Source organism: Mus musculus, chromosome 1, assembly GCF_000001635.26.
Source record: "Mus musculus strain C57BL/6J chromosome 1, GRCm38.p6 C57BL/6J".
Classification (NCBI taxonomy): Eukaryota; Metazoa; Chordata; class Mammalia; order Rodentia; family Muridae; genus Mus; species Mus musculus.
In genome coordinates, this window is record NC_000067.6 from 27,853,079 (window position 1) to 27,925,167 (window position 72,089).

At 36.2% G+C, this 72,089-nt stretch overlaps 1 long non-coding RNA gene and 1 pseudogene across 1 annotated transcript; one reads left to right on the plus strand and one right to left on the minus strand.

Annotated features, from left to right (window-relative positions):
* The first annotated feature begins 30,967 nt into the window (after positions 1–30,967).
* Positions 30,968–49,109, plus strand: Gm5524 (predicted gene 5524). Its single transcript, NR_151583.1, has 2 exons — positions 30,968–31,000; positions 47,350–49,109. It is a non-coding gene; the product is annotated as a predicted gene 5524 (long non-coding RNA).
* On the minus strand, positions 47,341–47,994 carry Gm18776 (predicted gene, 18776; annotated as a pseudogene).
* Positions 49,110–72,089: the final 22,980 nt, after the last annotated feature.

Here is a 72,089-nt window from a genome sequence, read left to right on the forward strand (position 1 = left end):
GTGTGTGTCTGTGTGTGTGTGTGTGTGTGTGTGTGTGTGTGTGTGTGTGTTTGTGTGTGTGTGTGTGTGTGTGTGTACTTGTATATGGCTAACATAAATGCATGCAGAGGACAGAGGGAAACTACAGTTGTCTTTCAATATTAACTAGTGCCTAGGAAGAGTGTTTTCTGTTAGGCTTATCAGAAAACTCCTTGGATCCTATTTTCTCTGCCATTGCTACACTATACTGAGATTACTTGCACATGAAGTCATGCCTGACACATTTACATGTTCATGACTACTATTTCCCTACTTTCATATCAGAAAGATCATGCATTTAACTAGTCATCAGCAAAAGCAGAGAACAAAATAATTCATGCTTCTATTTACTTTTATCAATCAAATGAAAATAGGTAAGGATGTGATATGCAAAGAATGACAGACATGCATAGACACACACATTATAATTATGTCTATATTATGAAATATATATACATATATATACACATATATATGTACACACACATACACTATATATGAATATATATATATATATATATATATATATATATATATTCATTTCTTAGTGGATAGATGAACTCTATTTTAAGGAAATGAATTTCACAATATGGCACTAAAGGGCATTACTCACCAGGAAATGTGAATTGCATGAGTTGCTAACTCACAGATGTATACATATAATAATATAGGGATCAGTCAGTTTCTTATTTTAAGGTGAGTTGAATAGTAAAAATAATAATAATAATAAGGACACAAAAGAGGAAACAACAGACTATCCCAAAGACAACACACAGAATGCGAAGGTATTTAGAAAATAGAGGTCTGAAAATGACCAAAGAAAATTTACTGCAACTACCCCAATTAAACAACAAAGAACAATGACAAAAGTAGTTACTTCTCCTAAGAAAATGTACAAATCATCAACAGATACATAAACATGAGTACAGACTCAGGAATAAAAGAATTGTGAAGTCACACAAAGAACCATGTAATGTGACCTTGCATGTGTTAGGGTGGTGGTTCTAATATTAATTCGGTTGGTGTGATAATACACTTAGACCACAAACAACTTGAGTTAAAAAGGCTTCATAAAATAGTTCATAAAACACCCATCACTGCAGAGAACATTTCAGTTTTTGTTTTCTGTTCTAGAAATTCATTTTTTATGATTTTTATTAGGTATTTATTTCATTTACATTTCCAATGCTATCCCAAAAGTCCCCCACACCCTCCCCCACCCACTACCCCACCTACCCATTCCCACTTCCTGAACCTGTCTTTCCCATGTACTGAGGCATATAAAGTTTGCACGACCAATGGAATCTCTTTCCACTGATGGCCAACTAGGCCAACTTCTGATACATATGCAGCTAGAGGCACAAGCTCTGGGGGGTACTGGTTAGTTCATATTGTTATTCCACCTATAGGGTTGCAGATCCCCACAGCTCCTTTGGTAATTTCTCTAGCTCTTCCATTGGGGGCTCTTTGATCCATCAAATAGCAGACTGTGAGCTTCCACTTTTGTGTTTGCTAGGTCCCAGCATAGTCTCACAAGAGACAACTATATCAGGGTATTTTCAGCAAAATATTCCTAGTGTATGCAATGGTGTTAGCGTTTGGAGACTGATTATGGGATGGATCCCTGGGTATAGCAGTCTTAAGATGGTCCATCCTTTCGTCTCAGCTGCAAACTTTGTCTCTGTAACTCCTTTCATGGGTGTTTTGTTCTCAATTCTAAGAAGGGGCAAAGAATACAGAAGTTGGTCTTTGTTCTTCTTGGGTTTTATGTGTTACACAAATTGCATCTCATATCTTGGTTATTCTAATTTTCTTGGCTAATATCCACTTATCAGTGAGTATATATCATGTGAGTTCTTTTGTGATTGTGTTACCTCACTCAGGATGATGCCCTCCAGGTCCATCTATTTGCCTAGGAATTTCATAAATTCATTCTTTTTAATAGCTGAGTAGTACTCCATTGTGTAAATGTAACACAGTTTCTGTATTCATTCCTCTGTTGAGGGGCATCTGGGTTCTTTCCAGCTTCTGACTATTATAAATAAGGCTGCTATGAACATAGTGGACCGTGTGTCCTTCTTACCTGTTGGAAAATCTTCTGGATATATGCCCAAGAGAGGTATTGTGGGATCCTCTGGTATTACTATGTCCAATTTTCTGAGGAACTGCCAGACTGATTTCCAGAGTGGTTGTACAACTTGCAATCCCACCAACAATGGAGGAGTGTTCCTCTTTCTGCACATCCTGGCCAGCATCTGCTCTCACCTGAATTTTTGATCTTAGCCATTCTGACTGGTGTGAGGTGGAAACTCAGGGTTGGCCAGTTGTGCCAGCACCATTTGTTGAAAATGCTGTCTGTTTTCCACTGGATGGATTTAGCTACCTTGTCAAAGATCAAGTGACCATAGGTGTGTGGGTTGATTTCTGGATCTTCAATTCTATTCCATTGGTCTACTTGTCTGTCACTATACCAGTACCATGCAGTTTTTATCACTATTGCTCTGTAGTACAGCTTTAGGTCAGGCATGGTGATTGCACCAGAGGTTCTTTTATCCTTGAGAACAGTTGTTGCTATCCTTGGTTATTTCTTATTCCAGATGAATTTGCAGATTTTCCTTTATAATTTGTTGAAGAATTGATTGGAATTTTGATGGGGATTGCATTGAATCTGTAGATTGCTTTTGTCAAGATCACCATTTTTACTATATTGATCCTGCCAATCCATGAGCTTGGGAGCTCTTTCCATTTTCTAAGATCTTCTTTAATTTCTTTCTTCAGAGACTTGAAGTTCTTATCATACAGATCTTTCACTTATTTAGTTAGAGTCACACCAAGGTATTTTATATTATTTCTGAGTATTGAGATGGGTGTTGTTTCCCTAATTTCTTTCTCAGCTGTTTATCCTTTGTGTACAGAAAGGCCATTGACTTGTTTGAGTTAATTTTATATCCAGATACTTCATTGAACCTGTTTATCAGGTTTAGGAGTTCTCTGCTGGAATTTTGGGGTCACTTATATATACTTTCATACCATCTGCAAAAAGTGATATTTTGACTTCTTATTTTCCAATTTGTATCCCCTTGTCTTGTCCCTGATTTTAGTGGGATTGCTTCCAGCTTCTCTCCATTTACTTTGATGTTGGCTACTGGTTTTCTGTAGATTGCTTTTATCATGTTTAGGTATGGGCCTTGAATTCCCGATCTTTCCAGAACTTTTATCATGAATGGGTGTTAGATCTTGTCAAATGCTTTTTCTGCATCTAACAAGATGATCATGTGGTTTTTGTCTTTGAGTTTGTTTATATAATGGATTACATTGATGGATTTTCGTATATTAAACCATCCCTGCATCCCTGGAATAAAACCTACTTGGTCAGGATGGATGATTGCTTTAATGTGTTCTTGGATTCGGTTAGCGAGAATTTTATTGAGGATTTTTGCATCGATATTCATAAGAGAAATTGGTCTGAAGTTCTCTATCTTTGTTGGATCTTTCTGTGGTTTAGGTATCAGAGTAATAGTGGCTTCCTAAAATGAGTTGGGTAGAGTACCTTCTACTTCTATCTTGTGAAAAAGTTTGTGCAGAACTGGAATTAGATCTTCTTTGAAGGTCTGATAGAACTCTGCACTAAACCCATCTGGTCCTGGGCTTTTTTTGGCTGGGAGACTATTTATAACTGCTTCTATTTCTTTAGGGGATATGGGACTGTTTAGAAGGTCAACTTGATCCTGATTCAACTTTGGTACCTGGTATCTGTCCAGAAATTTGTCCATTTCGTCCAGGTTTTCCAGTTTTGTTGAGTATAGCCTTTTGTAGAAGGATCTGATGGTGTTTTGGATTTCTTCAGGATCTGTTGTTATGTCTCCCTTTTCATTTCTGATTTTGTTAATTAGGATTTTGTCCCTGTGCCCTCTAGTGAGTCTAGCTAAGGGTTTATCTATCTTGTTGATTTTCTCAAAGAACCAACTCCTCGTTTGGTTAATTCTTTGAATAGTTCTTCTTGTTTCCACTTGGTTGATTTCACCCCTGAGTTTGATTATTTCCTGCCATCTACTCCTCTTGGGTGAATTTGCTTCCTTTTTTTCTAGAGCTTTTAGATGTGTTGTCAAGCTGCTAGTATGTGCTCTCTCCCGTTTCTTCTTGAAGGCACTCAGAGCTATGAGTTTCCCTCTTAGAAATGCTTTCATTGTGTCCCAAAGGTTTGGGTACGTTGTGGCTTCATTTTCATTAAACTCTAAAAAGTCTTTAATTTCTTTCTTTATTCCTTCCTTGACCAAGGTATCATTGAGAAGAGTGTTGTTCAGTTTCCACGTGAGTGTTAGCTTTCTATTATTTTTTTTGTTATTGAAGATCAGCCTTAGTGCACGGTGATCTGATAGGATACATGGGACAATTTCAATATTTTTGAATCTGTTGAGGCCTGTTTTGTGACCTATTATGTGGTCAATTTTGGAGAAGGTACCATGAGGTGCTGAGAAGAAGGTATATCCTTTTGTTTTAGGATAAAATGTTCTGTAGATATTTGTCAGATCCATTTGTTTCATCACTTCTGTTAGTTTCAGTGTGTCCCTGTTTAGTTTCTGTTTCCATGATCTATCCATTGGTGAAAGTGGTGTGTTGAAGTCTCCCACTATTATTGTGTGAGGTGCAATGTGTGCTTTGAGCTTTACTAAAGTTTCTTTAATGAATGTAGCTGCCCTTGTATTTGGAGCTTAGATATTCAGAATTGAGAGTTCCTCTTGGAGGATTTTACCTTTGATGAGAACGAAGTGCCCCTCCTTGTCTTTTTTGATGACTTTGGGTTGGAAGTCAATCTTATCAGATATTAGGATGGCTACTCCAGCTTGTTTCTTCATACCATTTGATTGGAAAATTGTTTTCCAGCCTTTCATTCTGAGGTAGTGTCTATCTTTTTCCCTGAGATGGGTTTCCTGTAAGCAGCAAAATGTTGGGTCTTGTTTGTGTAGACAGTTTGTTAGTCTATGTCTTTTTATTGGGGAGTTGAGACCATTGATGTTAAGAGATATTAAGGAAAAGTAATTGTTGCTTCCTGTTATTTTTGTTGTTAAGGATGGCATTCTGTTCTTGTGGCTGTCTTCTTTTAGGTTTGTTGAGGGATTACCTTCCTGTTTTTTCTAGGGCGTTGTTCCCGTTCTTGTATTGGTTTTTTTCTGTTATTATCCTTTGAAGGGCTGGATTCGTGGAGAGATAATTGTATCCCCTTGATCTCCTTCTGTTGTCTAATTGCTCTGGCTAGGACTTCAAGTACTATGTTAAAGAGGTAGGGAGAAAGTAGGCAGCCTTGTCTAGTCCCTGATTTTAGTGGGATTGCTTCCAGCTTCTCACCATTTACTTTGATGTTGGCTACTGATTTGCTGTAGATTGCTTTTATTATGTTTAAGTATGGGAGCTGAATTCCTGATTTTTCCAAGACATTTATCATGACTGGGTGGTGGATTTTTCAAATGCTTTCTTTGTATCTATCGAGATGATCATGTGGTTTTTGTCTTTGAGTTTGTTTATATAGTGGATTCCGTTGAAGGATTTCCATATATTAAACCATCCCTGCATCCCTGGAATGAAACCTACTTGGTCAGGATGGATGATTATTTTAATGTGTTCTTGGATTCGGTTAGCAAGAATTTTTTTTTGAGTATTTTTGCATTGAGATTCATAAGGAAAATTTGTCTGAAGTTCTCAATCTTTTTTGGGTCTTTCTGTGGTTTAGGTACCAGAGTAATTGTGGCTTCATAGAATGAGTTGGGTCGAGTACCTTCTGCTTCTAATTTGTGGAATAGTTTGTGAAGAACTGGAATTAGATCTTCTTTGAAGGTCTGATAGAACTCTGCACTAAACCCATCTGGTCCTGGGCTTTTTTTTTTTTTTTTTTTTTTTTTTTTGGTTGGGAGACTATTAATGACTGCTTCTATTTCTTTAGGGGATATAGGATGTTTAGATCATTAACATGATCCTTATTTAACTTTGGTACCTGGTATTTGTCTAGAAATTTGTCCATTTCATCAAGGTTTTCCAGTTTGGTTTAGTACAGACTTTTGTAGAAGACTGTGATGGTGTTTTGGATTTCTTCAGGATCTGTTGTTGTGTCTCCCTTTTCATTTCCTATTTTGTTAATTAGGATGCTATCCCTGTGCCCTCTAGTAAGTTTGGCTAAGGGTTTTTCTATCTTATTGATTTTTTCCAAGAACCAGCTCCTCGTTTGGTTGATTTGTGGAATAGTACTTGTTGTGTCCACTTGGTTGATTTTGCCACTGAGTTTGATTGTTTCCTGCTGTCTACTCTTCTTGGGTGAATTTGCTTCCTTTTGTTCTAGAACTTTTAGGTGTTCAGTCAAGATGCTAGCGTGTGTTCTCACTAGTTTTTTTTTTTTTTTTTTTTTTTTTTTTTAGACACTCAGAGCTATGAGTTTTCCTCTTAGAAATGCTTTCATTGTGTTCCATAAGTTGGGCATGTTGTGGCTTCATTTTCATTAAACTCTTAAAAAGTCCTTAATTTTTTTTCTTTATTTCTTTCTTGACCAAGGTATCTTTGAGAAGAGTGGTGGTCAGTTTCCACGTGAATGTTGGCTTTCTATTATTTATGTTATTATTGAAGATCAGCATTAGTCTATGGTGGTCTAATAAGATGCATAGGACAATTTTTATATCTGTTGAGGCATATTTTTTGACCAATTATCTGTTCAGTTTTGGAGAAATTACCATGAGGTGCTGAGAAGAAGGTATATCCTTTTGTTTTAGGATAAAATGTTCTGTAGATATCTGTTAGATCCATTTGTTTCATAACTTCTGTTAGTTTCACTGTGTCCCTGTTTAGTTTCTCTTTCCATGATCTATCTGTCCATTGGTGAAAGTGGTGTGTTGAAGTCTCCCACTATTATTGTGTCAGGTACAATGTATGCTTTGAGCTTTACCAAAGTTTCTTTAATGAATGTGGCTGCCCTTGTATTTGGAGCATAGATATTTAGAATTGAGAGTTCCCCTTGGAAGATTTTACCTTTGATGAGTATGAAGTGCCCCTCCTTGTCTTTTTTGATGACTTTGGGTTGGAAGTCAATTTTATTCAATATTAGAATGGCTACTCCAACTTGTTTCTTCAGACCATTTATTTGGAAAATTGTTTTCCAGCCTTTCATTCTGAGGTAGTGTCTGTCTTTTCCCCTGAGATGGTTTTCCTGTAAGCAGCAGAATGTTGGGTCCTGTTTGTGTAGCCAGTCTGTGAGTCTATGCCTTTTTACTGGGGAATTGAGTCCACTGATATTAAGAGATTTTAAGGAAAACTAATTGTTGCTTCCTATTATTTTTGTTGTTAGAGTTGGCATTCTGTTCTTGTGGCTGTCTTCTTTTATGTTTGTTGAAGGATTACTTTCTTGCTTTTTCTAGGATGTGGTTTCTGTCCTTGTATTGGTGTTTTTCTGCTATTATCCTTTGAAGGGCTGAATTCGTGGAAAGATAATCTGTGAATTTTGCTTTGTTGTGGAATACTTTGGTTTCTACATCTATGGTAATTGAAAATTTGGCTGGGTATAGTAGCCTGGGCTGGCATTTGTGTTCTCTTAGTGTCTGTATAATATCTGCCCAGGCTCTTCTGGCTTTCATAGTCTCTGGTGAAAAATCTGGAACAATTCTGATAGGCCTGCCTTTATATTTTACTTGACCTTTTTCCCTTACTGCTTTTAATATTCTATCTATATTTAGTGTATTTGCTGTTTTGATTATTATATGTCGCGAGGAATGACTTTTCTGGTCCAGTCTATGTGGAGTTTTGTAGGTTTCTTTTATGTTCATGGCCATTTCTTTCATTAGGTTAGGGAAGTTTCTTCTATAATTTTGTTGAAGATATTTGCTGGCCATTTAATTTGAAAAACTTCATTCTCATCTACTCCTATTATCCCTAGGTTTTGTCTTCTCATTGTGTCCTGTATTTCCTGAATGTTTTGAGTTAGGATCTTTTTTTGCATTTTGCCTTTTTTTTTTTTTTTATTGTTGTGCCGATGTTCTCTACGGAATCTTCTGCACCTGAGATTCTCTCTTCCATCTCTTGTATTCTGTTGCTGATGCTCACATCTATGGTTCCAGATTTCTTTCCTAAGGTTTCTATCTTTAGTGTTGCCTCACTTTGGGTTTTCTTTATTGTGTCTACTTCCCTTTTTAGGTCTAGTATGGTTTTGTTCATTTACAATTTCCATCACCTGTTTGGTTGTGTTTTCCTGTTTTTCTTTAAGGACTATCACTCTTTAGCAGTGTTCTCCTGTATTTCTTTAAGTGAGTTATTAAATTCCTTCTTGATGTCCTCTACCATCATCATTAGATATGCCTTTATATCCGTATCTAGCTTTTCAGGTGTGTTGGGGTGCCCAGGACTGGGTGGGGTGGGAGCGCTGAGTTCTGATGTTGGAGAGTCTTGGTTTCTGTTAGTAAGATTCTTTTTTTTTTCCATGCTTATATTTTTTTTAATTGGATAGTTTTTCTTTATTTACATTTCAAATGTTATTCCCTTTCCCAGTTTACCCTCTTCAAACCCCTTATCACTTTCCCCCTCCCCTTGGTTCTATGAGGGTACTTCCAACCCAACCACCCACTTCTGCCTCCCAGCCTTGGCATTCCTCTATACTGGGACATTGAGCCTTCTATTACCAAGAGCCTCTCTTTCCATTGATGTTTGACAAGGCCTTCCTCTGCTACATATGCAGTTGGAGCCATGGGTCCGTCCAGGTGTACTCTTTGTTGGTGGTTTATTCCCTGGGAGCTCTGGGGGTGTCTAGATATTTTCATTCTCCTTTAAAACATTATGAGCTAGCACAGTCTCTGTAAGCAAGTCACAACAGTCCTTGTGTAACCGAACTGAGATGATCGTGAGGAGGACACATAAGAGTTGCATTGCTGTGAATACAGATTCTTATTAATTGATGATGTCAGACATAGTTATCTGCTAGCACACAGCCATTTCTCACGTCCTTAAAAAGAGAATATGAATTTTCTTGGTTGGGAAAACATGTGCTACTTCTTCTTGGTCCCAATACTTAATTCATTTTTTCCGCATTGTGTTTTCATGTACTCATTTGGAGACAGCTTTGAATATGGTGAAGGAAGTTGCTCACATAGAATATAACATAAAATATTGTCATCTCTGCTCATGGGAAAGCTAGATTTTTATCCCTACCTTTTTTTTTCTTTTTCACTTTCTCTGCCTTTCAGTTTTGTTTGCTTTTTTTTTTAATTAGGTATTTTCCTCATTTACATTTCCAATGATATCCCAAAAGTCCCCTATACGCTCCCCCCGCCCCCAACCACTCATTCCCATTTTTTGGCCCTGGAGTTGCCCTGTACTGGGGCATATAAAGTTTGCAAGTCCAATGGGCCTCTATTTACAGTGATGGCCAACTAGGTCATCATTTGATACATATGAAGCTAGAGTCAAGAGCTCTGGGGTACTGGTTAGTTCATAATGTTGTTCCACTTATAGGGTTGCGATCCCTTTAGCTCCTTGGGTATTTTCTCTAGCTCCTGCGTTGGGGGCCCTGTGATCCATCAAATAGCTTACTGTGAGCATCCACTTATGTGTTTGCTAGACCCTGGCATAGTCTCACAAGACACAGCTATATCAGGGTCCTTTCAGCAAAATCTTGCTAGTGTATGCAATGGTGTCAGAGTTTGGAGGCTGATTATGGAATGGATCCCTGGATATGGCAACCTCTAGATGGTCCATCCTTTTGTCTCAGTTCCAAACTTTGTCTCTGTAACTTCTTCCATGGGTGTTTTTTCCCAATTCTAAGAAGGGGCAAAGTGTCCACACTTTGGTCTTTGTTCTTCTTGAGTTTCATGTGTTTTGTAAATTGTAACTTATATCTTGGGTATTCTAAGTTTCTGCGCTAATATCCACTTATCAGTGAGTACATATCATTTGAGTTCTTTTGTGATTGGGTTACCTCACTCAGGATAATGCCCTCCAGGTCCAACCATTTGCCTAGGAATTTCATAAATTCATTTTTTTTAATAGCTGAGTAGTACTCCGTTGTGTAAATGTACCACGTTTTTTGTATCCATTCCTCTGTTGAGGGGCATCTGGGTTCTTTCCAGCTTTTGGCTATTATAAATAAGGCTGCTATGAACATAGTAGAGCATGTGTCCTTACTATTTGTAACATCTTCTGGATATATGCCCAGGAGAGGTATTGCAGGAACCTCTGGTAGTACCATGTCCAATTATTTGAGGAACTTCCAGACTGATTTCCAGAGTGGTTGTACAAGCTTATAATCCCACCAACAATGGAGGAATGTTCCTCTTTCTCCACATCCTCGCCAGCATCTGCTGTCACCTGAATTTTTTATCTTAGCCATTCTGACTTGTGTGAGATGGAATCTCAGGGTTGTTTTGATTTGCATTTCCCTGATGCTTAGGCATGCTGAACATTTTTTCAGGTGTTTCTCAGCCATTGGGTATTCCTCAGGTGAGAATTCTTTGTTTAGCTCTGAGCCCCATTTTTAATGGGGTTATTTGATTTTCTGGAGTCCACCTTCTTGAGTTCTTTACATATATATTGGATATTATTCCTCTCTCTGATTTAGGATAGGTAAAGGTCCTTTCCCAATCTGTTGGTGGCCTTTTTGTCTTATTGACGGTGTCTTTTGCCTTACAGAAGCTTTGCAGTTTCATGAGGTCCCATTTGTCAATTCTTGATCTTACAGCACAAGCAGTTGCTGTTTTATTCAGGAATTTTTTCCATGTGCCAATATCTTCGAGGCTTTTCCCCACTTTCTCCTCTAAGATTCTTAAGTCTACCTTACACCTTCTGGTAATCTCTGCAGTCAGTTGTTATAATTGTCTCTGTTTAGACCTTGTTTCTCTTGTGATTCTGTTAGCCTGTATCAGTTGACCTGGGAGACTATATCTCTCCTGAATTTCAGTGGTTAGAGCACTCTCTGCAAGCAAGCTCTCCTCTTGCAGGGAAGGTGCACAGATATTTAGACTTGCCTCCTGGCAGAAGATGAAGGCTGGAAACAGGGCCTGTTGCAGAAGCTGTCAGCCTCTGTAGTCCATACTCTCATCTGCACAGACTAGTGTTGCCGGGATCTGGGAACCAAGATGGCTCCAGCAGATGCTCTTGCAAATCCCTCCCCATTTGGGGTGTATAACTCTTCTCTGGCAGGGAAGGTGCCCAGATGTCTAGAGCCCAAAATGGGGCCTGTCTCAGAAGCTCTGTGGCTCTTGTCTGTCCCAGAAGCTGTTAGGTTCTGTAGTCCACACACTTACTTGCGTAGACTAGTCTCAGTGGGATCCGGCAACCAAGATAGCTCTAGAAATTCTTAAAACCTACACAATTATACTTCCACCACAGAGGGAATTGAAGAAAGGAGATTGGTATTATCCATGCCTCACTCATCATTGAGGGAAGCCAAGAATCTGGGGCAGGAACCATGGGAGAATTCTATGTGTGGGTTCTGTCTGCTAGCTCCCTGACTTATGTGTAGCTATCTTCTCTCTGCACCAAGGAGTACCTGAGCAGTAAATGGCACCACCAAATTTGGTCTGAGCCCTCTTACATCAATTGTGTAGATTTTAAGAATCTCTAGAACATAAAACAAAAACTGAAATGTCCTGTGCAGTGATGGGCATTTTATGAAGCTATTAATTTCTTGACTCAGAGAAAAAGCAGTTACAACAAAAGACTGTATTCTATGCATACCACATGTAAAATATCTATGTCCATAAACTTGAAGTCATAAAAACAAACTAATATAAAACCACAAATTCTAAAAAAAGTATAAGTATAGTATCTATGCCAAATATGACAAAATCCTTGCAGATAAAAATTAACAATGTCCACTCATTTACATATAATGTGATTATATGCAAATTATATTGCATATAATGAGATTGTCAGGCATTTAATGTGGGGGAAAAAAGGGAATGGGAAAAAAATCCATGTCCCTCCAATGTTTGATACTCTGAGTGGGTAGATGCAGGAGGACTGCTGCAAGCTTTCCACCAGGCCCCAGGTAGGTGTCTGGCTGTGGGAAGCCACTGAACCCAGCCCACTCCAAGGCTGAAGGGAGGAGGGAACAGGGGAGAGGGGTGCTGGGTGATTCCCACATGGGTAAGAGTTCTTGGTCAGTTGAGTCCAGTCTTATTCCATCATTCAAATAAGGTGGGCCTTGACGAGCAGAGACAGTATAGTTATAGAGCTTTACTGTAGAAAGGCAGAGAGAAAGAGAGAATGTAGAAAGAAAGAGAAAGGCTGGCCATGGCCACATTGAGAGAGGGGGAAAGCGAGTGGGGGTGGGGCTAGAGATGAGAATAAGAAAGGTGAGAGCTTAAAGAAAGCAAGGAAGGGCCAAGCAGCCCCTTTTATAGAGGGCTGGTCTACCTTGTTGTTCCCAGGTAACAGTGGGGAGGAACATACCTGGCTATAGTTTGGTAACTGTGGGGGTGGAATGTAGCCAGAAAGCCAGGAGCTTGGGGCTTTGTCTGTGTGACTGATAGTCACAGAATTATGGAGTTGGGGGCTCTGTTGTGTCAGGCACCTGACTCTGGGAACATGGTTCACTGTTCAGTCCCTTGTAGAGTTTTCTACTGGATCTCTATTGGGTCTCCAGAGCAAGCCACATTCAACCAAAATAGGCTGCCTTTCATTGTTTCACAGGAGATATCCAGGTAGCACTGAGCAAAGTAAGATTTATGAAAAGAAAAATGAGCATCTTTGATGAAGACCTGAGGCTGAGAGTTAGAAAATGCCACAGGTCATCAGTCCTGCAGAGAACATAGAGAAGCAATAGGAAATGAAGTGGCTTTTCAAGTACATGTTAAAGAAGTGCATCTTTAGTTATGATGCATAGAATGCACCCTGTCACATTCTAGAAAAGCCATGATCTTATTGTGTCAAGATTATCTTATCTCAGAGGATAAACTGCTTTCAATGTAGATTTATTTGTCAATAAAATAGTGTAAGGAGCCTACATATTTAAAATTCTATTAAAGTAGTTGTAGTCATTAACATGTAAACTTGCCATCCAAGTGGAGAAATACATTATATATTGTAGTTTCAAGGGTGGTAATAAAATATTGAAAGACAAGAATAAAGCCAACATTCAGAAATAAGAGTATGTCCAAAGAACTTATAAAGCAATTTAACCCACAATGTTTTAGTAGAAATCTATAGTGATATGAATAAAATTGTCCACATATGACAAAAACATCAATCTTATCAATCATTATTAGTATTTAGTTGTTGTTGGCTTTGAATAGGGTTTCTCTCTGTAAAGAATCAGCCTGGCTGTCCTGGAACTCATGTAGTAAACCAGACTGATCACAAACACACTGAGATTTACCTGCCTCTATTTCCCCAGTGCTGGGATTAAAGGAATTCACCACCTTGCCTGTCTGCCAAGCTGTTTGCTTGTTTATTTGTGGTTTTACCGTAAGTGTTATGTGCTGTGCCTCAGTTTCAAGCATCAAAGACCAGCAAGGAGCTGACTCCAATTCGATCACAGTAGGACATTTTTATAGGCAATGGCAAGCAAGTGAGCAAGTGAGGAAGCTTGCAGCCTGGCAAGCATCTAATTGAATGACTCTTGTAAGCCAACAGGTGGAAGCTCTGAAGCAAATCCATGAGCAATCACTAACAGTCTGAAAGTACATGAAAGCCATCAGACATATCTTGATTGATTGTTGCTAAGAAAAAAGCTAAGGAGTAACTCACAGTTATGGGCCAAGTACAAGCCATGGGTGTCTTTTTGGACTTGGGTGCAGCTTGGGTTCAGCTGCTGGTCAAGTTCTGAGGATCTTTTTCTTTTTAAGATTGAGGCCAGTCCCAAGATGGAGTAGGTATGGCCTCACATTATGCAGTTATTAATTTGTATTCCTTTAAAGCATGAACTAATAAGAGGTATGTCTCAGAAATATTTAGGCCACATCATGAAATATGTTTATATTAAATATTAACTAAGATAGACTCTAAATAGAGTTCACTTTGATTGTTCTATATTTATAAAGTATAAGATGATAGCATATGTATGTCTGCATTAGCTTATTAAAAGTACATTTGAAAATATGGGATTAACTCAAAGGAGTCTTTCTAAGGCTGGTGTTTTCAGGGACAGCAACAATTATTAAAAATGAACATGAAATTGAGTAAGTTGAAGAGTGTATAGCATTTTATGTGGCAATATTATGTTCGGAGAATTTGCTCTGCAGAAAATATTTCCACCCATTACAGTTATTCTTTTTTTTTTTTTTCCCCTCAGATGAATGTACTAGGATCAGCCTTCTTTTTTTTAATGCTTTATTTGTCTTCAATTTCCTGATCCTATTTCTTCTCCTCCACACTGCCACAATTTTGCGGTTATTTAGGTTCTCATGCATTTCTTTTTTAATATTTTTATTTAAGTGTTTTCTGTTCAATATAATTTTAGCCTATTTCCTTTCTCAGTTCCTTCTAGATTCCCACTTCTGGATTCAATCAACTTTAAAATCCTCTCTCTCTCCCTCTTCGTCTCCCACTCCCTCTCCCTGCTCCCCCTCTCTCAAATTCAAACAATCAGAAAATCTAAGACCTAGTGTTTCTTTGGTTACTGTTCTAGACATATATATCTTCCTATACAGTGAAGCAATTAAATATAACCTTCCCCATGTAATCGATTTCCATCTTTGATATTTCATTTACAGATGGCTATTTGTTTTAACTTAATCTCTTGCATTTTTTACTTGAGTATCATGAAAATGTAAATAAGATATTTAAAGTTTTATTGAGTTTTTACTTATTTCTGCTTGAGGATGTAGGGTCTCCTGCAGCTACAGCCTGTTGTGAGCTTCCATATGGGTGCTGGGAGTTGAACTCAAGTCCTCTGAAAGAGAATCAGCCAACACTCTTCCATCTCAGCTCCATACTTTGTCATTGTAATTCCTTCCATGGGTATTTTGTTCCCCATTCTAAGAAGGAACCAAGAATCCACACTTTGGTCTTCCAACTTCTTGATTTTCATGTGTTTTATAAACTGTATCTTGGGTAGTCTAAGTTTCTGGGTTAAAAATCCTCTTATCAGTGAGTGTATATCATGTGTGTTCATTTGTGATTGGGCTACCTCACTCAGGATGATATCCTCCAGATCCATCCATTTGCCTAAGAATTTCTTAAATTAATTGTTTTAAATAACTGAGTAGTACTCCATTGTGTAAATGTAGGACATTTTCTGTAACCATTCCTCTGTTGAGGGAAATCTGGGTTCTTTCCAACTTCTGGCTATTATAAATAAGGCTGCTATGAACATACAGGAGCATGTTTCCTTACTACAAGTTGGAACATCTTCTGAGTATATGCCCAGGAGAGATATCGCTGAATATTCTGGTAGTATTATGTCCAATTTTCTGAGGAACCACCAAACTGATTTCCAGAGTAGTTGTACCAGCTTGCAATCCTACCAGCAATGGAGGAGTTTTCCTCTTTCTCCACATCCTTGCCAGCACCTGCTGTCACCTGAATTTATAATCTTAGCCATTCTGACTGGTGTGAGTTAGAATCTCAGGGTTATTTTGATTTCCATTTCCCTGATGACTAAGGATGTTAAACATTTTTTTTTTCAGGTGCTTCTCAGCCATTCTGTATTCCTCAGTTGAGAATTTTTTGTTTAGCTCTGTACCACATATTTTAATGGGGGTATTTGATTTTCTGGAGTCCATCTTCCTGAGTTCTTTATATATATTGGATATGAGGCCCCTATCTGATTCAGGATTGGTAAAGATCCTTTCTCAACCTGCTGGTGGCCTTTTTGGCTTATTGGCTGTGTCCTTTGCCTTACAGAAGCTTTGCAATTTTATGAGGTCCAATTTGTTGATTCTTGATCTTACAGCACAAGTCATTACTGTTCTGTTCAGGAATTTTCCCCCTGTGCCCATATCTTTGAGCCTTTTCCCCACTTTCTCCTCTATAAGATTCAGTGTCTCTGGTTATATGCGACGTTCCTTCATCTGCTTAGACTTCAGATTTGTACAAGGAGATAATAATGGATCAGTTCACATTTTTCTACATGATAACCGCCAGTTGTGCCAGCACCATTTGTTGAAAATGCTATCTTTTCTCCACTGGATGATTTTAGCTCCCTTGTCAAAGATCAGGTGAACATAAGTGTGTGGGTTCATTTCTGGGTCTTTAGTTCTAGAAATTGATCTACCTGTCTGTCACTGTTCCAGTACAATGCACATTTTATCTCAATTGCTATGTAGTACAATTGAGGTCTGGCATGGTGATTGCACCAGAGGTTCTTTCATTGTTGAGAATACTTTTTGCTATTCTATGGTTTTTGTTATTTCAGAGGAATTTGAAAATTGCCCTTTCTAACTCAGTGAAGAATTGAATTTAATTTTGATAGGGATTGCCTTGAATCTGTGGACTGCTTTCAACAAGATTGCTGTTTTTACTATATTAATCATGCTAATCTGTGAGCATGGGAGATCTTTCCATCTTCTGAGATCTTCTATGATTTTTTTCTTCAGAGACTTGAAGTTCTTATCATGTAGATCTTTCATCTCCTTAGAGTCACACCAAGCTATTTTATGATATTTGTGACTATTGTGAAGGGTGTTGTTTCCCTAATTTCGTTCTCAGTCTATTTTATCCTTTGTTTAGAAAAAGGCCACGTTTTTGTTTTTGTTTTTAATTAATTTTATATTCAGCTACTGCACGGAAGCTGTTTATCAGGTTTAGGAGCTCTCTGGTGGAATTTTTAGGGTCACTTATATGTACCATCATATCGTCTGCAAATAGTGACATTTTGAGTTCTTCCTTTCCAATTTGTATCCCCTTGATCTCCTGTTGTTATCCAATTGCTCTAGCTAGGACTACAAGTACTATATTGAGTAGGTAGGGAGAAAGTGGGCAGCCTTGTCTAGGCCCTGATGTTAGTGGGATTGATTCAAGTTTCTCTCCATTCAGTTTGATGTTGACTACTGGTTTGCAGTATTTTGCTTTTATTATGTTTATGTATGGGCCTTGAATTTCCATGACTTTTATCATGAATGGGTGTTAGATTTTGTCAAATGCTTTCTTAGCATCTAATGAGATGATCATGTGGTTTTTGTCTTTGAGTTTCTTTATATAGTGGATTATGTTGATGGATTTCTGTATATTAAACCATCCCTGCATCCCTGGATTGAAGCCTACTTGATCATGCTGGATGATCATTTTGATGAGTACTTGGATTCGGTTTGTGTGAATTTTATTGAGTATTTTTGCATCCATATTCATAAGGGAAATTGGCCTGAAGTTCTCTTTTTGTTGGGTCTTTATGTGGTTTAGGTATCAGAGTAATTGTGACTTCATAGAATAAATTGGATAGAGTACCTTCTGTTTCTATTTTGTGAAATAGTTTGAGGAGAATTGAAATTAGGTTTTCTTTGAAGGTCTGATCTGATAGAACTCTGCATTAAACCCATCTGGTCCTGGGTTATTTTTTGTTTGTTTGTTTCTTTGTTTTGTTTTGATTGTTTGTTTGTTTGTTTGTTTAGGAGACTATTAATGACTGCTTCTATTTCTTTAGGGGATATGGGAATTTTAAGAATATTAATCTGATCCATATTTAATTTTTGTACCTGATATATGTCTACAAATTTGTCCATTTCATCCAGGTTTTTCAATTTTGTTGAGTATAACCTTTTGGAGTATGATCTGATGGTGTTTTGGATTTCCTTGGGTCCTGTTGTTATGCCTCCTTTTTCATTTCTGATTTTGTTAATTAGGATACTGTCGCTGTGCCCTCTAGCTAGTGTGGCTAAGGGTTTATATAACTTGTTGATTTTCTCAAAGAACCAGCTCCTGGTTTGGTTGATTCTTTGAATAGTTCTTTTTGTTTCCACCTGGTTGATTTTAGCCCTGATTATTTCCTGCCGTCTACTCTTCTTTGGTGAATTTGCTTCCTTTTGCTCTAGATCTTTTAGGTGTGTTGTCAAGCTGGTAGTGTATTCTCTTTCTAGTTTCTTTTTGGAGACACTCAGAGCTATGAATTTTCCTTTTAGGAGTGCTTTCTTTGTGTCCCATAAGTTTGATTATGTTGTGGCTTCATTTTCATTAAACTCTAAAAAGTCTTTAATTTCATTCTTTATTTCTTCCTTGACTAGGTTATCATTGAATAGAGTGTTGTTCAGCTTCTACATGAATATTGGCTTTGTATTATTCATGTTGTTATAGAAGATCTACCTTAGTCCATGGTGATCTGATAGGATGCATGGATTATTTCAATACTTTTGTGTCTGTTGAGGCCTGTTTTGTGATTAATTACGTGGTCAATCTTGAAGAAGGTTCATGAGGTGCTGAGAAGAAGGTATATCCTATTGTTTTAGGGAAAAAATGTTATGTAGATATCTGTTAAACCCATTTGTTTCATAACTTGTTTTAGTTTCAAAGTTTCTCTCTTTAGTTTCTGTTTCCAGGATTTGTCCATTGTTGAGAGTAGAGTGTTGAGTTCTCCCACTTTTAATGTGTGAGTTGGAATGTGTGCTTTAGGCATTACTATAGTATCTTTAATGTGGCTGCCATTGCATTTGGAGCACAGATATTCAGAACTGATAGTTCATCTCGGAAGATTTTACTTTTGATGAGTATGAAGTGCCCCTCCTTGTCTTATTTGATAACTTTGGCTTGGAAGTCAATTTTATTAGATATTAGAATGGCTACTCCATCTTGTTTCTTTAGACAATTTGCTTGGAGAATTGTTTTCCAGTCTTTTACTCTGAGGTAGTATCTGTCTTTTTCCCTAGATGGGGTTCCTGTAAGCAGCAAAATGTTGGGTCCTGTTTGTGTAGCCAGTCTGTTAGTCTATGTCTTTTTACTGGGGAGTTGAGTCCTTTGATATTAAGATATATTAAGGTAAAGTAATTGTTGCTTCCTATTATTTTTGTTGTTAGAGCTGGGATTCTGTTCTTGTGCCTGCATTCTTTTAGATTTGTTGAAGGATAACTTTCTTGCTTTTTCCAGGGTACAATTTCCTTCCTTGTGTTCATGTTTTCCCTTTACTATCCTTTGAAGGGCTAGATTTGTGGAAATAGAATGTGTGAGTTTGGTTTTGTCATGGAATACTTTTGTTTCTCCATCTGTGTTAATTGATAGTTTTATTGGGTATAGTAGCCTGGGCTTGCATTTGTGTTTTCTTAGGGTCTGTATAACAACTCTCCAGGATCTTCTGGCCTTCATAATCACTGGTGAGAATCTGATGTAATACTAATAGGCCTGCCCTTATATGTTACTTGACCTTTTTCCCTTACTGCTTTAATATTCTATCTTTATTTATTGCATTTGCTGTTCTGAATTTTATGTGTTGGGAGGAATTTCTTTTCTGGCCCAGTCCATTTGGAGTTCTCTAGGCTTCTTATATATTCATGAGCATCTCTTTCATTAGGTTAGGAAAGTTTTCTTCTATAATTTTGTTGAAGATGTTTACTGGCCCTTTAAGTTGAAAATCTTCATTCTCATCTACTCCTATTATTCTAAGGTTTGTTCTTCTCATTGTGTCCTGTATTTCCTGGATGTTTTGAGTCAGGATCTTTTTGCATTTGCATTTTCTTTGATTGTTTTGTTCATGTTCTCTATGGAATCTTCTGCACTTAAGATTCTCTCTTCCATCTTTTGTTCTGTTGCTTATGCTCGCACCTATGGTTTCTGATTTTGTTCCTAGGATTTCTATCAACAGAGTTGTCTTCCTTTGGGTTTTCTATATTGTTTCTACTTCCATTTTTAGATCTCAGATGGTTTTGTACACTTCCATCACCTGTTTGGTTGTGTTGTACTATAATTATTTAAGGAATTTTTGTGTTTATTGTTTAAGGAATTCTACCTGTTTAGCAGTTTTTTTCTTGTAATTCTTTAAGGGATTTTTGTGCTTCCTCTTTAAGAACTTCTACCTGTTTAGCAGTGTTCTCCTGTATTTCTTTGTTTTTTAATATTTTTTATTAGATATTTTCTTCTGTATTTCTTTAAATGAGTTATTATTGTACTTCTTAAAATTCTCTACCAGCATCATGAGATATGATTTTAAGTTTGAATCTTGCTTTTCGGGTGTGCTGGAATATCCAGGACTCACTGTGGTGGGAGTGCTGGGCTCTGATGATGCTGAGTGCTCTTGGTTTTTGTTAGTAAGATTCTTATGTTTGCCTTTTGCCATCTGGTAATCTCTGCTGTTAGTTGTTATAGCTGTCTCTGGCTGGAGATATTTCCTTTTATAATTCTGTTAGGCTTTGTCAGCACTCTTGGGAGTCCAACTCTCTCCTGAGTCTCAGTGACCAGAGCAGTCTCTGCAGTCAAGCTCTCCTCTTTCAGGGAATGTGCACAGAGGTCTGGAGCTCAGCTCTGCCTCCTGGCTGAAGATGAAGTCCCAAAAGGGACCCTGTCCAAGAAGCTGTGTTGCTTCTTCACCCAGTGAACTCTCCTATACAGACTGGTCTCTGAGGGCATGAGCTAGTTTTATAATCACAGAATGTTTTAAAAATAAAATATATATAGCCAGATGGTGGTGGAGTTCACCTTTAATCCCAGCACTCGGGAGGCAGAGGCAGGTGGATTTCTGAGTTCGAGGCCAGCCTGGTCTATAGAGTGGTTTCCAGGACAACCAGGGCTACACAGAGAAACCCTGTTTCAAAAAAAGCCAAAATAAATAAATAAATAAATAAATAAATAAATAAATAAATAAAATATATCCAATAAGTGAAGATATTTTTCAAAGGTTTTTGACAATTTTTCCTATATTTAATATAGCAATTAGTATTTGAAAGTGGGTAAATATTTCACAAGTTCTATTAATGATTTTATGCAAATGATATTTAATGTATTATAGAAGTTAAGAGCCTTTAAATCCTCTATAATCAGGTTTTCTATTTTATATCTGATCTCAGCAAAGTAGCAACTCTGAACAAATAACTGACCCTTTTATTTCCATGTTTCCATATAAAATATGCATGAAATAACATTGATTTCTAGATTGTATAGAGCAATTTCAATGTACATACTTACTCTTTTTGGTAGAGTTGAGGTTTAGATAAAGACTCATATATCTAAGGCTGGTTTCAAGTGTTTTATGTAGTTGAGTATGACCTTGAACTCTTCATATTACTGCCATTACATCTGAAGGGCTGAGATCACGGTAATCTGCAAGAACACAGTCATAATTAAATTTATATAGCAGAAAATTTAATGCAGTAGTTATTTAATATTACATGCATATTATTAATTATATATTCATGTTTTACCAATAATTTGTGAATATTTTTCCATATACTATTCATTATTTAGTCTTAATATTTTTGAAGTACATAAAGCATCTTTTACTTGTCTGATGTAACTGTCATCTCTGAAACGTATTGCCTCAGTCTGGAAACCTAGTCTGACTCCTGGAAGCTTCTAGCTTCCTTAAAATATAATATAAGCCTAGAATGTTTTCAGCCTCTAAGACTTGCTACTGAATAATCTCACGTCTTAGTTCTTTCTGATCTCTGGCTGGGTGATTCAACTCAGCTGTTCTAGTTCAAATTTCTTCAAGCTGACTTATTCAATATGGCTTTTTCCCCCTCTCTCCTCCTGAATTATTCTGTTTGACTTCAAACTCACTCTAGCAAACTGTCCTCCTCTGTCCGAATTCTTCTCTCTGGCTTATTCTGCTTCCAAATGTGTCTTCCTTGAACACTGCAACCTTTCTCTACAATTGTCTAAGAAAAACTGCTACCTCCATTCTCTTAGTGGCAAATTAACAATAACAAGAAGGGAATACTTAAATTAAATACATGATAACAAATAGATAGAACCAAGCATCATGGAACATCATGAAGGAAAAGGTAAGGAGAGAAGTATGGAATAATCACTTTTAAATGTTTTCTCCTTGATGTGACATAGCTATTATATTTATGAACTTACAACAGATATGTTTACTGACCCAGTATTTCCATAAGATGAGGCCAAAGAGCATTTCAATATAGATATGGATGTGCATATGAGACTGCACCTTTAATTGAGAAGTTGAGAGTTGGTAGTTCCTTTAGGAAGGAGAATCTTTTTTTTTTTTGAAGATTTGACCAGAGGTGGGCTGTAGCTGCCTGTGTTCTCATGCTATTTATGTTGCCCCAAAACGTGTTTGTAGTGTCCAGCTCAAAAGATGTGAGGTACCCTGTCCACAGATGATTCTGATTAGTAAATAAAGATGCCAACAGCAAGTGGCTGGGCAGGGCAGACAGAAGCAAGACCTTTCAGACTTCTCCATGTGGGAACAGAGAGAGAAAGGACACCATGACTGAGAGGTGTAGTACAGAGAACATAGCTCCCATGTAGTAGTCAGGAGAATACAGCTAGAGAGGGCGGCACAACTAGGTCTAGGCCAGCAAGAAGGAAATATATATTTTAATAAGTAATAGCTCAGGAATATCAGAGGATGGTTGGATTAGCTGCCTGGAGTTTAGGAAGTGGCCCAGCCATTGGGCCAACCAGTGAATACCAATGCCACTTCAGGGATCAATTGGAAAGATTAATTGGGTATTGCTGCAGTGGGCTTCTTATCTCTAGTAGACAGCTTCCAATATACCCAGAGACAAATGGTCAGCACTAACTGGACTTAGTGGACTATATTCTTAAAAAGTGAAGACAATTTGAAGTAGGTATGAAGCATGTTAGGGAGAGCTATCACTGTATTTTATTGTGTGCACATTTATGGGATTCTCAAGACTAAAGAAAAATTATTTTCAAAAAGAAGTTATGAAACTGCAAAAGGTTGTAGACACAATTTTATATTTTATTTTGTCCCAACTTACCTTGTTATGTGAATTAACAAAACTTAATTTATGACCTAAATAAACAGAGTTCTATTAGGACATTCATCCAACAGGAACTCTGCATTACTCACAATATCAATACTATCTCTCTCAATTCCATCCTGCCTTGTTTTCTCACAGAAATAACTAAATGTCTAGTGAATGAAATAAATAAAAATTTTTAATCAGCCAATAAATTAACTAAGAAATGTGTGAGTGGATGCTGTTAAATGGGTGAGTGAATAGAAGTGAGGAAGGCATCCTGAGATTTAAAGAACAGATGAGCACTGAATGGCATCCTTAATAGGTTATACCAGGATTAAGGGCTACTAATTTTATGTGCCTAGAGGAACAGTATTTTAGATTATTGTACAACATTGTACCTTCCTTTATCCCATTGAATTTAAATTTAGTTACTACAACCACAATTTGTCTCTTACTATAATCCTGACCCTAATGGCATTTGAATCTCTCAAATTATAGGAAATAAAATATGATTAGTTTGAATCATTACCATAATAACAATAATAATCAAGATACCCAATCCTCATGGGAGAATCTCTACTGAAGAAAGTGCAGTAGAGAAAAAGATCTCCTTTGAACACCATTACCTGAGAAGAAAAGGCTCAGTAAAATGGATGAGCATTGGCACTTAGGTGAGTCATTCATAGACATGGATACTAATAATGGGATATTTTCCCTTTAAAAATATGTCCTAGAGGGATGGCAATCATTGCAAAGCCAAATCACATATACAAGATTGCCTTCCTCTGAGGAATTCTTACTCTCTGTTTATTGTCTGGCTGTGCATGGCTGTATCTGTTAACATTCTCTGCATGAGAAACCCACACTGATAATGACTGAATAAGATGCTAAGAACATCTAACCTTAGTAAGGATGTCTATCTAATCCCTTCCCTATGTTTCTAGGAACCCTGAGTAAGAGGAGGCAGAAAAAGTATAAGATAAGAGTCATAGGGAATGGAGGAGAGCAAGGAATCAGTCTTTTAGTTGGCAAACACATGACCTCACAGATATTGTGGCAATAATTCCAGAGTTTGACTGTCTGCACCATATGGGTTCCTAGAGCTGAAAGATATGAGTACATGCTAATACAGAAGCTATCTTCAATCGGTAACAATTTTGTAAAAAAGTTTTCTTTTCTCTAAGGGAGTCTCACTAGAGAAACATACCATTCTTAAAGTTAGGCTCCATGCTCAGCAATAGATGGCTAACACAAAAGAAACTTTGAGGTTGTAGTCTCAGAATGTTGTCAGAGCATTCTCTGACCCTACCTCTCCCAGTCTCTCTGGTCCTTTGTGTATATTTCATGGTTTCTGTTTTGGAGTTTTTAATTGGATTTCTGTTTGCAACTGTGTGTGTCTCTGTGTCTTATGTTTTCCCTGAGACTTTTGCTTTTGATTGATTGTTTTGTCATATTCTATTGTGTTTGGTTCTTTTTTATCTTATCAACTAACTTCATTATTTTTCTGTAAATATCTGTTTCCTTGCAATAGACAGAAAGGATCTGGAACTGAGAGGAGTACTGACAAGAGGAACCAAAATCAGATACATTGTATAAAAAGTACCTATTTTTAATAACAAATATGCAGTCTGAGAAAACAAAATCAGTATGCTCTAGAATTAATCATGCAGGCAAATTTATATTTACTGTAATTTTTCTAATTTTTAAGAGCATTTTGAATGTTTACAGTGCTATAGTCTTACAATCACATGCTGTGTCACCTTCATCTAGTTTTTAACCTTAGGTTATGTGGATAATGGTATAAACTACTCCACACAAAATGCTATGAAAATCAGATTAAACTATGAACATCTCAACTCTCTTGTGACATAGATAAAATTCTTCTTTTCTTCCCTAAGTTCTACAAATGTTCAGAAAAAAAGTAGCTTTTACTAAGAATCATATCTACTACTTAGGGAGTCTTGTTTTAATGTATCAAGAAAACCCAGGATACAAGTTATATTGTTTTTTTAAATATCACTTGGTTTTCGTGAATTTCAACTTGCACTGTCTTCTACACACTTTACAATCTCATTACATTTCTTTGCTTCTGGAATTAAGAGTTGAGTTCATATGGTGACATCTGTTCTCCCATCATCTATTCTCTTTGAGTGGATGATAAGTTAGCTACTGCCCCATGCTACCAACATAACATTACAAAGGGGGCAATATAAGAGAGGACAAAGAGATTTGTATGGGCATATGGGCATAACTGCCATATTGAATCTACTCAACTTCACCTGGTTGATTTGTAGGCCCAAAACGATGTCTGAGTCAATGGACTTGTTAGCCATCCACTGTCAGTTGTGACTTGTGGGCACATGGAAAGGCAGGCAAACTAGAGAGCAGCGTGCTGAGCACAGTACTGAAGGAGCCAGCTTGAGAAAGTGAAAACTGAAATGAAAACTCACAGTAATGCCCTCCATATAGAAGAGAGAGAAGGTGTGCCCTTCTGCTTTTCTTTCTTTTAGGCCATTCACAATCCGAGAAATGCCTGTCCACAGGGATGAAAGCACATCACCACTTCTGAAGCTACAGTTCAATACTAATGTTTTACACAGAATGATTTATAAGCAGTGTGGGAAGCCTTAATCCAATCAACACAAAGTATCACAATTGGTAATAATATAACTTGTGGAATTTTTTTCTTCAGAGGTTATAGGTGTAGACTCATTTAATAGTATTACTTTTTAATTTTTAATTTTGCAAGCATTTTATGAAGGTGCTTTGCTAATCAATTAAATTCTGTCACAAGCTCAAGTTCTCTTAATTTCTTTCTATTTACTCAGAGATTTTCTTTTTCATGAAATCAGCCAAATCATATTCTCAACATATGAACATACTTGGGCATAAGCAAATAAGGAAAAGAAAAGACATTTTTAAGACTATAATATAAATGGAGTTGCCTGAACTATCTACACTATTAGCATACCATGAGATTCTGACCATCTGAATCAGTAGATGACAGAGAAAGTTTTCATTAACACAAGCCCCTTCACAGTCACCTCAGCTTCATTTCTTCACCCTTTTGGTCAAGTTGGATGATCTGCCCTCTGTTCCCTGCTTTCTGTCTCCCAGTAACCCTTTCCCAGTGGGAAGTCCAGTTGAAAGTCTAATGTGACCAAGGCTTTTGTGTCACCTCCTCCTAGGAGGAAACCCAAGAACAAAGTGTCAGCAGAACTATAGAACAGGTAACAAAGGATACAGAAATAGATGAAATGGGTTTCTAAAGCTTTGTTTCTTTTTGTATTCTTTTGTTTATTTTATTTAAGAGCCACTGAAAGGATAGGTCAGTCACCTATGTTGTGGTTTTCTTCATTTGGTCTATAATTTAAAAGAATTCTACACACTTGTAAATCTTCCCTGGGGAAAATGTCTTAATTATGTTCAATCAAGCTAACAATATTGTTTCCAACTAGTAGTCCTACAATTTAAAAATGAACCTAGAAGACATTAGTTTTGTCTGTGGGGATTAGAAAGAAATTAAATATTTGAAGCTGCTACAGAAGGGAGAGAAAGGCAAAGGGAGGGGGGATCAAGAAAGAGAAGAAGAGAGCTAGGTCAGAGGAGAGGCCTGGAGATTGCTGCTTCAGAAAAAAAAAATGTAAGAAGAAAGCCTGAAGAAAATGTCTATTTCTGGGAGATGAAATAATGACATCATACTTTATTAATATGGGATAGAGACTTAAGAAATAAAAGCAAAACACTGAATTTTTGTGTGTGTGTTTAATTTTTCTATAACCTGTCATTGATATAATTTGACAAAGTGCCAAAAATTCTTAGCAATCTGGCAGATTACATTTATTTCAATCTCACAAATATATGCTTGGCCATTTACACCATCTGCTGTGTAAACTTCTGCTGATGGAAGGACAATAGACTCTTCTGCACATCCGTGTCAAAATGCAGGTAGAGGGGATTTACTGTACTAAGCCAAAAGCAACCACAATAAATGGGAAGACAAGAAGGTAATGATTCAGAACAATATGGGTAGAAATCAAAATCCTTCTTATTTCACCTTGTTTTCAAAGTATTTTATATCTTTATACAGAAACTGGATGCTTTCTATTGTTATGAAGTACAATAAATCCCCATAGCTCTATTCTTGGGAATGATCACGAAACATAGTATAGGGCCACATTAATTAATTACATGTGTTGTCGGAATTCCTACATTGTAGCAAATGAAAAGTGAGAAAAAATTATTTTCCATTAATTAATTAAATATTTGTAGAAAACTAACCATTTATAAATATCAAACTGTTAGTTTTTTTTTAAATGTGCTATGTTGCCTAAAAACACAGGCATCTTGTTATCAAATTGTTTATGGCCTGCATCCAAGAACAATTTCAGTTTAACTGTGCACTCATACTCATCCTGGTCTAGCTAATAATCTGTTACAGGGAATGTATCAGTTTGTTAGGCAGAAAATTTTCTCTGTCTACTTCTCTGTCTACACTCTATGTATACCCATGAGCTTGCTGGTGTGTGTGCATGAACATATACCTGCACACATGCACAAGCACACACACATGCACACGTACACCTACTCAAGAGAGAGAGAGCAAGAGAGAGAGTGTGTCCTAGGTTAAAGGACTTTATTTCTAATTTTTTTCCCCACTCTACTTGCAAACTGACTGCAGACACAGAATCTAGGTGTAAAACTCATTTTCTGGAAGTGTTCATTGATTACTAATCAAACTCAGCAACTCTTCTGCTCTAATTTCGAATTGCCATATTTCCTCATAAAAAAATAGAGAATTCTTGAAATTTGATAAATTTAAAATTTATATAAACAGAAACTTATTTGGCTGTAAGCATATACAAGCGACAAAACTCATAAAAATTGAATTATTCTTGCTTTAACAATATTTCATTGAAATAGTTGTACTAATATCAGAGAAATTCTTTAGATATTTAAATTTAGTACTAAATATGTATACATACAAATATGCATACACTAATCATATAGTTTAATGTACTCTCAAATTTTTATTTGCATACAATAATTCTATGACTCTAAACATTGATTTATAAAACAAATTACATGAATGACATTTTAAAGTGAAGTTAGCCTATAAAACCCACTAGATTCTGTCACTGTTGTCTCCGAAGATGATTTTATAGATTTACAGGGAAAATAATGTTAAATAACATAGGTGTAGAAATGGGATTTCAGTCGTCACAAGCACCAGAATTGTGACAGTCACCAGGAATTTGAGCAGGCAGAGAATCACTTTATTTAGCTCCTCAGAAGAACCAAACCTACCAGAATGATGAAAAAATATGATTCTATTGCTTTGAGTCACAAAAGTCATGGCCGTTTATTATGTTTACCTCTAGAAGATTAGAAAATATCTTTGAAAATTGTAAACAAAACATTTCACAGTGTTGAAATATTGGTTTAGAAGTGATGATTAAAACAATACTCTCTTGTTGCTGTTTATAAAATTTAGGCCCTATGGATGGCAGCTAAGCATTCTACTATTGAGCTGAACTCACAACCTTTGAACATATGCTTTTAAAAGTTCAAAAATTAATATCGATCATCCTGAAACATTTATTGCATTACTGCAGTGCAATGAGGTCTGTAAGGGCCTGCACGGAGGCAAATAAGCTTGACCTTCCTTCTTCCAGGATTTGAAATACTGATACATCCCATGTATGTTTGTTTCTAAAAGGAACTGCAAATTGAAATATAATGGATGCAATCTAAACATAAGGAGATCTGTTGTAAGCAATGCCTGGGATGTGATGCAGCAGAATAGAGAGAATCTTGCAATCTTAATCCTGCATCTTCTGCCTGTGACTAGGTGCATTTGCTTATAAAAGAATTGGGGCTGTTTTCTGTGATTGGCAGTGTTATTTTTTGTTAAGACAGTCTATGGCTCTTTGGGCAAGCATTATAACCCTAGTCATGCAGCTCGATTTAATATAATGATTACGTACACACATACACACACACACACACACACACACACCACATTCACACATGTAAGAGTATGTGTATCTGTGAAAGTTAAAACAAGTACCTAGCCTATCAAAGGTTTGGAGAATGTCCCTAAATGCTGAAAATGTCTCTAAATGTTGAGAATGTCCCTAAATGTTGAGAATGTCCCTAAATGTATTGACCTTTCTTTTTCTTTATTTTTTTTATTGGATATTTTCTTTATTTGCATTTCAAATGTTATCCCCTTTTCAGAAATTCCCTATCCTACCCCCTTCCCCTGCCTATGCGGGGTCTTCCCCACCCACCCACCCACTACTACTTTCCTGCCCTGGCATTCCCCTACACTGGAACATAGAGCCACCACAGGACCAAGGGCTGTTCCTCTTACTGATGTCCAAAAAGATCATCCTCTGTCACATAAGCGGCTGGACCCATGGGTTGCTCCATGTGTACCCTTTGTTTGGTGGTGGTCCAGACTATGGTAGTTTCAGGCTGGTTGGGACTGTTGCTCCCCACCATGGGCCTGCGAACTGCCTCAGCTCCTTCAGTCCCTTCTCCAACTTCTCCAACTGAGAACTCCGCTCACAGTTCAATGGTAGGCTTTGAGCATCTGCCTCTGACCTTTCTTTACAGCTTCTATATTTCTGTTTCTGGCTAACTGTTATTGCTAGTTGATATCTGTCAACCCAGGAACTGTTGTTTATGCTTAAAAGCTCACCCTGAGAAAGACTAGGGACTTAAGTTTAGTAGCCTGGAGGCTAACAAAGGCTTTCTCTTGGCTTGAACCCAGTCATTCTTATATATATATACACACACATATACATGTATCAGAGATTTTGTGGTCACATTTAAAACTAGTTAAATGTCTTCCTCTTGTGATATTGAAATAATTTTTAATTTCATCTGAAAGAATCCAGGTTGGTAGATTCTTCCTTTCTGTATGTAGAACTAGGCACAGCTTAAATGTGTTAGTTGTCAAAATACTTGTTGACAATTGTGGTGTCATCCTTTCCATCCTTAAGACAATGAAAATGAAGCCTTTAACGTCAACTTCAGTAAAAAGTATTAAGGAATGAGGATATAGCTCAATATGTAGAATAACTACACACAATACAAATGGCGTATAATTTCCCATCATTTTATGAACAAGTGTGATGGCTTAGATGTGCAGTCCTTCTGCCCTGAAATGGAGAACACTGAGTGATCACAAGTTCTGGGTCTTCATTGGCTACATCACAAATCTACACTAGTTTTAGTTACACAAAACTCTCACTGCACAAAATGACTTAGCTATTTTTGATAATGTTTACAAAAGCATGTATCATTGTCTCTAAGCATCATAAAAAGAAATTCTAGTTCACAGTTGTAAGGGCATAAGAAATCTGCTGTGCAGAAATGATGAAGGTCCCAGTCCCAATTTTTTATTAAACTATCTCAGAATAGAAATTTTGGAATTACCTTTTGTCAAATGATTACTGACTCTTAAGCTTTCTTCCTTGCAGGGATTCAATCCACCAGCTCTAAGAGCAAGCAGACATTGCTCCATTTCTTTTTTACCTTGTCATCTCTTTATACACTTTTCATTAAATAAAGTTCTTTATCTTGGCTATATCACAAATCTATACTAGAAAAAGACAAAGAAGCTTGTAAGCATAAGGCCAAAAAAGAATGAGAACAAGACAAAACAAACAATCAAAACAAATGTGAGTGTATAATTGAAAATAGCCACATACACATATATCCAAATACACCCCATTTGGTAACATATTAGTGTTAGCTCATTCAGTGAAAAAGATTGATATGCCTCAGATCAAGTCACAAACTTTGATAACAGATCATCCCTTCTGATACAATAGAAGTCTTTATAAAAGGAATGTGCTAGAAATCCCAGTGAGAGAGTTAGTGCGTTTATGAATGACTATGACATAGCCTCAATAAGTCAGAAGAAACCAAAGCAGGGAAAAATGGGTACTTAATCAAAGCTAGAAAAGGAAACTCTATTCATGAATCTCTACTTCTCCAGAAATATGAGAACCATCTGAGTTTAGTCATTAACTTGAAATGACTTTGGACTTCTGAGTTTAGTACACAAGAAAATCATGGAACTGGCATAAGCCCAGGACATAGAGTAATTTATTAACCCAGCAACTGAAAACAACATTTGCACTAAAAGGCATTTCTAACACAATGTTGATGTCTTCTAGAAGCACAATCCATAGGTAAGTGGTTCAGGAAAATTTCAGAACAGGTGGAATGGATACATTTTGTTTCACTTTATTTTATTCCTCTGAGAGTTGCAAAAGGACTCTTGATATAATATTATCCTCATTTATACAGTACTGTGATTAGATATTTGCTCAGTTTTCAAGGACAAACTTAATATTAATATTTTAATCTTTACCTTACTTTATTGGTAGTAGCAAGTACTTTTTGATTAAGGTGCTAGTCTATGTAAATCCCATCTCATCATAAGCTAAGACATATGATTTCTTCCCACTTATACCATACTTTGCATACAGTCTTTGAAGAACATATTGCTTGATTTCTTTATATTTATTTTTATCTGCCACAAAAAATAGGCAAGTAACCACTTGCTCAAAAATGTGCTGTTCTGAGTTCTGGGAGGGACCTCATTTCACCTCATTTTGTGTTTTGGTAAAGGAGTTTAATGAGAATGGACTACTTCTGTTCAACACAAAGACACTGATTTTTGCCATGATGACCTGCTTATCTCACACAAAGGAGAGTCTTCAGTTCCTTGTTCTTTATATAGTAATTTTAATTTGTTCAGGTTTTCTTTATTAATTATTTTTTTCTGCAACTCCAGTCAACATTATGCATCTATTTAGAACCCTGGGCTTTGCACATATACTATGCAATGTAGAATATTAAAGACAGATGGCATAGCAAAAATATCAATTATATTTTTATTTTCAAAAGTGTTTTTTTTTTGTTGTTTTTTTTTTTTTTTCAGTTGAAACAGAGAGAGCACGGGAAGTGAGATGCCTCCTACAGATTAAGGGTTCCATTTCTGATTTCCATGAACCTCTGGTCTGAAGTTCAGTAACCCCATGAGTCAGGGTCACTGTACTTGCAAGACAAATCGGGCCTAGCATAAGGATTACATTGATTAAGATTTTTATGATGCTTTAAAAAAATAGGTGTTAAAAAATGACAAAAATGCCAACCATTGTGGTCCATATATTTAAATCTGGCTTTTTAGTAGGCTGATTCAGGAGGGTTTGCCAGAAGTTTGAAAGAATCCTGGGTTGCTTCGTTTCAGATCAGCCTAGGCTAGATTTCCAGGGCCTGTTTGAGAGGAAGAAAATAGAATACCAACAGAAAGGACATTGCTGAAATGTACAGTATTCAAAGGCAAAATCCACAATGATAAAAATAGAAATTAAAAGAAAAGACAATATTACCGAAACTATTGACTGAAACAAAAAGGTAAAATAAATTGCTGATAGGTACCCACTGGGTCTACCATTAGCAATATTTTCTTACCTACTCCCCAAGGAAATAGGTGGGTAGAGAAAACTAGTACAGAATATCTCAGAATAAAGTAGAAGGAGCAGGAGCCATCATAGGCTCCAACAGGGATCTGAAGATCAGCTGTCCAAGTTCGAAGCATCATTCTCATTTGCATTTTGTATCTTCTTCAGCCAGAAAGCTTTTTCAGAAAATTACCATTCAATTTTCAACTCCGCATGGCTCTAAAAAACATGAAACAGAATGGAAGTTACTCTTTTCCTTGGACTAGAATAGTATTCATCAAAAGTTGACCAGTTTTATTAAAGGCTCTGTATTGATGAAGAAGAGACAGCCACAACTTCCATTAGATGTCTACAGAGAATTTTCAGTTTTATAAGAGAGTGGCTTTGAGCTATAACTTATGGCTTTTCTATGGAAACTTTTAATCTGACTATACATTGGAACTGAATTTAAAAATCATGATGTTTCTATGGATTTACTATATTAAAGCCATTGATTTATATAAAAAAGTATATTGTGTTAAATGATGAAATAAAGTAGTAGAGTTTACTATGACATGTATATAAATAAAAATTACACATTTGTACTATGTAATAAAATAGTATTTATTAAATGACAATAGTAGTTACACAGAAAATTAAAAATTAGCCAAGTGGTGAAAGCAGTGTGAATAGAATTTTCAGCTCTGCATAAGCTTTAAGAGCTAATTGTTTGGGATCCATTCATTCATTCATTCATTCATCAAGCAAAAATGCCTCATCAGCTTGAACTAAGACCATCCCTGTCATTTTATACATCTTTTCATTCTCTTCAAATCTTTTGCCTGAGAGGAAGCTTCTGAGATCAATTTCTATTTCACATTTACTCTTTTTTTAAATGTTATCTTTTTTTTTATATACTCCAGATTTTATCCACCCCCCATTCTACCCTCTGACTGTTACACATCCTTTACCTCCTCCCCACCCTGTCTCCATGAGAATGTCCATCCCCCCACACACACCCCACCAGATCTCTTCACTTCCTGGGGCCTCCAGTTTCTTGAGGTTTAGGTGCAGGAATGCCAGGTCTGGATTCAGTCACATTTTCTATTATTTGTGACTGTTAACTTTAAATTCCCAGTAATAATTTTGCTATATCTTTTATATTTTACCTTAATTCAGGGGAAAATAAGTTATTATTTTTTCTATTAAAAGGGTTAAATGAGAACATGTAAAATATCTATTTGTTGACAAACATTTAATTTAGTAATATTATTTACTATATAGATACTTCAACATAGAGTGGAAAAAGACATTGACATTTGGGCTTAGAGTTCTCACAGGCCAGGGAGTTTCACAAGGCAATTCTTTGGAAATCAGAAGGTTTGTATGTCAAGATCACTGCTACAACCATAAAGCATTTCAGGGGCTGCTGTAATCTGACTGACCGTCCCACAAATTAAGCACAGTATAGGGCCCTACAAAACTTGAATAAAATATGTTATAAAGAAAAATAGTGTGCTTGAGAATGTAACTGATAGATCTGAGAGCTGACATACTAAATGAAAGAGGAAAGAAGTGACAGGAATATGTTTGCAAAAGGAACAGCTTGATTGGAGGATGGCTACTCAGCTATTAGAAAATAAAACAGAGAAAATATTTGTAGGAAACAACTTGACAGAAGGAGAAATCTTTGGAAACTACTCCCTGACATTAAAACAAGCAAGCAAGCAAGCAAAGATAATTGTATTTATTCAGTTATGTCAATGGTTCTGCTTCCAGTCATTTACTGGTAGAACTTTGATGGTAATATAAAGAAGAGATTTAGGAAGGGGGTCAGGCCAACCTGAAGAACTGAGGCATATCTTTGCAATGTCAATGAATTCTAGAGAATGTGAAGTAACTTAGAGAAAAGGAGCTGCCTCTTTTGCCAGCTCGACACTCCAAGTTTGAGACATGAATTCATGGAAGCTAGACAGACATTCTGGATTTCTTGAGGAAAAGCAAAGTCTTCTCACAAAATGAAGTTCACTTTCAACACTCCATCTGTAAGAACATATAGAGCTTGTTGCGTTTGTGGGAATGGTAAAAGAAAGTGTCAAACCAATTATCATGTAGTGAAACATTTTCTTTCTTCAAATATTATTGCAAAAATTTTTTTTTTCACTTCTGACATAGAAAATGTATTGAAGTTAAAACTCTATTGGCTACTAGAGAGGTATATACCTCTACATATGGCCCCAAGTGTCCTACCAGTGGCAACTGCATAAGATAAAAGAATATGCTTTTGTTTTTGGTGGTGAAATCAGTGATGGCATGTCACTACCCTCTTACAAAAGAATTAATATTCACTGTTACTGCCTGCAAAACTGCAAACATGCTCTTATGACTCAAAGTTTTAGGACTACAAAATTCTTTTTAAAACAATTTAAAATGCAAAATGGAAAAATAAGGGTTTTGTTGTAGTTGTTGTTCACAACGAATATTTTGCACAAAAGTGATTCGCGTTTTTGATGTCAGAGTTGAAAACTGAAGTAAGGCCCAGTTATTTTAATAAGCACAAGTTAAAGTTGTGGAAACAAACATTTTGAAAATATACATGTATTCACCAAGACATGGCACTTAACTCTAAGGCATAAAGGCATATATAAAAGTTCCATGTATTGACTGTAAAAAAGAAAAATCTAAAGTTTATGGAAACCAAGCTTGTGTTCTTGCCAGTGATATCATAACAAATATCACAGCCTTGACAAATGTAATGGACATTAGTAAACTGAACAGATTAATATAAAGTTCTGATATACTTCACATCTCTCTCTTTTCCTTCTCTTCCTTCCTTCTCTTCTCTTCTCTTCTCTTCTCTTCTCTTCTCTTCTCTTCTCTTCTCTCTCTCTTTCTTTCTATTTTATTGCAACGATATAAACATTGTTGGTGTAATCATAGTGGGGTGCAGCCCTGAATAAAATTGTCCTCAAAGTCCTTCTATCTGGGATACTGTACTGTGATGTAACACAGACACCTTGAAGCATGCAAGCGGTGTAATTCATAGTAACCATTCTCTTTTCACTATAAAGACTTTCAGTGTTCCCAACATTAAAACTAATACTTTTACTCAGGGTGATGTTTTATATATGCTTGGCACAGGGAGTGGCAATATTAGAAGGTGTGGCCTTGTTGGAATAGATGTGGCCTTGTTGAAGTAGGTGTGTCATTGTGGGTGTGGGCTTTAAGACTCTCATCTAGCTGCTTAGAAACCAGTATTCTGCTAACAGCTTTTAGATGAATATTTAGAACTCTTACCTCCTCCTGCACCATGCCTGCCTGTATGCTGCCATACTCCTGCCTTGAAGATAATGGCTGAACCTCTGAATCTTTAAGCCAGCCCCAATTAAATAATGTCCTTCATAGAGTTGCCTTGGTCATGGTGTCTTTTCACAGCAGTAAAGTCCTAACTAAGATACTCACTCTTCCTTACATAGGGATCTCAAAGTTCTAGAATCATTTTATGTAAAGTTCAAATCTGTAGAACTGAAATATTAAATTTCCTGGAAGAAATGTTTCTTCTGGCAGTAAGTTTGATTCTCGAAAGAGAGTGCTCACTAATATCACCAGCATTGAAATTCCTTTGTTATCCACGAAGAGATGTCCCTCTATAGATGTGAGTGAATGTCTCTAAAAGATAGTATTGGACCAGGTTGTGTTTTAGTGAACACTGGAAACCCATTGCACTACTATAGCATGAATAAAGACAGACGTTTTTGAGTCATATAGGAGTTCATATAAAAGTTGAAGTTATTATATGTCACCCAAAATTCAATTCATATTTTATAATTTAAACATATTCACCATAAGGCATTCTCTTCTTTCATGTTCACTTTATAGTTTAATGTGCATTTATCTATTCTTCTCAGTTGGAAGCAAGGAGCTAAAAATAAGCTATTAAACTATGTAGTTAGCTCTGCCTATCTGTCTTTCCATCATTTATCATCTAATTATATATCATGTATTTCAGTCATATAATGAGCAACATCCTAGACTACATTTTCATTCATTATCCTGAATAGACAGTGGGGAAAATATAGACAGTACATGAAAATTCTTGTGATATATCCTTTGCAATTTGGAATTAGTCAATCAATGCCTCTAGTTTTATCCCTACTTCTTTTTTCCAGGGCTAGACTTTTTATAAAGAAAAGACAAAAAATAATGATCTTCCCCAGTAGTATTTGACTCTGAATGTCTGCCATATGTATGTGCAGCTGATGCTCATTAACATTATAGATTTGCAGAGTCTGGCTAAGTGCTACATCTGTAATTTTTAGTTTAAATTATAGCAATATTGAGCAGAAGATACGCAAGAGCACTTATTTCAAATTATATGTCTTTTTCTTTCTAAAAATGAGATATTAAGTGCATCCTGCCTTAGTTCTGTTGAGTATTTCCTCATATTTCTTAAAGACAGGTATTTAAATTAGTATGTTCCTTTTGAAAATGTCATTACTGGAGACATCTCATTCCTTTCATGATAACCTTTTTTTTTTTTCTTCAAACAAGTCTAATAAGCAGTTCCACACAGAATTGACTTCCCTTTGAAATAATGAGGAGAAATAATGAGCAGTAGATATTTACAGGTAGGAGTGACGGCGGCTGCATTTGTGAATTAACAGGTTTTGGTGACAAGTGCTGCAAGCAGCTCACAGCCAATTCTCTGGAGCAGTCATGCTCCACTGGTTGAATAATATGCTTTGGATGTTTCCCTAAATATGTATTTACATGAATGATCATAGCAGCTATAAAAAGACAATTATATCAAGGAAGTGAGTAATACACTCTTTAGGAGACTTGATCTAGTAGTAGCTATTTATTTAGTTTCCTATCAGAGTTTTCAGTGACACTCTCAAAGACAAATTACTTTTTAATTCAAAGTAGCAGCTAAAGAAGTCTGTATTATGGATGGAAGATATACTAATAATGAATTCTCTACTCGCTAAGAGAAATCATGTTTGTTATTTCATTAATTGTCAATGTTCAGATATCTATATTGGCCATATATTTTACTTTGTTCTTGTTCATAGTTTAAATAACTCTTGAAATGAACAAATAATAAAATTTTAAATGATCAATTCACAATTTTAAAATCCAAAATGAGATTAAAAATTGATGTCAGATGCACAATGAGTGCTGGCCTAATGCATAGGCAGTTTAAAACTGCACATATTTAATAACTTCTATTTCTAGAGTTCTTAGTTTGGAATTTATATTGGTTCTATATTTTGGGGGGAGTTTTAAGTACGGATCCTGTCTTTAGGAGGACAAGCAGTCAAGCTCCTGTGCATTCAGCTTCATCTGAGAGTACACTGGATGGATGTAGCTTTCATTATATGTGAGAACAGAATCTGATCTTCATAATCTTACCGTACATTGAAATAGATACATACACACTGTAATTATTTACCTAATTCTCTACCACGGACAAATTTTACAGCTAATATATTGTTGGTTTATTCTCAAACATTTTTAAGTGAATTGGTAATATATCACCTTTGTATTGTCAGACCTTCCTAGCACTTAAAACTACCTAGGCAATATATGTTTGCAGCCCTTTCTTCATTTCTGCTATGCTACTCAATTGCATATTTCATAAAACAGCACATCAGTTCATTTTGAGGTGGGAGCACATAATTTCAATAGCTGTGAGTTCAGATCAAAACTAATTAGAAAAAATATATATTTTTATTGACCAGATTCATGTATTATAATTGTGATGTTTCCCTAAATATTTCACTATAATAATTATTAAAGTAGCTTTTTATATTTCTTAGTTATTATGATAGAGGGTTATGTTAAATTATAAGCGATGATACATAGTTGCTTGAAAATATTCTCCCATTCATATACAAGAGAGTTCACTATACATTTGAAGGGACTGTGTATTCAGTATCCTGTGGATTCCAAGTCAAATTTGTGTTGTGTTTTATTAGCCAAAATATAAAACACTTTTGTTTTTCTTTTACTTATATCTTCAAAGGGCTGGAATAAGAGGTGAAGATTGTAATATTAGCTCTACCTGGGAAAACTTGGGCTCTGAAGACAACACTAAATTTAAAACTGATAGGGCAACAGTTTAAAGGGGCAATATTAAAATTGATTTCCTATAACAACTCTTACTATTTCTGAATTTCCAGAGAAATGTGTTACTGAACACTACTCTCATAAAAGCATGAGATGACATCATTGTCCATTTTATATTCACAAGCGTTACAGTTAGAATCTTGAGACATATCCAGGCAGCAAATCAAAATGTCTACTGTTTGTTTATCTTCAGAATAATTCAGATATCTATATCTAATCTAAGTAACCAAGCAGTCTTACCTCTAGCGTCAATTTTATTTCACTGCAATCTGTTCTTATTTGGCTTATCTGTGACCTCATCATCACTATAAAATATATACCTAATAGTGTTGTTATCTTGACAGGATTGAGAATTACTTGGTGGATGGATGGGCCTCTGGGTTATCTGTGGGGTGGAATCTTGATTACATTAAATGATTTAAGAAGTCTCGTTTTAATTGTTGGCTGGACCATTCTTTATCAGATATGATGTACTATAAAACATGAAGCAAGTGAGATGAACCTCAGCATACATGCAGTCCTTGCTTTCTCGTTCATGAATATGAATGCAATGTGATGAACTATCTTTATCTCCTGCCACTGTGGGTTTTCTGGGATAATGAATGACAATCTGGAACTGAGATATAAAGAAACCTTTTTCTAATGCATTATTTTTCTGAACGTATTTCATCACAGCAACAGGAAAAGCAGTTGAGAGGAGGGATAGGACAAACATCAGTGGGATTTTACTTCCACATTGTGTTCATGTGTGCCTAGTCCAGGCTTGATATGAGGGGTTATACCTAGTCATATTCCATCTTGTTATGCCATGTTTGAGTGATATCCCTGGGAGGCCTGCTCTTTTCTAAAGAGAAATGGAGAAGCTCTGAGTATGGAGGAGTGGGGAGATGGGGGACAAACTGGAAGAGTTGAGTGTAGGGAGGCTGTAGTTAGGGTGTATTGTATGAGACAAGAATAAATAAAAAGAAGAAAACGTCTTCATGTTTCAATGATCAACAGTCACGTGTCTGTAACTGAATGATTTTTGCTGATTTTATATCTAAAAATCAAACTTTTCATCACAATTTGATAGTGGTGATTGACTTGAGTCAACACAATAATAAGAATTTTTAAAATTAAAATGCAGTTGCATTATTTTCCCCATTCTCTTTCCATCTTTCAATGCCTTCCATTAACCCTCTACTCTCTCTTCTAACCTCTTGGCTTCTGACTTATTTTTTAATTATTTTAATTATTGTTACATACATACAAACATACATACCTATAAAATACACATAACACATATCCTAATTACATAAGTACAATCAATTCTAGCTATTTTAAAATCAAGGTGAAGTAGGAAAATCAGGCTGAGGAGAAATATCAAGATAGTCATATGAAAGAAAAAATGGCAGAAGGGTAAAATGCTCACCTCGACAATGGAGGATCCTTATAAAAACACAGCACAGGAAAAGAAGCCCTTTGACCTCTAGATGTTAGAGAAGAGGGACATTTTCATACCCACTCCACTTTCCTGGGCCTTGGAGTACCAGGTGCTTCCTAGATCACTGGCTCAATTGTAGTCTTAGCAAGTAAATGGATTGTGTTTTTCTTCCTACCCACACATTCCTGGTCCAATTCTTTGTCAGAATTGGGAAAAACATTGAAATCTTGTCTTGTGTCCTCTAGATTCTTGTCTGCGCTTACAACAACAAACATATCTTTTGTGAGCCTGCTCTGGAAGGTATTGAATACCTACAAACATGAAAATAGATTTAATGTTGATAAAAAAATCACAAAACTAATTCTAGAAATCAATAGAAATGGTCTTTTTAAATTGTATAATATATAAGTATTCTTAAGATAGCTATTAAACTTTTATTTCAGCTGCTACTTGTTCAATTTATATTAACATTTTCAATTAATGTTAATTATAGATAGTAAATTTTATGAAAACTATATTCCTATATAGTAAAAATTTCAGATTTACAATGAAAAATACAAAACATATATCCTAGCATAGGATAATATTTGTTCTTAGTAGATACCTGTTCTCATAAAAAGAAATCCTAAATTTAGAAAAGTTTTCTGGTTAATATTTTCCATATAATACCCCACTCATGATGATTTTTGTATATTTGACAATTTTCATTCTGTCTTGTCTTTTTTTCTGTTATATTTATCTTTTATTCTTTTAAATAGATAGTAAATGCATCATAAAATGATTTATATACTTGTATGTGCATGTATATTCATATATATTCATGCACTACAGTGGAATTATTATGGATAGTTAATAACAAATTTGCAATTTCTTGACTTTTATGTTTTTAAGACAGCCTAGCTAACCAAAAACTTACTATGTAGTTGAAAAAAAAAAAAAAAAAACCTTGACCTCTCCATCCTCCTGCCTTTACTTCCCAGTGGCTGGGGTTGCAGGAATGCACCACACTGTTGATTTTTCTGTAGTAGTATGGATCAAAACCAATGCTTCTTGCATGCTATGCAAATATTCCAGCAATTGAGCTACATTCCTAGCTTTTCCTTGAGTTTTCATTTTTTTAATCGTATGTTTATTTAGGTAACTTTTTCATATACTTGCATGCCTATAATGATTAGAAGGTCAAGATTATATATAGGTCAATGAGCTGGTGAAGCAGAATTTGAGGACTTCATATAGTCACTCATCTGATGGTTTCTCACAGTACCAATACCAATCAACTCAAAATAGTTTTCTATAGCACAATTGTTATCAGTTTCATTTTGCCAGCTGGACAATAGAATGGCAGGAAGACAGGGCTTAAAAGTGGGAAATACATAAATTAATCAGAACAGAAGGCAGCTTTTACTCATTCTTTACGTTTATTTTCCCCCATTAACCAGAAGATAATGGAAGGAAATAGGGCCCTTATGAATGATGAACAATCTGGTTTTGTTCAGTTCTGGATGGTACCCTTAGGCTCCCCCTCACCTAAGGATTGTTAAAAGCTGCTCCTTCACCATCTCAGGCATCTGAGACCCCTTTTCTATAGTGGCCTGCTTTTACTGGTCATATATACACATTAACAGTGTAAGATCCATTACTCTCAACTCTCATTAATTTATAACTTCCTCTTTTCTTCTTCTCCTTCTTCTCCTTCTTCTTCCTCTTTTCTTCTTCTCCTTCTTCTCCTTCTCCTTCTCCTTCTCCTTCTCCTTCTCCTTCTCCTTCTCCTTCTCCTTCTCCTTCTCCTTCTCCTTCTCCTTCTCCTTCTCCTTCTCCTTCTCCTTCTCCTTCTCCTTCTCCTTCTCCTTCTCCTTCTCCTTCTCCTTCTTCTTCTTCTTCTTCTTCTTCTTCTTCTTCTTCTTCTTCTTCTTCTTCTTCTTCTTTCTCTTCCTCTTCTTCCTCTTCCTTCTCCTCCTTCCCCTCCTCCTTCTCTTTCACTCCTCCTCCTTTCTTCTTCTCCTCATTTCATCTGAATTTTAGTATCAAGCTAATATGTTACATTATCATTATTGAAAATCACTTATTTGTTCTGTTCTAATCAGCTGTACACTTTTTGCAAGAATATTGGGCACAACACTGGAAAGGCATTCAGTCATATATTTGTTTTCTCCCTTAGCAAAGGCATCTTATCTTGAGTTTGAAGTATTGTACAGTGGACAACAAGGAAAATATTTAAATGTGTATGTTCACAAAAGTGTAAAGTCTCATCATCAGTGTAAATATATTTTAACACTTAGAATCCTTTTACAAAAATGATAAAGCATTCTGGTCAGTCTGTACAAAGGGAATCCTACACACTGTAGGGGGAATTCTAAATTCATCCTACCAGAACAAAGAATAGCACAGAGGTCCTTCAAAAAGAATACATAAAGCAACTAACCCAGTCCAGAATTATTTTCTTATTAAAAGTCTCATCTCACAATTTATCAACTATCGTGGTCATAAAGTAAGTTTTTTGCTATAAAATACTATATGTGTGATGATTAATTTCCCAAATTTTAGGAGAATGTTGTTTTTTGTAACTACTTGGATTCATTATAAATTTCAAATATATTGAAGAATCATTAAAAATATTCCATAGTGCTAAATGCTCCATCTAGTGGCATAATTGAGCCCTGGTATATTTTATCACACCTGAAATATAATAATGTTTCTTTATTCATGTACACTGTTTACTTTGTGGTTAAGAAAGCTCTGACAATATTACTGTAAAATGTACATAATTTATACACCTTTGTTTTCTGTTTATTTTGAAACTTCTTGATATTTTGCATTCAGAAAATTTTACCACAGACTGTAAATTAGTCATTTCCTTAATCTTTTACCTAATTCTCCAATATAATTTAAATGCAATTTCACCAAAACATTTACAGACAGACTACAATATAATAATTTTAAGTCTGTGACTTCCACATACTTCAACTCCATTCATTGTTCCAGCGACAGATATTGTTTCATAACATTCCAAAAGTATAAAAAGGAAAAGGAGACTATCCATGTGTTCAGAATGTTAAAAAAAGGAAAGAATGAAAACGAGAGAATAGATACTAAAAAATTCCCTTCAGATTGGTAATTCCTTTCTAAGATATTATTGATTAATGATTAAAATACAAACACGTGAATCATAAAAATGAACAAATGCATATTATCATATTAATTTCATTCTGTAGGGATGGTCAAGATTCTATAGAAAATGTCATTTAAATAACTGTAGAATCACATCTTATTGCCTAATAAAACTTTAATGTCAAAAGCATCATGAACAATATGTAGGGAAATAGGAATGACCTTTATGATGGTATCATAATGAAAGGGGAATAGAATCCATAAAATCTATACTGATAATTATAATTCTGTGAAACTAAGGAACCATTGTTTAATCTTTTCTTTATTTTTACTTTAATTCACATATTTTAGTGTTTGGGTGCCTGCATGCGTGGTGTGTGTGTGTGTGTGTGTGTGTGTGTGTGTGTGTGTGTACATGTGTTTGTGTGTGTGTGTGTGTGTGTGTGTGTGTAGTATTCTTGAACCATGTTTACATGTTTGGGTCAGAGGACAACTACAGTACTCAATCCCTCTTCCATGTGAGTCCAGAGTATAAAACAGGTACATGGACTTGGCGGCAGGAAATTTTATTCACTGAGTCAGGTCACTAGTTCCTTTGCCTGTTCTTAAGTACTTTGTTCATGTATTTTGGTTCCAGTTGCATCTGGGTACAATCATTTCATTTTATCCTGTCATCACTATAGGCATGACATTTTTATCTTGAAGTCAATAATAGCCTGTGCTGATTTTAGAAAACAAAGAGAGGTAAGCATAGATGATCATGGTTGTCTCTACTAAAATTTTGTTTGCAAAGAACTTAATTCAGAGTGACCATTGCCAGGGAGAGACAATGGGGAGGGTGACAGTATTAGAAGGAGATTGCTGCAACTAACAGAAAATGCAGATTGCTGGATCTGCAAGTATCTAACTGGTGAATTGGTTGGTTCTTCTTATTCAGAGAGCAAGCAGGGTTTGAAACAAGAAATGGGATAAGACAGAGTGGCATATTAAACCCTTTATCTCTGATACTGCTGCTCTTCTTGGTATTTTTTTCAAGTAGGTGCTTTATTTTGACTCACGCTGAGGATGGGCCACAGGTCAGAAGCTTAGGAGGAGAGCAGCTTAACTAGGGCAGCATGTCCCAGTCTAATCTATACCAGTATGCTGTTTTTTTTTTTTTTTTTTTTTTTGAACACAAAGAATAGAAATTTTCTTCAACGTACATTCTTTCCCACCCTCAGCATCTCCAGGATCACGGTTCATATAAATCCCAACATCATCAAAACATTTACTTAACATAGAAACTGGTATCTCTTTCCTTGCACAGTTTCTGCAACCGGGGATATTTAATAGGCTGGAGCATCCTTTCTCGGCAAGCATAGAGTGCTTTAAAGATTAAAAGTACAGTCTAAGAAAGTACAATGAACTTTTGTTCTGAGCTACTGAAAGCTTATGTTTATGTTTATGTACACTAATTGTAGGGGATCTAGTACATGTTGACTACTTTCAGTGAATTCTAACTTGTTTCTAAATTAACACGTACTGAAAACTTGACTCAGCTGTAATGTTGTGGAGAGGAGAGGTGATGTAACACTTAGAAAATGGGTTCAAATCAAGAGGAGACATTGGGATATAACCTTGATGAGGATATTTAAACCAAGGTCTCTTCTCTCTCTTTGTGCATCCCAGAAGGCCTGGGGTGAACAAACACCTCCACCACAGTTTCTCACTTAGGCAACAGTCAAAGACAGAAGGACAATTAACCATCAGTGTCTGAAAACACTCACAAGATTAATCTTTTAATTAATAACATTAAAATTATGATTGCTTCAGGTATGTTCAAATACTGTCAGACTAATACTAATACTAATACAAACATTTTATTTATTCATTATTTATATTTTTTTGGTTATACTAGGCATTTACACAGGGCCTTGCTTATTCATGATAGGCAAGAGTACTATCATCGAGGGGCTTCAGCCCTTTTTTCTTTTTTTCTTACTTGGTATTTTGACATAGTATTTCACTAATTTGTTCACGTTGGTCTTAAACACCCGATCTTATTCTGCTTCTGAGTTTCTAATTATACAAACAAACCTAATATTAAGTAGCTTTCATGGGATTTTTATTTGATAATTTGGTATTATGCTAACATTAACACTTGTGTTTACTATTCAATAGGTTTTCCTAGCAAATTTTATTCTTAGATTAGAAAATATCTGTTTATACTTTACAAAATGAAGGAAGTATTTAGATTCTGAAAGTATATTACTTGGTATTTGATAACCAATTAGGTGGATAGTCCCCTGAATTCATGCACATACAAGCACAATGAAAAAAAGGGTCAGCTGGTTATATTTATATATTTATACATTTATATTCATATATAAAAACAAGCCTATAAATTTGGAGGACATGGCAGAGGTTAGAGAAAGAAAAAGAAAAGAAGTAATGTAATTGTACTTAAATATGAAATTTAATTATAATATATAATATATGCTTTAGAATGTAATTTAGAAAATAATATAAGATACTCAGTAAACATAAAATATCACAAGTAAAACCTTAGGAAACCTTAAAATAGGCCAAACTACATTGTTTAATAGAACTTATGTGCATCCTGAAAAACATAATTAAAATTTAAGAATTATTCATGAATAGTTGGAGGACTAACATTTACATAAAATTTGCATTGCAGGGACATAGGTACTTGCAATACTTAATCTCTGTCTTTATATGCATTTTAATATAATTATTACTTTCTTGCAGAATTTACGAATATAGTTCTCTAGACTAGTAATGATAAAACTAATAATTTGTAAAATAAGAATTAGTGCAAATTAAAGAACTTGGACCTTTCAAATGAAGGATCTATGAACAAATTACCACACACATTATTTCAGTTCAGTGTTTAAGAATCAGAAAATCAGAGCATGATCCCACTGAATGCTTAGATTTAGATTACACATGTTGGTGAAGAAAAGGGAAGAGATTTAGATGTCAAAACCATATCGTTGTCATTGAGATGAAGTTTTCCCTGGACAAAGATGCACCTGATATCTCTAGTTACTGAAAATGAAGGAGATAATTACAAGTGAGAGTAGAAAGGCCCAACCGTATATAAGCAATAGTATTTAGATTGCTGAAGGAAAAATCATGTAGATTAATATAGGAAGTTGATAATACTGTTTAATATTGACATGTATTTTGGGTAAGCAAATCACTAATAGTGCACTATACAGAATGAGAAAATCATTAGAAAGTTAACAAAAGAAATAAAAATTAATGACATTTTAATAAAATATCTGAAAGCATTTGCATTTTTATGGGAAATTATACTGGCAATCTGGCCTAAGTAGGAAGAAATTCTCTGTTTTTGTTATGCATATAATAGAAGAGATTTTTTATTGTTTTTTTATAGTTTATTTTATTCTAATTTTTCATTCTTCACTAATTCATAATTTATCTAGATTCCATTATATTCCATGAAAATTATGCACTGAATAGAGGTCCTTCTAGGATTATAGCCCACTTCAATTTATTGAATGGAAACCTAACTGGTAAACTGAATGGTAAAGATGTCAATATCCTTTGCCTTGTTAACTTTAAATATAAGCCAGTTAAGTCAACTGCATTCAGTACATCAAATAAGAGTAACTGGTACACAATTTTACTCCAACTTAAAAAAAATTTATAGAGCATACCTGGCATCATGTCTGATTTCCACATATCACTTGCATCATCTGACTAAGATGATATGGGAGCCCACCAAGACCCCAGTGACTGGTACAAGGACTCTTTGGTGTTCACTTTCATCAATAGAACAATGCTAGAATTTTGGGTTGGTAGTTTTACAATTTTTTTTTTTTAGTTTGGTGAAAGAAAGTATTAAAGACTAGTAAAAGAACATATATCAGGATTTGGTAAGAACGTATGTTCTGAAATTTATCACTCAAAGTTTGCATATGTTTCTTTTCATGTATCCTAACTTGTTTTGATTAATCATTTACCTTATGCCAGAACATAGCCTTGTCTTCTGACATATGAGTTGTAACAAAAAAAAAATGATTATTTAATTTCATGTAAATATGAATTAGTTGCCAGACAAGTAAAATGAGCCAACTGTGAAATTTAATCTGTTGTGGCTGTATGCTTTCAGGTTGAGAATCTAAATTGCCTTTTTTTTTTTTTTTTTTTTTTTTTTTTTTTTTTTTTGGTTTATGAGACAGGGTTTCTCTGTATAGCCCTGGCTCTCCTGGAACTCACTTTGTAGACCAGGCTGGCCTTGAACTCAGAAATCTGCCTGTCTCTGCCTAAAATGCCTTTTACATTAAGGCAGTTGTGTATATTTTGGGGGACTTCTCTAGAATAAAATAATTAAAACATGAAGATAAAAATCACAGCTGATGATAATATTTGTAGATTAATGTGAACTTGTGAACTCTCTTTGCAGGTCTGGAGCCTGGGTATCCTGGTCTATCTCCCCAGCAGAGGGCAGCACAAAGTCTACCTTCTTCATCTTCCATATTAATCTGCAAATCCCTCTCTACGTTGTTATCCTTTCTGGGGTCGGACTCAGGGAAAACACCATCATCTTCATCTTCATCAGTGTCCTCTTCACTCCACTGGACCCTAGCTGCGGTGTCTCGGGCCCTCTGCTTCAGAGCTGCTCTTGCAGTAAGCAAAAACTTTTCCTCCTTATCCCTGGAGATGAGAGATGGCTCCACAGTCATCCACCATACCTTCAGAGCCTCAAAGACGCCCCTGGGTCAGCACACCATCTTCCCCAGTCTTCCTCCTCGTCCCCATCACTGTTCTGAATTGGTGCTGGACACTTCTTACCTCGAGCCTGAGCAGCTACTGTGAATAACTCTTCAAGCAATGTTTTGACCCCAGGAGACTTATTTGGTTTAGAGACTTCACGAGACCCTGCCCTCTTCTTGGCTGCTCTGTTTCAGGCACTACTTCACAGCCTTTTGAAATTCTCATCACTAGCTGCAGGCAAAAATCTGAGCAGTTTGGTCTCTTCACCTTTCTGGTTTTGGGCCTTTTGGCCTGACCCATGTGTCTCCTTCTTCCTAGGATTTAACTTGTGCCCAGTGTTAACTGAAGGCTCAGCTTGCCTGGACCTGGTTGAGGCAGACCCAGTACCTCCAGCCAAGGCCTGTGCCACGTGGTCTTGAGGAAGAGCTGGGATTACATTCTTTAGTATTATAATCAGCGCCCTTGAGACAAATTTAAGCTGGTCTTATTATTTTAAGGAAAACTACATAGGACATATGTTCTCTGTGGAAGTGATATTATGTCAGTCACATATGATAAGTGCCAAACAATCAAAGTCACAGTTTCCAGTGATAGGGCTCACTTTAAAGCTAAAGGTTGACATGAAAAATATACAAGGAAAACACCAATGTTGTTAATCTGGAGTGCCTCACTTACTTATTTTTATTAAACTTAGGAGTAGCATATGAATAGGTTGTGTGTTGAAGCATGACACTTCTGTGGTCCTTTTCAACAATTCTGATGGAATGTGTCTCTATGAACGCTTTCAAATCCCATCTAGCTCATCATTTAATCATCTATATGTTGTTGAAAAAGTACAAGGTTGTCATGACAACTAGAGAGATAATTTAGTCAACATAACTCATTCCACATAACATAACACTTTGCCTTTGTTCAAATATATTTCTATAAATATTCATATTCAGCATTTTAATAGTATGCTTTATATTAGAATGTGTGGACCCCAGAATTAAATAAGACCTCTCAGTTCCTGACACTATTGTCATGTGCCATTATTCTTCTCTAGCTGAAGTCACAACCTTGGTCATTGAAGGTATTATCCATACCCCCCAGGCTTAAATTAAGCTCTTGGGGAATTCTTTCCTGACATAGAGTTTGGTGAGCATAAAAATTAGGTTAATCCTACAAAAAAAAAAAAGGGTTCAGAGGAAAGAATTCAACATCAAAGTGGAGCACATCATTCAATTTACAAGACCTATAGTGGGCAGACATTGGAACTGGAAAAAGGGATGAAAGTCAGGAATACTTTGCGGGAGTAAGGAGGATCATAGCTAGTATCTAGTTATGAAACTATTAACACACTGGAAATTATTTCTTTATAATTTTTACTTCTTTCCTAGTGAGAAAAATAAGATGTTCATTCATATGAATAAATATGTAACTATATCAATAAAGTCATAAGCATTTTGGAAAATTTTATATTGTTAAATTATTTGAATAACAGAAGTAAAAGAACACCTAAATTAAGACTAAATATAATTTATAACATCATTTTTTTCTTCATTCAGTGATTCAATGCTTTGTGAAACAGGAAGTGTAAACATACTCACACACATTTCAGTGTTCCTTAGACAAAAGGTTAGAATTTGGGTTATGTGGGAAAAATAAAAAAAAAAAAAAAAAAAAAAACAAGAAACAAAAACCTCCTCTCCTAAAATTATGTTGAATGATTTATAAAATCCTAAGAAGAGTATGTTTTTCACTACCTAAGAAAACTTTAAAATACTTCCATCGTACTTCTTGACCTACCTATTCTGGACTGCAGAAAATAAGCACAATCTCAACGTGATTGAAGACTTGAGAGACTTGGGGCCTAGGGAGTGTGGAAGTCTGGTGGGAATGACAGTGACATCCTCTTGGAGCCAGAAGAATGAATGGGATGAAGAATTGTGGGAGGGCAGACCGGGAAGGGGGTAATGACTGGACTGTAAGAAAATTAAAAGGAATAAAAATAAGCACATTCTGTGCATTAGTATCTATATATAAAAGAATAAGATTTATGGAATATTTTAAGATTGGAGCATAATTTAAATGCTTTTGGAAAAGTGTTGTTTACCTGACTTCTTTCTCAGTCTGTTTGTTTGTCATTTGTAACTTTTGTGAGTTAATTCTATTTTGTTTTGTTCTGTTTTTGTTATTTTGGCTTTTTATTTGTTTGTTTTAAATGCTTTCTTTGTTTACATTTCAAATGTTATACTTTTTCCTGGTTTCCCCTTCAAAACCCCCTATCCCATCCCCTTTCCCCATGCTCACCAACCCACCCACTCCTGCTTTCATGTCCTGGCATTCCCCTACACTGGGGTATTGAGCCTTCTCAGTACCAAGGGCCTCTCCTCCCATTGGTGTCCAACAAGGCCATCCTCTGCTACATATACAGCAGGAGCCATGGGTCTCTCCATGTGTACTCTTTGTTTAGTGGTTTAGTCCCTGGGAGTTCTGGGGGGTAACAGTTTGTTCATATTGTTGTTCGTCCCAGGGGCTTTCTTTATTATCTCCTCCATTGGAAACCTTGTGCTCAGTACAATGGCTTGCTGAGAGCATCCACCTCTATATTTGTCAGGCACTGGCAGAGCCCTCAGGAGACCACTATATCAGGCTCCTGTCAGCAAGCAATTGTTGGCATTAACAATACTGTCTGGGTTTGGTGACTCCACAGGTGTGGAGTCACTGGATTGTCTTTCCTTCAGTCTCTGCTCCACACATTGTCTCTGTATCTCCTTCCTTGGGTATTTTGTTCCTTCTTCAAAGAAGGACCAAAGTAGACATACTTTGGTCTTCCTTCTTGAGTTTCATGTGGTCTGTGAATTGTACCTGGGGTATTTTAAGCTTCAGGGAACATCTCAGAGAGGAGAGTTTAAAAACTCAAGAGCCAGAAGAGACAGAGAACATCAGGCAAACAAGGTCATGGCTTGTTCTGAATGAAAAAAGCAAGAGTCATATGAACTCACAGAGACTTAAACAATAAACACAGGGTCTTTACCAGATTGTTTATGTCTTATACCTTTCAGCTTAGCTTTTTTATGGAACTCTCAACTGTGTGTTCTCTGATTCTTGCTTGTTCTTGGAATGCTATTCCTTCTGCTTGGTTGACTTGTTTATCTACATGTGAAGTGTTTTGCTTTGTCATAATTTTTTTTGTCATGCTTGGTATTTGTCTCTTAGAATCCTGTTTTATTTTTTCCAAGGGGAGACAGATAGGGACTAGATCCATAGAGCAGGAGCAGTGTGAACGGGAAACTGTAATCAAGACATTGCATGGGAAAGCACCTATTTTCAATAATGAAAAAAATTAAATACATATGCTCACTAAAAGGTTTGGAGAAATTTTTTAGTAACTTTCATAGTAAATTTGCTGCATTATTGTAGAAGGAAAGTGTGTTGAACAAATATTGTGTTTTCTGTAATTTTTTAAGTATAAAATGTTGTGATTAAGTTTCACATTCTTTGGGCAAGTTTAAAATTTTAAAATTTAAATTTAATTTAAATTAAAAAAATAAAAGTCAGTTCAGCAGAGACTGAAGGAAAGGCCATCCAGAGACTCCCCCAATCTGGGGATCCATCCACATGCAGACACCAAACCCAGACGATATTGCTGATGCCAAAAAGTGCTTGCTGACAGAAGCCTGATTCAACTGTCTCCTGAGAAGCTCTGCCAGATCCTGACCAATACAGATGTAGATGCTCACAGCCAACCATCTGATTGATTATAGGGACCCCAATGGAAGAGTTAGGGGAAGGAGCTGAAGGGGCCTTACCTGGCATCAATGGGAGGGGCGGCCCTTGGTCCTGTGAAGGCTTGATGTCTCAGTGTAGAGGAATGCTAGGGAGGTGAAGTAAGAGTGGGTGAGTAGGTGAAGGAGCACCCTCATAGAAGCAGGGTAAGGGAGGATGGAATTAGGGGGCTTGCAGGCGGAAACTGGGAAAGGGGATAGCATTTGAAATGTAAATAAATAAAATATCCAACTTAAAAATAAAATAAAATAAAATAAAATAAAATAAAATAAAATAAAATAAAATAAATAAAATAAAGCAGTCAGTTCAGTCATGGTCTTTATACACCACCTTCATTAACCAGTTACGTTTATTAGTTAGTTTTCCCTCTAGCTCAAATATTATTGTTCTGCTTGGGACATGTTGAAGATTAATTAAACTTGAATGTTTAAAGCATAGACAATAAATTTCACAGCAAATACTAGTTTTATCACTAATAATTCTTTATATGTTCTCTGTGTCATCATTTTTACTCCAAACAATGGGATTAGAAAGATGTTCATGTATATATCTTGGCTATAGTTGTAAGCTAGGGTATTTATTTACTTTTGTAAATATTCCAAGTCACAGAACAGATGTCAGAAATTTACATTGTAGTATTTTTACCCTGAAGAATCATTTGTTTAAAAATCTACCATAGATATGAAAATACTTTCATATGATCCAAGGAAACCAAGTGAAAGTTTGCAGCAGAATAATAAGTGATACATTAATGAGGGAGGTATGAAAAGTGTTTCAAGGCCTGCATTTTTGTCACCCAAGTGAAGATAGTACAAGAACAAACACCACCCATCCTTGGAAGACAGAAGAAAAAAAGAGCATTAGAACAATGTATGGTTTGTTTGTTTGTTTGTTTTCTGTTATACAAGCATGCCTCAGTAAACTCAACATCAGCATCCCTGCATGGTGCAAAATTAAAGCCATGCCTGTTGACTGAGCTTTTAACTCCACTCTGCAGCCAAGCAAAAAGAAACATCTCAAGGCTCCATCCATGTGGAAAGCATGTGCTCTCTGGCCTAGCTTCCCATCTGACTGATTTCATTGGTCATATTGGACACTCCAGACACTAGACTGTCAACAGAATTTAACTAAGAGTTTTGATTACTACAGTCAGCTCTGATAAGGGATGAGGCTGAAAATATCTATAGATATATTAGATAGAGATAAAGATAGTAGAAATAGAGATAGAGACAGAGATGCATATACAGACATAAATGCCATAGGACCAGCCACTGTATATCCAGCTTCTAAACTGATCAATGTTGATATAAGTGATAAGTCACCAACAATACCAGATGAGTTCTCCTTATCTCCCTTACCAGGTAATGATCTATATATACAGGATAGAGTTCAGTACCTAAGTTCAGTTGTATAGGCTATTTGTCCACTCCATTTCTATCCCAATAGAACCTAGTTTTGTACACACTGTCATGGATCCCTGTGTTAGGATTATTCTTGTGAGCCAAATACACAGATTTAATAGTCCAGAGTCCAGGCAATTGAGGAAGTCAGTCCTCAATTAGGTAAGATGCATTATTTTGACCTACGGCTATAGACCTACATACACAGGTGTAAGGAAACCTTCAGAATCCCCAGAAACCAGATCCAGTGTATGAATAAGTTTAGGCCTATCCCAAAAGACAACAGTGCCTTCTATCAAACTTGAATACTCAAACTTCTTAGAATCTCCATCTTCTCTTCACTCCCTAGGTGCTTTTGGATGACATGCTAATCCAAACTCAACACAATGGGGGCTGGAAGCTAGGCCTATATCTGACATATTCTGCCAGTTCAAATTGTAAAATTTGCCCCAAGGCCCTACATAGCAAAGGATGACCATGTGAGGATGTAAAGATTATTCACATGATTTGTTGGTTCCATGATGTTCTCCACAGGCACAATAAATATGTCTATTTTGGTTGATAATAACTTTAGAAACATTTTTAGTCACTCCATGACCTAACATCAGAATAGTATGTCAAAGGATACTAGTAGGAAATATATTCTCAGAAGACTCAAACTAAAATGTTTAAAATTTTGAGTAAAAGTAAATGATATTGGAAGTTCCCAAACAGGCTGTCCTAAAATACTAGAGAAAGATTATGCTTTTAACATGTGCTGACTTCTGTTCAAGTGCATCAAAGACAAAACAAAATAATAAAATACTACCCAAAGGATACAATAATATTTCAATAGTTGACTATCCGGAGATGAAGATATAAAAGATGCTTCACAAGTAATAGTTAACATTTTAATGAAGATCAGTAAATCAAAATAAACTACAAGGAAATAATATAATGGAAGAAAGTAATATGCAAACTTAAAAGTAATGTTACATAGAAATCTATTCATAATGTTTATACTTATATATGGTATATATGTGTGTGTATGTACCACAGACTATATCTGTCACTGAAAAGAATATGTAAATGTGCTCAGCAACACTAAAACAAACCAATGAAGAGAAAGAAAATGTGAACTTAAAATAGAAGCTCCTGAATATTAAATTGTCAGAAAGGAATAAAAGAATGGAAAGAATGAAGAAAATCTCCATTTTCATCAGAAATAATGAATTTTGACAAACGGTAGTTATTGACAAAAAGGAAAAATATTTAATATAAAGCATATATAAACAAATAGTAGGAGAAAACTTCTCAAATTTGGAGAAACACATCAATACCAATGCTTATAAATATCAAAAGTTTAAGTAGTGTTACAATAAAATATTTTTAGGAATTGTAGTAAGAAGAAAATAACAAATAGATCAAACTAAAGAATCAAAAATATCACCTGAAAATTTTTTGATTAGAAAGGACCAAATGTAGAAAGTAAGTAAGGAGTACTGAGAAACTTTCAAAGTAAGCAGAAATAATAGATAATAGCGAGTCATTATGTCATTAATTATCTGGATTTAATGAGTCTAAATTATCTAATCAATAAGCATAAAGCAGCTGACTGAATGAGACAATGAAACACAACTCTAGTCTTCCTAAAATATATGCAAATCACCTCAACAGATATACAGATTGAAACTTAGTATATATAAAAAAATAGCAGTTAATGAAAAGGAAACAAAAGAGAACAGATTGGCCCCTTTCACATCTAATAAAATAGACTTTAGATCAATACTTATAAGGTTGCAAATAAGATTGTTACTGGGGAAAATGGATGTTTGAGAGATTGCAAAATTTATAAATATATATCTCCAAAATAGCACAACTATATACCCACATAAAACATAATGTTAAGATTAGAGTATTATATAATGTTGGATCATAATGTTGTACTCTGACACTTTAACATCAGTGGCAAATGTTCCTGGCTAAATACCCATATTGAATATTAAAGTTTAAATTGCTCTTCTGAAAAAGTGAACCTAGCAGGTGTATAGTGAACAGCCAATCAAATTACATCTTTCTCTATTACCTGTCAGCCAAGAACTCCAACTAGTCCTTTTACCAAGTTTGTGCAGTTTGCTTTGGTTTTGTGCTTCATAAATGTTAAATGGGGCCATTTGAGTTGCCATGAATTTGAAACTATATTATGTGGCTGGATGGAATCACTTATGGGTCCACAATTAAGGCAGATTTTCTTCATAGAGTGAAAAGACCTACTTATCTCATGAGTCTATTGGTCCAGGGTCAAGACAATATGACCTTTATGTCTTGACAAGGAATTTATAGGTGCATCTTTACATTTTGAAAACCAGCTTGTAACTGCCAATACAAAGAGACTATATGGGGAGCAATAGCACCCCATAGAAATTCATGCAAGACCATTTTCTTTATAAAAACTTGCACTCCTGGGAATTAAAGAATCTACCTTGTTAATGGTTCAGTGACTATCATTACTATTTGCAATACTCGGATAACCATAAAATTCATATTCATACCAAAATCAAACTCACGATTGACAAATTTGAAGGTTGAAGTTATATCAGGCATTGCTTTTTAGCATAAGGTAATAAAACCAGAAGTGAATGACATAATGAATCTCAAAAATGTCAGAGATATATGTGTGTTAAATTTGTTGATGAAGAACTAATAAAGATAAAAAAATAACAGAAAGTATGTAGGAAGCAAACAAGAATTTAAACACCGATTTCAAACTTAAGAAATATGGGACAAATGATTTATTAAAATGTTTACATTAAAAATGAGCAATACCACTCTTTGTCATGTAGTCCATGACTCACTAGCCTACAACAAAGGCACTTGCTCACCTATGTTCATAACAATTTATTCATAATAGCCTGTTGTGAAAACAGCCCAGATGTCCATCAACCAATGAATGGAATTTGATATATTTTCACAAAGGAGTATTACTCAGCTAATTAAAAAATAGCTTATTGAATTTGGCAGGTAAATGGATGGAAATAGAAAATAAAATCATCCCTAGTAAGATAACTCAGAAAGAAAACCATGGTATGTACTCACTTATAGATTCATATAAAGTAAGAAAATGATGATCATGCTACAATCCAAAGAGTCAGAAAGGCAAGTAAAAAGGATGTATCAAATACAGAAATGGGGATATCCCTGGGAAAGGGAAATAGAATAGATTTTGGAGGTGAACTGGGGTCTGGTTGGAATGGAAGAAGAAAGGGTCATGTAGAGGAGAGGAATGAAGTGAGATGGATGGAATTGAAGAGTATTTTCAGGGTGGAGGGCAATGTGGGAACAGTGCATTGGGAACTCCAAGATACTACAAGGATTACCCTAGTGAAGACACCTATCAATGGAGGATATTGTGCCTCAACCAACCGTCTTCTGAAAGCAGGCAGTTTCCAGTAGTGATGATTCAGGTAGCTGATATCATTTACCCAGAACATGTGTCAGAACAGATGTTTACCCTCTGTGACTGCCTCCCCAAAATATCCACCCCAAGTGATTAATAATTAGATTACCAAAACATTATCAGATCCTGGGGTAATGGCTGAGAGAATGTATTTTCAACATAATATGGCTTCAAAATTTAAAGAATAAAAAGTTTAAGAGATCTGTTGTAGAATCAAGAAGGGACTACAGTTACTATCAATTATTCAACTGCCAGGGAGGATGATCTCAGGCATTCATATGACATTTTCAGTAAGTTCATAGCCTCATTCTCATGAGCTTTATAAAGGCATTTATTGTATTTGCATTCATGCTGTTAGCAACAAATATCCAGATGAAAATGAATACATTTCACAACTTTTAAAGGCATTTTATTATGTTCTTCATCTCTGAATTCTACATAGTCAGATGTTCTAGTTTTCTTGATATTGCCATGATAATCACTAAAATCAGAAGTAAACAGGGGGAAAGGTATGTACTTGATCTCATAGATAATAATCGAACAGTCAATGAAGGCAGGGCAGGACCCAAAACTCTACAGTCACAAACTAAATAAAAGGGTCCTCCTGGCTTTTTTACTTTGAGCTCACATTCAACCAGTTTCATACAGAGCCCAGACACACTTCCCCAAAATTAGACAGCCCACACTGATCTAGGCTTCCATATCACTAAGAAATAGTAATAATAAAACAAAAACAAAACAAATCCATCAAACACAAACACACACACACACACACACACACACACATAAACACACACACACAAAGAAAGAAAAAATACAAGAAAAAAGAAAAAGAAAACAAACAACGACAACAAAACACCTCTCTGAAGGCATATGGTACGATCTGATCTAGGTAATTTGTCTATCTAGGTTACTTCTTCTAGGGTAACTGTAGTTTGTGTCAAGGTGACAAGAAAAGCTGAACACTGCAAAGGAGTGTTAGATTTCATACTTAATGGCTTCTAAACAGTGATGGCAAAAGTTCTCAGTGTCCCAGTAGGAAACTAAACTACAGAAACATTGGTGTCTCAGAGTCAGTTCTGTTCCAGCACTTAGCTAATTCCCTGGCTTCCTTGGAAAATTCACTAACAATATTGAAAAAAAATTCCTTTCAGAATCTACCTTACCACAGTTCCCATATGGAAGACAGTTACTCACACAGTGAGAACAGATCTATTTGCCAGGGATTACAAATGGTGTGTCCTTATGGCTGATATACTACCAAACTTACCTAAAGTGAAGGCATGCTTTTTCCCTGTAAATTCACATGGGAAAGTAACAAAGAAAAGATATTCCCAGATGGCATTGTGCCTGACAATATGACTTTGATTTCACTCTGTAGCTCTACGTCCATCTCTGCTTTTCTCAGAGTCCCTCATGTTTTGAGCAGGTAGACATTGCCACACATACCCTGCAACACTCCCAGGAGCAATCTAAACTACAGTTTGGAAGGACCTAATTTTTTAAATTAGATATTTTCTTCATTTATATTTCAAATGCTATCATGAAAGTCTCCTAAACCCTCCCCCGACATGCTCCCCAACCCACCCACTCCGGCTTCCTGGCCCTAGTATTCCCCTGTACTGTAGCATATGTTATCTCAAGACCAAGGGCCTCTCCTTCCATTGATGTCCTACTAGGCCATCCTCTGCTACATATGCAGCTAGAGTCACAAGCTCTGGGGGGTTGGGGGTACTGGTTAGTTTATATTGTTGTTCCTCTTATAGAGTTGCAGACCCCTTTAGCTCCTTGAGCACTTTCGCTAGCCCTGTGTTTCATCCAATAGATGACTGTGAGCATCCGTTTCTTAATTTGAAGGACCTAATTCTAAAGAGAACTACTAAAAATGAATAGGGCATTAGAGTATTGTTTTTATGTGCTGTGTAAAGATTGTCTCTGTATTATACAAATGGTGAATTCTGAAACTGCAGAGGTGTGCTTACAGGCTAAACTTCAGTAGTGTAAACCTGTCTGGTGTTTTGTAAATACTTCCTCTCTCATCTTCTCATTGGTTTATTAAAAATCGAATGGCCTTTTGCAAAAGCAGGAAGTAGGTGGTACTTCCAGGAAGAGATAGGAACTCTTCCTGGAGAGACCCAATACTGGAGGATTTGCCAGGCAGATGCAGAGGAAGAAGCTGACTTGGGCTAAAATGGAGAGTTAACTAACAATAACTTAAAATAGAATTTTCAAGTCAGTAAGTTACAACCTAGTTGAGAACAAGCCTACCTATAAACTCTAGGGATTAATAATAAATATCATTCTACATTTTGTTATTCAGGAGCTGGGGTTCTCAAAGAAAATTCTGTATCAAAGAAAGGGAGGGAAGGAGATGCAGAATGCTAACAAGGCTAAATATCTGCTCACTCTGTTTCTTCTAGTTAATAATTTATAATATTACACTGGTATAATTATTTTGGTTCTTGAATTTTTACTCTAAAATACCTTCACATATGTAAATTTTCTAATTTTTTCAACATAATGAGGTAAACATAATAGTATGTAATCATGAAAAAACTCTTTATTATACTATACAAGTAAAGTTTAAATATCCAACAGAAAACCTTTAGATATAGGGACAAACATTGACAAAGTATATAAAAGATTCACAAAATAATTTCCTAATTTATGACTCTCTTGTATAATTCAAACATTTCTTAGGCTAACATGATGCTACCTTTATTTTGTATAGACAAAGTTTGGGGTTTGTTGTGGGTATTCACGTGTGTAATTATGCTTTGCTATAAATCGTCTTTTGCCACTGCTGTTGACTCCCTCTTTCTGGTCCCTTCTGCCATCCATATTTCCCATCTGTTTCCCTGTCATGTGACTCTCATCACCATCCACTGTCCACCATTACCCTCTACAGTAAGATAATTTTTTTCCTTTCATTCTAAGCTTCTATTTCTAGACATGTGCACTTTAAATCAAATTTTAAAATGAGGAAAAAAATAACTTTTTTTCTTAGTGTTTTTTGCTTCACATAATGACCTCTAGTGCTGTCAATTTTGCAATATTCCAGGTAATTAGGTGAGGATCTCTGTGCTATATTGACTTGGAACCATTTCAATATTTCTAAGAAAGGGTGTAGCTGGGTCATAGTAGCTCCTTCTCCTCCTCTTCTCTATTTCACTTCTTTGTTTGTTTCTTCTTTCTTTCTACTTTTCTTCCCCTTTCCTCCTCATCTTCCTCTTCTTCTACTACTACTTTTTCTTCTGTTTCTTCTCCATCATCTTCCTCACTGTATCATCAGTACATAAATAAGGACTTCCCATTCTCCACCTCTTGGCCACCATTTCTTGCTATTTGTTTTCTGCACAATGGCCATTACATGCAGAATGGAATTTCAAACAATATTTATTTGTGGGTTTCTGCTGATGAAAATAGTTGTCCACTTTTTAAAACTATTTATTTGAATTTTTACTTCTTATTTTTAAATGTCTTTTAGATTTTAAAGCACATTTATTTACTGCATGATTTGGTGTGTCTTGCTTGTATTCTATTTTCAGTTCTTTATATCACAGATATGTAGAAAAAAAATTTTCTAGTTCCACAGTGTTTCCTGTTCACTCTGGTGACCACTTATTTTGCTGAGCATATTTTTTTTCCTAAAATACTATAGTAATAATATCTTATAATTATATCCTATAATGTCATATCTTACCATGTGTTAAATCTCAGAATTTTGCGCTATGTTATTAGCATGCCATTTTGTTAAGTCCTTACTACCTACTAAAATGTTTTATCTGTGCTGTTCTTTGTTAGTTTAAGTTTTTATATCATTTCCTTTTTTTTGGGGGGGTGGGTTCTTTCCAGACAGGGTTTCTTTGTGTACTCCTGGCTGTCCTGGAACCCACTCTATAGACCATGCTGGCTTCAAAATCAAAAATCTGCCTGCCTCTGCCTCCTAAGTGCTGTGATTAAAGGTCTGTGCCACGACTGTCTGACTTATATCATTTCTTAAGGTTTGAGACATAGATCTTGTTTTGTTTTTCTGTTACCATATCTAGTCTTGCTAATCACCATTTGCTTATAGTGGCTACTTTTCTAGTATATAATTTTGGCATTTCTATAAAAAATCAAAGGCTATAGGTGTTCATTTTTATTTCTTTATTCATTTCGTTAGTTTCATATATGCTGAAGTTTCATTTTTCACTGTCAAAACAGTAGTCATTAGGAAAACAAATAGCAGTATCTGCACGCACAGATTTTGACAACATTGAACTATTTTATACTTGAAACAAGAATGTAAACTAGTCTAGACTCAAGGGAATAGTATGGAGCTATCTAAAGACACTGAAACAAACAAACAAACGAACAGAAAAAGCTAAATTAAGTGATGCTACTCTACCATTTCTGAGTACTTAGAGGAAAGGCTCCAAATTAGCACATCAAAGAGATTCTGGCACACTAATATTTACTGATGAACTATTTTATGTTGTTGGGTTACTAGATCAGGATTGATTTTCAAAAAGAGGATTATAAAACAGGTAAATTATAAAGACAAAAACTGAATTTTTCAGCAATGAAGAACAAAGCTATATCGCATACTATAAATTGAATAATAGTATATTACATCTTGAGTGAAATGATGAGGAAGACTAGCATTATACGTTTTCTCCCACTTGTGGTTTCTAGAATTGTTAATAGCAAAGTCATGTGTGCATATGTAAAATAAAATCAGTTTAATGAAAGTGGGGTTTATTTTGGTTTACAGCTTAATGTTATAGTCCATCGTGGAACCAAGAGAATGAAGTCAGAAATCAGAGAGTCATGAGTGCCAGGACTAAGCTTGCTTTCTGACTTTTCTTCAGGCCAGGGCCCAAACATGTATTGGAAGCATCAATAGTAGTAGTGATCTTTTCATCAATTAACTCATCCATGCACTCAAATGTTTAATTTAATAGAGATTTAAATTCTATCAATTTGAAAGTCATGCTTTACACTTACAGGAGAGTATGATGAACCTGTTTAAATTTTCTGGAGCAAAAAGTAAATATATTTCATAAATATAAATCAATGCAAAATATAAACATATTTCTTATCATTTTCATGATATAGGTCATTAAATATGTACACACTCAGTAAGTATACTCATTATATCTTATTAGAACATTAGGAACTGTCAAATATAAGCTTCATAATTTAATACATATAATTATTCTAATAATCAAGCTAAATAGTAAGAGAAAAATTAATCTAACATCATAAAAATACTACCAAGTATTTGGTTATAATTAAAAAACCACTTGTCTAACCAACAAAAACAAAATAAAATTTCCAAAAGAAAATTTTAAAATAGTAGATGGAGTGTCAGACCCTTTTCTTTCAGGGTTCTCAACAGTTGAGAATATGCAAAGAAAGATGAGAATGAGTTGAGCTGTGGACTCTAGCCTTCCCTGTAGTTTATACCTCTAGTGGACAAATGTCTGTGAGAACTGTCACTTTAGTAGTCTCTTTTATTTTTGTACAATTGTCTTCTGCTGGACACACTTACCTTTATAGCAAATATGGTTTGAATAGATTCTCCCTATCAAAACTACATAAATCATGTGACACGAGATTGCTAATTGTTTGGCTAGATGGTATTTTCAGGCTTCACTTGAAAATGCAGAAAAAAAGTTACAACAGTGAGTAGACCTGTCTTCATCCTTTTCAGACTCTTAGTTACTAATTGTCATGATGGAGTGATGGAGTTGATGTCAAGCATTCATCTGTAACTTCAGCCTTTGTGAGATCTGCAGAAAGGAAAGACCAGCAGGTAGCCTCAGCCATTATCCACCCACTGATGACAAAGTACTCAGAAAATATCCAGAGATGTGACACCAACATAGTACAGTTTAGGTATCTTGATCTGGTTCCATTTCACTGAGAATTAAAGAATAAAAAGGCAAAAGCATGTAGAAATCTCAAGCAACATAGAAAACCAACAGTTGGAGCAAAGTGTTATTTGGGGATTAGAAACCACACATACACAAAAGGCATACAGAGAAAAGACACACTGCATATCAGGAACCTGACTCAGAAAGCCAAAGAGTCCAGTATGGTCTCCTGAGTTGGGCTTTTTAAGTATATGAATAGCTTACCTTTCCTCATTTGAATTTGGTCAGTTCAAATAAATATAGAGAGCTTGATTGTCCAAGAACTATTGTAAAACGTGTCCTGATCGAGCACTGAACTTGTTGAGCCAGTCCATCAGTCAGAGTCCAAGTCATGGGAGTTAACAGCTTATAAATCCTTTGTTTTAAGTTGCCAAGCTTTCGTCTCATGTCAGGAGAGTGACAATGAACTGACCATCTTGGAAATTTGCCTCCTTTGTTATCTATCCATGGTCACTCTCCTATCATACTCTATCACTGGCTTTTTGCTCAGGTCTGTCAAACAAAGCTCAGTTGATAAGATCTGCTGTGACCTATTGATGTTGGTGTTACCTTTTTTCCTGCATCTGAGATGAATTAGCTTTTGCCTACATGCCACAGGCAACAGTTTCCTCTTCGTATCCTTTGACACCTACGTCCAAAGCCTGTAGCTCATTATTAGGTTAAATTTAGCCTTTGAATTTATGATTACCCACTGCTCATATTCTCAGAGTAGTTTAGTTTCCAACAAGAGATTTCCTCTGAAATGGGCCTGGCCACTGCTTCCGTGGTGTCACAGTAACAGGAGGGAGTCCTTCTGGAAGGATGACACATCTGCTGAAAGAATCACTGTCTCATCAAAAACACCCTAACTGAGCTTAAGATGAATGGTGTCTCTGGGTTTTTCGTGAGAGTAAGACTGCCGGTAGTTCATTGCAGAGATCACATAGCCAACATTTGAAGACCTCTTCTCCCACTGAAGTAGCAATTGGAGTTATATTCAGCATAGCTCATGTCTTTGCAGCATGTCATCCATACATTTCCCTATACTTTTTAGGTAGCTTATCACGAGCTTTGGCTACATTTGGTTTTCCCTCATTTTCTCTTTGGGCTACAGTTATTTCTTTTTGTTCTGACACTTCTTCATTGCAAGCCACAAAAGCACATTTGACTCGATCAAGTTACACAGATATTTTCATGTTTTATTTTTATAAAGAGAAATGTATGAACTTACAATCTCATTATAATTTATTTACATGTTTCATAAATAATGATAGATCAACTTAGAAAGCTTAATAAGTATATGGTTATTCTAATAAAAAGTGATAAGATAAAGTATTGAACTTAAACTTTACAGAACATGGTGTATATTTTGTAATAAATATCTGTAGATTCTTATAAAACTCTATTATATGTGCAGATGCAGCCATTCTAATTCTGTGCAAGTTTGTTTGTTACTCAACTTATATCTGTACTCGGTTACTGTAAAAATCAAGGAGATAATACAATCCATTAGGACATTGGAATTCTAATTTATGGATTGTTCTTCATGGGTCATTTTTATGACATGGAACAAGTATAGGTTTAAAATGACTCACCTAATTCAACAGTGATGGCAAAGATTCAGATATACAGAAGGGTAGTCAATTATAAAATCATTATTTATCACCTTTATCAGACTATGACAATTCATTTCAGCCAAATTCCTTATACCCAAAAGCAAACCTTTTTCATCATATATGGAATACTAAACTGCCTTACTTCTTAGACTAGGAACTCACAATCCATTTTAAGCTTTCCCTTGTGTCATTCTTAAATAGAAACATCTCATTTATGGAAGCCCACAGTCGTCTTGTGAATTCTGGTATAACTTTCTAGTTTTCTCTCTAACTTTAATTGTGCATTAAATTAGTTACAAAGGGACTGTTTGATGTTTAATAGCCATACTACTCTAGATAGAAAGAAGGATCTATTTTTTGCTTTAAATTTAACTCCCCTCTCGCTCTTCTCTGTTACTCTCTCTCTCTCTCTGTTTCCCTCTTTTGACAGAGTTACCTAAAGCTTTGGAGTTAAAAAGATAATTAATGTCAAAATTAACATTATTTTGATATTTAGAATGCTTGAAATGTATTATATGAAAGCTACAAACAACACCTCCTCTGAATTCATATTTAATAACAATATTGACAAAATCATGTGTCCACACCTAAGGGCCTATGTCTGACATGAATGGGAGCATTTCCTGCCAATAGGTGTGAGTATCTCTAGGATGCTCAATGCAGTATAAATGCTTCTTACTTGTGTTTACTGAGAACTAAAAGATTTTACCTTAAAAATAATGCAATGTGTTTGTGTGATTGTTTATGTGAGTGTGTGAGTGGTGTTTTTCAGTAAGTATGATGTAAAAATAATGCATTACAACAAATGTTTCTGAATATGGTATTGTGTTGCCAAACTTTCTTTTCTAAAGGTATGAGAAATCAGTGATAAAAGAAAGTTTTTTTAAAAAAATATTTAAATGATACTTTTGATTCTTTATATAAACTATTGTTATAGCTACATCATAAGGTAGATTTAATTGCTAACTCTGTGAAAGGGGTTTCTTGTATTTCCATTCTCATAAAGATGTGTTGTTGCTTGTCTTTTTTTTTTAATGATTACTATTTGACTTATGTAAAATGGACTTTCTCACTGCTATTCATATTAGTTAAGTCTTGAATTTAGTCTAGATGGCTTTACTAGATGTGTGGATGGGGAACATTCTATAAGTATACACAATATATCCTATATATTCATTAACAGGAAGAAAAGTCTGGTAATTTGTCAGAAAACTGGAAAGAAGCAGAAATTATCATATGAAACCAGATTCATAATAAAAGTGCATGTATTTCATGCTTTTTTTCTCCTGTGTAGAGCCAAGGAAAAAGAAAACAACATACTCAAAAAAACAAAACAAAACAAACAAACAAAACAAAAACCCACAGGGTTAGAGTGCATGCTATGAAAGAGGATTTGTCCTTAGTTTCTGGTTCTTCTGACTCCTCAAACAATATAGCTTCAGGCTACTGACCTTGCTTGCCTTCCAAAACTTGAAGATGATATCGTGCTTATTGCTGAAGATATCACTTACTTCAGACACAGGATTTGAAATAATTTAGCAAAGCATGATCTGGAACGTTCATGCCTCAGGACTAGCTCTTGTAGTACTTGATGGTGTTATACAACTTGCCAATGGGAAATAACAATAAATATTTTACCAAGCTGTCTAAAAATCGCAACAGAAAAGAATATGGAAAGATAAACAATCAGTGTCTTAGTGTCACTTAGGTGCAGAGGGTAACCAACAGCTATCTAATTGACTTAAGACTCTGTCCAGGAAAAAGTTCATGCCTAGTACTGCAATCCTTGCCAACTACCTCTGTCTGAGGTGGTCAAAATGTAATAAGGAGGATGTATTCTGTCTGTTTTCCCAAACCAATAGTTTCTACTTGTACTCTAAACACTTATTTTTTTTTTAACTAGGTGATTCTTTTTGTTGTATCAAAGGGTTTTTTTTTTGGCAATTTTTTAATTAGATATTTTCTTTATTTACATTTCAAATGCTTTCCTGAAAGTCCCCCATACCCTCCCCCGTGCTGTTCCCCAACCCACCCATTCCTGATTCCTGGCTCTGGCATACCCCTGTAATGGGACATATAATCTTTGCAAGGCCAAGGGCTTCTCCTCCCATTGAAGACCTACTAGGCCATCTTCTGCTACATATGCAGCTAGAGACATGAGCTCGGGGGGGGGGGGTGGTACTGGTTAGTTCATATTTTTGTGCCTCCAATAGGGTGGTAGACCCCTCAGCTACTTTGGTACTTTCTCTAGCTCCTCCATTGGGGGCCCCGTGTTCCTTCCAATAAATGACTGTGAGCATCCATTTCTGTGTTTGTCAGGCATTGGCATAGCCTCTCAAGAGACAGCTATATCAGGGTCCTGTCAGCAAAATCGTGCTGGCATATGCAATAGTGTCGGTTTGGTGGTTTTTTGTGGGATGGATCCCCAGGTGGGTCAGTGTCTGGATTGTCCTTCCTTCTGTCTCAGCCCAAAACTTTGCCTCTGTAACTCCTTCCATAGGCTAAACACTTATTCTTATACTAAATAAGTATAGCTCTCACCCCTCACCAATAAACATTATTCTTTAACTAGATCAGAAATCCACAAGTGGTCAAGATGTAAAGAGTAAGTAACCCAGGAGTAACACATTCTACTCAATCAAAAGTTGGTGTAATCCAGAAAACCAAGGCTCAGGAATATTTACAGAAGGTATTGCAAAAAATATTGTAAAATTCAGAGAACCAGAATCTCATGTTGTCTAGACATGGAAAGAAGCTCCACCATTGAAGTCCAAACTATATGGTTGGCTAAAGATGACATTATGAAAATATTAGTTTTCATGCTAATGTTGAGGAGGTAATCACACAAGATCTACTCCCAAGTCAAAAGTTACAGGAAAACAGTGATGTTTAAAGAAATCCAGCCAGTTTTCGCTAGAGAACAGCCACACCCTAGGTTATTCAATTCTAACCGGTCAGCAGATAAAAGGTAGGTAAAAATGAGGTCCTGTGTTCATCCCAGGGCTCAGTCCTCTGGGCAAGGTGGGATGCTGAAAATTTGACTGTGTACCACAGGTGTCAGGCTGTGAGAAGCTGCCAGGTCTGGGGTGGGGAAGGGCACTCTGAGGTACCCACAGAACTGCCAGAGTTGGTTTGGGGTCCCTGGGCCTGAACAGAGGCCAGGAACAACAGGTTCTCCTGCTCTTGCACACCACAGATGCTGTTGAATGCTGCAGAAGAGCTGATAATAGAGTGGGGGCCTACTGGAAGGCTCTGGCCAGGGAGCCTAGGGGAAAGGGCAGGAGGAGAGCACTCTGGATGGTTGCCTCTGAGAAGATAGTCCTTGGGTTTGTTGGTAGCTAGCTTGGTTTGGTGGTGAACATGGCTGAGAAGGCCTCCTGCCTGATATTAGACACACTGCTCTTTAGAGGAAGATCTGTTCCATTGCTCTAGCATGGTGGATCCTGATGGAAAGAGGCAGTTCATGTTTTTAACAGGTTTAATGTAGAAAGGCAGAGAAAGAGGGAAGGAGGGAAGAAGGGAGGGAGGGAGGGAGGGAGGGAGGGAGGGAGGGAGGAAGGGAGGGAGAGAGAAAAAGAGAGAGAGGAAGTAGAGGTCAGCCATGGCCATGTGTACTGGGGGGCAGGGAGGGAATGCAGAGAGAAGCCAGCAAGAGGGCAAGAACAAAGCAAGCTAGAGGCAGGAATAAGAGCAAGAGAGAGAGGAGCTGCAAGCAGCTCCTTTTACAGTAGGCTAGGCCTACCTGGCTGTTGCCAGGTAACCGTGGGGATGGAGTCCACAAAGATTACTAGGATCTTGAGGTGTTGCCTTATGTGACTGATGGCCACTGAATTATGGAGTTGGGGACTTGTTTCAGGATCCTAGTGTCTGAAAGCATGGCTAACTTCGTTCTGTCCCTTGCAGAGTTGTATGCTGAGAATCCCGGGTTTAAACCTAGGTTGACCAGAAAACTGACTGCCTTTCACAGTACCACACTTAAACATGTATATATGGGCAGCACTAAGTAGACTCTGTTCTCTCTTTCTCTCTCTCTCTCTCTCTCTCTCTCTCTCTCTCTCTCTCTCTCTCTCTCTGTATGTGTGTGTGTCTATGTGTCTCTGCGTGTCTCTCTGTGTGTAAAACGATGATAATTAAAGAGTTTGTCTAATGTTTAGCTATGGCTCTCTGCATCTGTTTCCATTGGCTACTGGGTGTAGCCTCTCAGAGGACAGTTATGCTATGTTCCTGTCTGCATACATGACAAAGCATCATTAATAGTATCAGGGATTGATTCTTGCCCATAGGATGAGTCTCAATTTGAACAAATTTATGGTTGTTCATTCCCTCGGTCTCTGCTCTATCTGTGTTCCTGCACTTCTTAAAGGCAGGGAACGTTTTGGGTTCAAGACTTTGCAAGTGGGTTGCTATCCTTATCCCTACACTGAGAATCCTGCATGGCATAGGAGTTAGCCTCTTCAGGCTCCATATCCTTCACTGTTAGAAGCTCTGTGAGTCTTGTAGAAGAGTTGGGAAAAGAATTGAGGGAGGGGATACTGGAAGGAGAGGGGAGGCAGACATTTGGATATAAAGTGATTAATTAAATAAATGAAAAAATTAGAACCATTAAAAACCATAAAATGGAAGAGGACAGGAAATTAAGAGAAACTGAGTGGTAGAGAGAACACAAGAGGATTTGGGGAAATGAAGGGGTAAAGTTTACATAAACATATATGAATTTTTTTAATTATAAAGGTTAAATAAAAATTGTTTATGAAATGACAAATAAATGGCAATGAGAAGAGGCATATTAAAATACACTATACATAATTTCTAAAATGAAATAATGAAACATTTTTATAATTCATCTACAATAAAGAAATTTAACTATTTGTCTTAGTCAAGAGTTTTTATTCCTGTACAAAATATCATGACCAAGAAGCAAGTTGGTTGGGGGTGAGGGTGGAATTATTCACCCTAAACTTCCACAATGCTGTTTATCACCAAAGGCAGGAACTCTCTGAGAGTAGGAACTTGGGTACAGGGGTAGATGCAGAAGCCATAGAGAAATGCTGCTTACTAGCTTTCTTCCTCTGGCTTGTTCAATTTGCCATCATATAGAACCCTGGACCACCAGACCAGGGATGGCACTACCCACAGTGCGCCCTCCCAGCCTTGATCACTAATTGAGAAAATGCTCCACAGCTGGATCTCATGGAGGCCTTTCCTCAAGTGAGGCTCCTTTCTCAGTGATAACTCCAGCTTCACACACACACACACACACACACACACACACACACACACACACACACACACAAAATCAGTCAGTACAGTATTGTTATATAAAACTGAAGATAGATGAAGTTAAAAACAATCAATGAACAAAAGTTCAACTCAGCACATTAACAAAATAAATATACACAAGTAAAAGGCAGCAGATAATAAATAGTGGGTGATGTTAAGTTTTCCTTTACTTAGTCTTAAATAAGTATAAATTAAAATGACTTTCACTGAATCATCTAATAATTATGATATAGTAAAATAGCCAAATAATATTGATGAAAATTACTCAAAAATTCTTCACTTATATATAACATATAATTATATATGATAAATAATTTGTCATATACAATAATAAATAAATTACATAATCTATATATGTGTGTGTTGAGTTTTATAACGAAGTGACATTTTGTGTCTGCACAGTTTATTAAAGACTGAAGGATAAATAGGTGTACCATAAGAACTGCCTCTCACTTCTCCAAGCACTTGACTTGTCGAATTAAAAAAAAAAGAAAAAAAAAAAAGAATGGACAGTTTCTCTTAAATTGAATAAGATTCTTTGGTGAACTCTCTAAGCATTTAGCTACTTGTATTTAAACTTAAATGTTATTTCACTATATTATTCCTATGATTTACGTAGTAAAGTATCCTTTATCAGCAATATTTAGTATTTTTCTGTTTTAATGTATCTTGAATGTATCATGAATTATTTGGTTAATGTTTGAATAAATTTCAGAATTTGTTATTTATTTTTAAGTGCTGTTGCCAATCCTAAATTTTATCAGCCTATATGTTAAGTGTTTTGTCTTGTACTTCATTGAATTGTTTTTTTTTTCCAAGTATGTTTGTAGAGGCAGAGAAACCCCTTTGCTCCTCAAGATGTCTTGTTTCAGGACCAATACGATTGGCTCAGCTGGGCATTACTGGATTTGAATCTGGGTAGGAACAGCAACACTCTCAAATTAAACCCTCACATCCATGAACATCTTCCCTTTTGTGAATAGGGAATTTCATACGGGGTCACCCTCCTCCTCAGCTTCTTTCAGCTTATCACTAATTCAGCCACAGGGGTCAGCAGCTTCTGTTCATTGGCTGGGTGCAAATATCTGCATCTGACTCTTTCAGCTGCTTTTTGGGTCTTCTGGAGGACAGTCATGATACGTTCCTTTTTGTGAGTGCTCCATAGCCTCCCCTTGAGCTAGATCCCATTTGGGGCCTGTCTCTGGAACTTCTTTTCCTCAGGCTCCTCTCCATTTCCATCTACGCAGTTCTTTCAGACGGGAACAATTCTGGGTCAGAGTTTTGACTGTGGTATAGCAACCCCATCCCTCATTTGATGCCCTGTCCTTCTCCTGGAGGTAGGCTCTACAAGTTCCATCTCCTCACTGTAGGGCATTTCATGGAAAGTCCCTCCCTTTGAGTTCTGAGAGTCTCTCAACTCCCAGTTCTCTGGTACATTCTGGAGGGAACCCCAAACCTCCTATTTCCCTAGGTTGCCTGTTTCCTTTCTTTGTACTTGCCCTCAGGGCTTCAGTCCTTTTGCCTTACCCAACACCAGATCAGGTTTCCCTCTCCTCACAAATCCCACCGCTGTCCAATTTCCCTCCCAGTTCCTTCCCTTTCTCCCTCCCCCCTTGTGATTGATTTCTTCTCCCTTCCATGTGAGATTGGGGTGTCCTCACTTGGGTCCTTCAGCTTGTTGACCTTTATGAGGTTAGTGGACAGTCTCTCTCTCTCTCTCTCTCTCTCTCTCTCTCTCTCTCTCTCTCATCTATCTTTTGGCTAGTAACAACTTACTAGTGAGTTCATACCATACTTTTCCTTTTGGGTCTGAGTTATCTCACTAAAGATGATATTTTTTTAGTTCCATCCACTTGCCTGCAAAACTCAGGATGTCCTTGTCCATAATAGCTGAGTAGTCTTCCCTTGTGTAAATGAACCCCATTTTCTGTATCAGTTCTTCTGTTGTGGGACATCTTGGCTGTTTTTAATTTCTGTCTATCACAAACATGGCTTTGATGAACATAGTGAAACATGTGCCCTGTGGCATGGTCTGGCATCGTTTGGGTATATTCTCAATAGTCATATGGCTGGATTTTCAGGTAAATTTATTTCCAATTTTCTGAGGAACCTTCAGATTGATTTCCAGAGTAGTTGTACCAGTTTTCCATCCCACCAGCAATGGAGGAGTGTTCTTTTTTTCTCCTCATCCTTGCCAACATGTGTTATTACCTGAGGTTTGATCTTATAAATTCTGATTGTTGTAAGGTGGAATCTCAGGGATGTTTTGATTTCCATTTCTCTGATCACTAAGCAGTCTCATTTAACCTGGACCCCTGAGATGTCTCAAACCCTGGACCACCAACCAGACCACATATACCAGCTGATATGAGCCCCCCAACACGTGTACAGCAGAGGACTGTCAGTGTAGGTTCAGTCAGAGAAGATGCACCTAACCTTCAAGAGACTGGAGGACCCAGGGAGTATACAGGTCTGATGGGGTAGGGACAACCTTGTGGAGACATGGGTCAGGGATGAGGTATGGGATGTAGAACAGTCGGAGGGTAGCCTGGGAGAGGAATCAAATCTGAAGTGTAAATAAATGAATAAATAAATAAATAAATAAATAAATAAATAAACGATAAAAAAGAAAAGGGGATTTCATTTGTGATACTAAATGGAGAACTTTGAAATTTGGAGATTTGGTTGGATTTTCTGAGTATCACTGTGAACATCACTTGGACTAATACAATTCATACAAGGAGGCAGTAGAGTACAATCATGGTAAAATTTGAAATATGGAAAAAATGTTCATCCAAGTGGTAAAACAATGACTGAAGACCCAGTTAGGAGACACAGACACTGGTTTGCACACACCTCTAATTAGTGGTAAAAATAAGTAATACCACAAAACAGCTTCTCCTTTTCAGAGGAGAAAAACAATCCTGATACAACATTAATTTTAGCCCAATAAGGCTTCCAAGGCTTCATGATCTTTATATCTGTAACATGGTAAGTTTATGCATTTTTCTCAAACACAGGAATAG